General features: G+C 53.6%; 4 long non-coding RNA genes across 4 annotated transcripts; 2 read left to right on the top strand and 2 right to left on the bottom strand.

Annotated features, from left to right (window-relative positions):
* Window positions 1–28,560: 28,560 nt before the first annotated feature.
* On the top strand, window positions 28,561–29,572 carry LOC131516330 (uncharacterized). The gene is made up of 2 exons (XR_009263990.1): window positions 28,561–28,941; window positions 29,241–29,572. It is a non-coding gene; the product is annotated as an uncharacterized LOC131516330 (long non-coding RNA).
* Window positions 29,573–41,407: 11,835 nt separating this feature from the next.
* LOC131516331 (uncharacterized) lies at window positions 41,408–44,118 on the top strand. The gene is made up of 3 exons (XR_009263991.1): window positions 41,408–42,075; window positions 42,494–42,627; window positions 43,202–44,118. It is a non-coding gene; the product is annotated as an uncharacterized LOC131516331 (long non-coding RNA).
* Window positions 44,119–48,168: 4,050 nt separating this feature from the next.
* On the bottom strand, window positions 48,169–53,111 carry LOC131516332 (uncharacterized). The gene is made up of 3 exons (XR_009263992.1): window positions 52,831–53,111; window positions 50,372–50,500; window positions 48,169–48,580 (listed from the first exon to the last, which is right to left on the bottom strand). It is a non-coding gene; the product is annotated as an uncharacterized LOC131516332 (long non-coding RNA).
* A 6,277-nt stretch (window positions 53,112–59,388) lies between these two features.
* LOC131516334 (uncharacterized) lies at window positions 59,389–66,341 on the bottom strand. Its single transcript, XR_009263993.1, has 3 exons — window positions 66,161–66,341; window positions 65,519–65,635; window positions 59,389–64,407 (listed from the first exon to the last, which is right to left on the bottom strand). It is a non-coding gene; the product is annotated as an uncharacterized LOC131516334 (long non-coding RNA).
* Window positions 66,342–70,284: the final 3,943 nt, after the last annotated feature.

The raw sequence follows: 70,284 nt of genomic DNA on the forward strand, positions 1-70,284 counted from the left end.
CCACCTGCGGCCGCGCGGGGCTCTGCCTTCGGTCCAGGGTCCCCGAGGGCACCCTGGATCACAACGCGGGGCACACGGCACACTGGAGGGTCGTGACTACAAGCCGCCACGAAGAGGCTCAGGGCACGCTGGTCAAGACAGCAGAGAAAGACGGAAATAACATTCTAAGAGTACTGTCTATTGCAAGTAGTTTATATAAAACCCCAAGAATTTGTTTCTCCAGATAATTTGGCAACCCTCTGGTATTGTGCTAGCCCGTTGGCCACTGATTACAGGGCTTTCCAAAACCCCATGCCTATTCCAAACCCACACATACCCGTGGGCACCCTGAGCCCCAAGACAGCCTGCTGCCTCATGAGCTCAAGCTAATCCCTCTTTGATATCCGTGGTACTAGAACCTTTCTGCTTTGTCCACAGGGTTCTCTTGTAGGGAAGAATTTGCCGAGGAGGAGGAGGAGGGGGAGGAGGAAGAGGAGGAGGAGGAGGAAGAGGAGGAGGAGGGCGGGGGAAAGAGCATTTGCCCCTTACTGAGTGCCTGCTCCTTGCCGGACGTTGTTCTAGACCCTCTAAAGGAACCATAGGTTATCTTTTCAATACATTTAGGAAGCACACTTTTACTACTCCCATTTTACAGAGGCGTAAACCGAGGCCCACGGAGGTAAAGTAAACTGCCCGGGGCCACAAGGAATAGCAGAATTGGGATTTGAACGCTGGGCTCTTGATTCCACGGTGCACTGTTGACCATGGCTTCATTTCTGTAGCTCTCAGAGAGCTCACGCTGTTATTCTCTCCCGACGTAAGAAGTTTTGTGGGAATGACAGGAAGCTGAGCCGGGACAGAACCTTGCCCACCACTCACGTGAGTGATGTGAACAGGGTCACAGGCCACGGGTGATCTTGCAGAGCTGGCGACCCGGCTCTCTGGCTTGTCATAGGGTGAATTCGGTTACCTCTACGGTGGTATCACCACCATTTGGAGGCAGTCCCGTGATGCCCAGGAAAAGGAAAGCCTTCTTTGCTTTTGGGAAAGCTTCGGTGAATGCACAGTCCTTAAGCAATAGGTTTCAGTGCCCTCCAGCCTTTACTACCTGTATACGCCTGGGTCAACTATTTTATTTTGCCTTGCTGGGCCACCATTTCCCCATTTGTAAATGGGGATTAGTAACAGCGTTTCTGTGAAAGGTGAGTAATTTACATAACTCCATTAGCATAGTCCAGGGACATCTTAAGCGCCTCATACGCGCTGCCTCATTTTTTGTGCCTCCATCACCATCACGACCTCCATTTCCATGAGTTGCTGGTCCCGCGTGAGGCCATCCTTGTCCCCATTGTACAGAGACTGGGAAACTGGGTGCCAGGATGGCCCGGCCAGGACGATCCGGAAGGTCCTGGCTAGGGCCAGGCCTAGAGCCCCCTGTCAGTTCAGCCTCTCCCTGTCCTCATGATGCTGCGACAGTTTTGTCTTCCCTCGGAGTCCAGATTTGCAAGAAAGAGAGCAAGCTTCTCCACCCTTACTGGGTGTCCCAGTCACCGGGGATCTTGTTAACCTGCAGGCTCTGCCTTGGGAGGAGTGGCTGTGGGCCTGAGACTCTGCATTTCTAGGGATCCTCCCTCCTTTGTATAGGAGGGGCTCTACCCTCCAGCGGATGGGAGCCCTGGAGCCCTGGAGCAGCCTCAGAGAAACCAACAGACAATCCTGGGGGGGTCCCTGGAGCAGGCTTCTCACACAGCCCCCTGTGTTTCCAAAGCGGCGCCCTGAGGGATGATGCTGGGGAGGAGGGGCCTGTGAACCGCCCAGGGCCCGGGAGGGTATCTGTGCCAGGACGGCCCTCCTGCTCCTGCTCTCCTTTTGCTTCCTTCTGGCTGCTTCTCTCAGAGCCTGACAGTTACAGCAAAAACAGTCTTGCTCTCCCACTCCAGGCCCCCGCCGCACGGCGGGGCGAGAGCACCCGCAGCCTGCGGAGAGGGAGCTGACATTTGTCTTAATTGGAGTTACCCGTGTAAATCCCGCCCGTCCCCTCCCTGCGCCCTCAGCCTTTGATGAGCCAGGGGGCTCTGAACACAGAGAGGTTCCTAATCTCCCCGGGGATACACGGTGTTATTAATGCAGGCGCTGGAAGGAGATGTTCCCTCTCGTCAGCTGCGAAAGGGAACTGGAGGTGAGTGGAAAGAAAGGAAGAAAGAAAGAAGGAAAGAAAGAAAGAAAGAAAGAAAGAAAGAAAGAAAGAAAGAAAGAAAGAAACGGAGGGAGGGAGGAGGAAAGGAAGGGAGGAAGGAAGGAAGAAAGACCAGTAAAGGAGAAGACGGGCTGCAGGGGAGAGGAGGGAGGTGACATTCCTGGGTATCTGCATCACACCTTCGAGGCCAACAGTGTCCCCCCCCCCCCAACCCCCCCCAGTCTTCCGCAACCAGCCTCTCACCCACAGGCTTTCCAACTCAGCTGCACAAGTCGCCTGGAAGCTGTAAAAATTGCTCATGTCTGGCTCCCACCCCCAGCGATCTTTATTTAATTGGCCCGGGCGTGGCTCGTGGACACTGGGTTTTCAAAGCCCCCCGGTGATTCTGGTGTGCAGTCTGCTTCCATCTCAGCTTCCCTGGGAAGCCTCCCCTGATTAGTGCAGACCCATCCACGCCCCAGTGGAAACAGCTCATCGTCTGCGTCACCCACGCTGCTTTCGATCCCACCAGCCCTGTTATTTCTGCACCGTTGGATGGGGGCAGGGTGCCAATGTCCCCCCACCCCACCCCACCCCAGGCTCATTTGGTTGCAGAATGCACAAAAGGATCTCACATGTTCTTTCTCGTCTCTTGAAGGTTATGTCACAAATGAGCGAGGGATTGCACCTGCTGCACAACCACCGACTCAATTCGGTCATTTAGCCAACATTTATGGAGCCCCTCCTAGGGCCACAGGGCTCTGGGAGATTTGAAAGCATACAGGAGGCGCTCTCTGCTCTCATGCCATGCCTAACAAGGATAGGTTAGACAAGACCACAAATAACAATGACAAAAACGAGCCCTGGGGGCTGGAGGGTAGGGAAATAAAGAGGGAATGACAACGTATCCCACACTTGGGATGTGTCAGGCAATGTCCCGGTTGACTGACTTACGCCACGTCATTGAAGTCGATGACAGCCCTAAAAAATGAGGAGGTATTATTCCCATTTTACACATGAAGAAGCTGAGACTCAGAGAAGTCAGTGGCTTGCCCATGGCCACCCAGCTAGGGCGTATTGATGCCTAACTCCGAAAAGAGAGTTTTGCTTTAAAAAAAATTTCTTTTAATGTTTATTTATTACTGAGAGACAGAGAGACACGGAGTGCGGGCAGCGAAGGGGGCAGAGAGAGAGGGGGAGACACAGAATCCAAAGCAGGCTCCAGGCTCCGAGCTGCCAGCACAGAGCCCGACGCGGGGCTCGAGCCCACGAACCGCGAGATCGTGACCCGAGCCGATGTCACACGCTCAACCGACGGAGCCACCCAGGCGCCCCGAGAGAACACGCTTCTATGAGGAGATGAGGCATGATTCTGGCTAAAGGGGAACCCGAGAGAATCTTAAGGAAGACCAAGGAGCTTACTACACAAACACATCACCACGGAGGTTCCTTGCATCAGAGCGCCACGTAAGAGGAAGTGGCCTTAGTGGACAGCCATGTCCCAGGGGGAGCTGGAGGGGAGCGCAGATTATGAAGCAGGGTATCCAGAAGACCGGGGCAAGGCTGGTGGGAAGTCGAGAAAGGAGGGCCTCTCTGGGGGATGAAGTTCAGAGCGTGGAGGGCGTGAAAGTGTGGCCAGGGACAGAGAGCAGAGTGGGAGACTTCTGTGCTCGTTACCAACTGATTAAAGCAGGTCGGGGCAGCACACACCAGTCTGGCCACTCTGAGAAGGTGGGTGCACCTTGGCCTGGTCTATGTGGCTGAGTTAATGGCAGACCGAGGTCTCTTCTGACACAAGGCCTGGATGAGGATGAAGACAGGAAGCACTCAAATGACACCCTGGGCAGGCTGGAGGAGGTGCGCAAGGAGCCAGTGACTCTGTTTTTCTGGACACTGAGGTCCACTTGTCACCAGTTGACTATGATATTCATAGTATCTGAACACCCGCCATGGGCAGGCATGGGACCCAGGTGATTGCTGTCCTGGAAGAGATGATAATTTCTGAGAAGATGGGGGGAAGGGAACTAATCTTCAAAGATCAGGATGGTGGTGGGGGTGGTGATGGTCGTGGGGGTGACAGTAATGGTGGTAGAGGGCTGGTGATGGTGACAATGATATAGCGATGATGGTGGAATTGACGGTCATGATGTGGGTGGTGGTTACGTTTGAGTGACTGATGCCCAGATGGCTAATAACTCTATAGACTTTTTCCTGACTCACATTTGTAGCTCCCTCATTGTCACCCCCTCTTGTGTTGTACAGATCTGTGACACTCCAGATGTCCGCATTAAAACCCTTTACCTTCTCTCGTTTTCCTCTGAGCAGACCGTCCTTCCTCCTTTACACCCCTGGCTTGGGGAACAGCTTTGCTCGTCCGCCAGCCATCAGAGCTGGAGGCCTGAGTCAGTCTAGACTCCTCAAATTTTCTCATCCCCTAAATTTCGCAGTCGATTACCAAGTCCTGGTGATTTGGCCTCTTAAATATCTCTTGAAGCCCATAGTCTCCTCTCCATCTCCCCTGCTCCTGACCTCCTTGAGGACACATCACCCTCCTGCATCCTGATAGACCTCTGAGCTCAACTGGCCTTTCTCTAAGCCACCCCTCATCTCACTGCCAGAAGTGACCTTCCCTCAAGCAGATTCAACCAGGCCACTCTCCAGGGTCAACCCCCTCTCTGGCTCACAGAGAAAGAGCACGGCATAGATAGCAGGCATAAGGCAGCCCCAACCCAGCCACATAGCTCCAGTCCCATGATCTTGCAGCTCTCTGCTCCTGCCTTGCAGATTCAGGCCTCTTTTCCTTTGCTCATACCAGTCTTTCTATCTTGGACACCTTCTTCTTCTCCTCCGACTGGTACAACCCTTCCTTGTGCACCTGCCTTGTTCAGTCCTTATTCATCTGCCTCCTCTGCTGTGCCATGAGCTTCTCTAGGGAAAAGGACCTGCTTTCTCATCTCTGAATCCTGAGGACCTAGCACAGGTACTTACTAGCTGCTTCCTGAATTAGAGACCAGGAATCTTAATCTCAGATATCTGTGTGGTGCCTGAAACTGTGCAGAGAGCTGTATCTCCCATAACCTCGCTTGATTCTCACTATCTTCATGCAGGGTTGCGGGTGCCATTTGCTTTGTTTTACTGACAGGAACACAGATTCAGCAAAAATGGTGAGATGGCTTGCTCCAGGTTACCCAGGAAGATAATGAGCAAGTCATTCTGCATCTCAGGTATCTTGACTCCTGTGTGGGAAATGTGTTGATTTCACACCAAGAAGCTCATTTCCTCTCTCTTGAGAAACTCTTGAGGCTGAGAAGTGACTCATGTATGCAAGACCTGCCCACTCTTGAGCATTAGATACTTGTGTATGGGGAGGGAGAAATGGCCTTGGATTCCCAGGGAAAGATAGTGAACACAAGCATCTTGAAGGCACAAACCCATAAGAATGGGGAAAACAAGAGAAGAGACAAGAGTCACAAAATTTGCAAAGCTGGACAGCAGGTAGAGAAGTGGTAACCAGTTTAGAAGGAGAACTATGAAGCACTCCTAAGCTGGTAGTAGGAAAGGCTAAGAACCAAATTGATTTACCCAGGACAACCCACAAAAGCCTCAGGAACTGGCAGCACCAGGTACTTCTGGAAGCAAGTGAGGAGAGAGGGCAGACGTAAAGATTACTGAGTGCAGGCAATTTACCCAGAGGCAATTATAACTCCAGATCTTTCCCTCTGCTCCTTATAGCTGGGTAACTATTTCTTCCCATGGCTGAAGCCTGGAGACAAGAGGGAATCTCTGCAGCAAGATGAGGCATATGAGGCCCAGCTGAAGGTGAAGGTCTGAACTGAAAATGGGGACTAAGAGAACATTTGTATGCTAAATGTTGAGGTACCAGAGCCATCTTCTCCCAGTTGATCCCAGTAACCCGCATCTAGATGTACATCCTCCAGGCAAGACACTGGAAGCCTCTTCTCTGAGGGAAAAGAGTAGCCTGAAAAGAAAATCCATGGGGTTTAAAACTTTACTCCTGCATACTTTGATCAGAAAACTGCTGAAAAGGGGCGCCTGGGTGGCGCAGTCGGTTAAGCGTCCGACTTCAGCCAGGTCACGATCTCGCGGTCCGTGAGTTCGAGCCCCGCGTCAGGCTCTGGGCTGATGGCTCGGAGCCTGGAGCCTGTTTCTGATTCTGTGTCTCCCTCTCTCTCTGCCCCTCCCCCGTTCATGCTCTGTCTCTCTCTGTCCCAAAAATAAATAAAAAACGTTGAAAAAAAAATTAAAAAAAAAAAAAAAAAAGAAAAAAGAAAACTGCTGAAAAATGGAGATATCAACCAAAATGGGGGGGGGGCACTAAGAAAGAGGAAACCATAATACAGACATAGATGAAAAGGGAATCCCCCAGTGATGATTATGATTGGCCAGGATGACAGTCATGACCCAGGCAGAGATGGTAGCCAGTCTCAACTGGAGAAGATAAGAAAACCCCATGAAACCCTTTGTTCATGGAAATTAAACAAATAGAAGAATTGATGTGCAGCAATGTGTCTACTCTCTTCCGAAAACCAAAATGACCATTTTGAATATTGAATGAATAAATTAATAGGAAACTGTGCAAGCAACAGGAAAAACAAAAGCAACTATCAACTCCAAAAAACACAAAAGGTGTCAGGAAAGAGAAAGGAATCTTACTACATAAATCCGCTCTTAAGCAGTAGTAGTTATTTCAACATAATAATGTCAGCTGTGACTACTAATGTAAGAAATTAACTCTATGACTGTATGGGGAAGATGGAGGCTAGGACCTGTGCATGTGTGTACCAGGTGTATATGTGTGTGTGAGGGGAAGAGCCAAACCTCACTGTCCCAGAATGGAAAGTCAATCAGCAATGCCTAAAACAGAAATATCAAGAAATAGTCATGCAAACATGTTATATAGAGTTATGAATCCAAGTATTAGATGATATCATCTAAACAATTCCAAGTGCTTGTCTATGAAAGAAGGATGCTGGTGAATGCTGTTTGCCTTAATAAACTTTGCAGAACGAGTTATTTTTTTTCTTAATGTTTATTTATTTTTGAGAAAGAGAGAGAGAGAGAGGGTGAGTGGGGAGGGGCAAAGAGAGAGGGAGACACAGAATCTGAAGCAGGCTCCAGGCTCTGATCTGAGAGCCCAGAGCCCGACGCAGGGTTCAAACTCACGGACCGTGAGATCATGACCTGAGCCGAAGTCAGACACGTAACCAACTGAGCCACCCAGGCACCCCTGACCTGGTCAACTTTTTAAACTGCATGATTGTACACTTTAACTCTAAAAAAGAAATAACATAAATATTTCACAAAACAACTAAAAGAGCATGGGCACCAGAATCAGACACTGTCGACACTCTGAACTGGGTGGCCACAGACAAGTTGAGTAATCTTTCTGAGTCTGTTTCCTCATCTGCAAAATGGGGATAAAAATGTAGTGCACACGACCGCAGCGAAGATAAAATGTGGTAAGTATCTGAAGTGCTGAGTACTAGTATGTTCTCAATAAATATCTGCTGAGTGTCAATTAAGACACCCAACTGCCTGCAGTTTTGTTTGTTTGCCTGACAAATGTCCCTTCTCCACTCCATACCTGCCAGAGGTTATTTTCATTTATTTGTGTTTTGTTGTTGTTGTGGATCTCGGTGTTATCACTAGTGCCCCCCCCCCTTCTTCCTGGCCCCCACCTTCTCAGATTAAGGCAGGAAGTGCAAATTCACAGATTCACGATAAGGAGTGAGGCGGAGAGTAACTCAATCTCTCCTTTTCAAACCACATAAATATGTCAAGTTCACTTCTTGTTTTGGCCTCTACTCTTGTACCTCCCCCACCCCCCCTTCCCCCGGAGCTACTTTTACTTGTAGCCTCCCAGTTCCCTCTCTTTGGCTATCCCCTTTCCCCTTGCTTAACCAAGCAGAACCCCTCCTTCCTTCCTTCTCTGCCCTTGCAGATACCCTGGACTCTCAAGCATAGAGGCGGGAGGCCTGAACCTACAAGTGAAACCAAGCTGGGGCGGGGTGGGGGGGCCTCCTGGGAAAAGGTGGAGTTTCCAGCCAGGCCTTTGGCTCTGCTCCTGGCTCAGTGGGAACATCATCGAATTGTCTCCTGCCCTGATCCCTCTCCCCGACTCCAGTCACACTGACAGCTGCTCCCTGACATCTCTGCCTCAGGGTCCCCTGGTGCATCAGTGGACACTGAACTTACCACTCACCTCTCCATCACCGTTTTCCCTGTGTTGTATCAGCCTGTTCTTGATGGCTGGAAGATCGTAGTGCTGTTCAGTGGAAGATGGAATCGGGGGAGGAGGAGTCAGTCTAAGGAAGGGTTGGGGGGACTTGACTTCACTCACGTTGAGTTTGAGGGGTAGATAGATATTCCATAGACAGTGGGACCCAGTGGTCTGGAGTTCAGGAGAGAGGTCTGAGAGTGGGAAAATAGATACCTGAGACCCCCAGACTGAAGAAGCTAACAGAAGGCATGGATGGGGATCAGGGAAGGACCAGGAAGGAGCTCAAGCATGTTGAGTGAGGACAGAGAGCTGAGGGATGAACCCAGGGGACACCTCTCTTGGTAAGAGGAGCATACCAAGGAGTTCAGGAGAGGCTCCCACAAGGACCCTGGGAAACATCCTGCATGGGCACCATCTTGAAAGCCAAGCCAGAAGAATGTCTCAAGAAGGGGGAAGTGGTCAACCTTCTCAAATGCTGCAGGGAAACTGGGGGAGAGAGAGAGAGTGAATCATGTCTGTGTCACAGAGGCCACAATGACCTTGACCAGGGAAGTCCCTGGGGTGGGGGCAGGGAGCTAGACCACACTGAGTGAAGAAGAGGTGGGGGGAGAGTGGAGATGGTGAAAATAAACAGCTCTTCCTGGAAAGGTGGCTGAGAAAGAAAGGCCAGCGATTGCCTGATAGCCTGGGGAGGTTTAAGCGCTGTTGGGAAGGAGCCAAAAGTGTGTCTAAATGGTTCCTAGTCCCAGAAAGATGCAAGGCTGTGGTCCCAGGCACGGGGAGATGGACCTGAGGTAGACAGGAGGAGGCTCGCCCCTTCCTTCAGGCAGGACCACGGTAGGGAGAGATCCTTGGGAAGGGGCAGGACCTTGGCGGGGTTCCCTCCTGCAAGCCAATCTTCAAACTTCCTTTGTTTTTCCAAAAAAAAATTTGCCAAGGCTAATGTTCATGAAACACCTAATTCTATCTCCCTGGCACTGTTCTAGATGCATTATGTATATTATTTCTAACCCTGCTGGGATCTGAGAAGTGGGCACTACTAAACTCACTTGTGCCTGTGAGAAAATTGAGCCTGAGAAGAGTTAGTATCTAGCCCACGGTCACATGAGCAGGGAGTGCCTTCCAAGATGGCTACCCAACTCTGAGGAATTCCCAAGCACTCGCCCGATAGTGCCCTCTGGCCTCCTAGCCCTGCTGTCATGAACTCTGAATGATTCAGCCACAGATGCACAAGCTCTTTTGTTTCTGCTCCGAATGCCCGTGGCCTCCTTGTCTGCCACTTAGGAGGAGACTCGTCCTTCCAACTTTCCCACCTTCCCTGGCGGATCTTCCTGGTCCCTCCTACCACGCACCACATCCATGCCTTCTTATGCCATTGACTGTGTTGTGTTGAAATGATCTGGTTTATTTTTCCCTCTGCTCCACACCCCAACACTGGCCTGTGAGCCCCTCGTGAGCAGAGAGCCCGTCTTATCTGTCTCATCTATGGCTCCCAGACAAGTGCCCGGCAGATGGTAGGGGCTAGAAAACAATTTGTCAGATGAGTACGTGAAAACTTGCTTTTACAAACCAACAAGGGCAACTTGGGCATTAAAGCAGAGAATGAGGGAGAGAGATTTGCAAACCACGTATCTGACAAAGGACTTCTATATCTAGAACGTGTAAAGAACTCTCGGAACTCGACAGCAAGAAAGAAAACGACCCGATCAGAAAATGGGCAAAAGACACAAAGAGACATTTCGCTGAAACTATACGGATGGCACAGGAGTACCTGAAGAGATGTTCAGCATCATTAGCCATTAAGGAAATGCAGATTAAAGCCACAATGAGATTGCAACGCATACTTATCAGAATGTTGAGACAAAATTTAAAAATAGTGACAATGCCAACGTTGGTGAGGAGGCAGGGAAAAGGATTCCTCACACAGTGCTGATGAAGCAGCCCCTCTGGAGAAATCTGGCCGTCTCTTAAAAGTCTAAACGTACGCTCACCATATCCACAGGGACCTGCCCTCCTGGGCGTGTAGTCCTGTGAAGTGAAAACATGTCTGCACAAAGCCTGGGCGTGACGGTTCACAGCAACTTTATGCGTAATAGCCACAAACCAGAAGCGACCCAAGTGTCTTCCACTGGCGAATGGTTAAACACACTTGCTACATCCACACCATGACTACTACTCAGCAATGAAAATGAGTAAGATGTTGGCACACCCAGCAATGTGGATGGATCTCCAGGATGATACGCAGAGCAAAGAAACCCAACCCCACAGGGTCATGTTCTGTAGGCTCCATGCATAGAACAGTCTGGAAAATGACAAAAGTACAGAGATGGAGAACAAAATAGTGGTCGCTGGGGATTAGGGATGGTGGGGAGAGGGTGAGGCGTGACTGTAAAAGAATAGCGCAGGGGAGAACTCTGCAGGAATAGAACAGGTCTGTATCTTGACTGCAGTGAGTGCATGAATTTACTATTCACATACCTTGCACCAGTGGCATTTTCCAGTTTTGATGTTGCATTGTTGCGATGTACGATACAACCATCAAGATACCGTGTGGCGGGTATACGGGGCTGTGCTATCTTTGCAACTTCCTGGGAATCTTCAAGTATTTCATAATAAAATGTTATAATTAATTAATTACACTAACAGATTTTAACTCGCAGTTAAGAAAGAATCCTTAAGTCTAAACGGATATAAATAGGGGCGCCTGGGTGGTTCAGTCCGTGGGGCGTCTGACGTCGGCTCAGGTCATGATCTCACAGTTGGAGAGTTCGAGCCTCGCGTCGGGCTCCGTGCTGACAGCTCGGAGCCTGGAGCCTGCTTCAGATTCTGTCTCTCTCTCTCTCTCTCTCTCTCTCTGCCCCTCCCCTGCTCACGCCGTCACTGTCTCTCAAAAATAAACAAGCATTAAAAAAAAATATTTAAACTGATATAAATAAATGAGAAGAAGGGAAACTCTTCTAGGATTCCAACCAGGAAATACAGAAGGAATGTTGGAATCAGAAAAATCACCTTTGGCAACCACCGTAGCAATAAGTGCTTCAGGCAAGGACGATGGCCCCGATGCTAAAATTGGTGAGCAAGCGTGTGATGAGAAACAAAATATTTACATAGTCTCAAGAAATGTTCTCACAAGATACTTAACACTTTGTGAAGGGGGAAGATAATAGCTTTTCAGCGAGAAACTTGGCCGACCCCACTTGAACCAAATGATCAAGGCCAAACTCACCAGCGAGGGGACCGGTCATCATCATGCCCCCCCACTGCCTGACACGACGCACTGAGAAGGACAGCATCATTTCTGCGGCAGCCTGCTAACCTTACGTAACCTGCATCTATCTCATCAGGAGGAAACACCACCAGACAAACTCAGAGCAAAGGACAGATGCAAAATAGCTGATTCTCTGCAAAAATGTCAAGGTCGTGAAAAACAAGGAAAGGCTAAGAAAACCGTCCCCTGTGGGAACAGGATCCTATGCTAAAGAGACACGGCAACCAAATGTAGGTGGCATCCTGGATCAGAGGAAGGATATTAGTGGGGCAACTGGAGAAATCTGAATCAGGTACATAGATTAGTTACCATTGTAGAAATGTTAATCTGCTAATGTTGACAACAGTACTGCGGTGATGAAGGAGAATTTGTTGTTAAGTAAAAACACGCTGAAGTAATTAGAGGCAAAAGTATCTAAAGTGACTCTCGGGGCGCCTGGGTGGCTCCGTCGGTTAAGCGTCCGACTTCAGCTCAGGTCACGATCTCGCGGTCTGTGAGTTCGAGCCCCGCGTCAGGCTCTGGGCTGATGGCTCGGAGCCTGGAGCCTGCTTCCGATTCTGTGTCTCCCTCTCTCTCTGACCCTCCCCCGTTCATGCTCTGTCTCTCTCTGTCCCAAAAATAAATAAACGTTAAAGTGACTCTCTAATTTTATATTACATATGCAGATATATACACCCACATATAATATATGTGATTGTACGTATATCTACATACATATGTATATAGATATACATATACACGTATACATGTACGTGTAGAGAGAGAATTACAAAACAAATTATAAAGGAAATCAGCAAATGTAACATGCTACCATTTGGCAAGTTCTTTGCATTGTTTTTGTCCCATTTTTTTCAAATCTGAAAATATTGTTATAAAGCTTAGAAAATAAAAAAAATTAACAGGAAAAGTTAGTAAGGCGTTTCACAAAGAAGAAATACTGCTGTTCAGCAGATCGGCCACTCAGAATGGCCAATGCGGATCCATTGCCTCAAGAAAATCCATTCGGGCCGCCCTCCCCCAGGATCGCCCGCGTGGCCTGCCATTACCGACTCTGGCTTCCGGGTAGAGGAGGAAGGCGCGGTGGTGTTCAGCCACCTGCCTCTGAAGTGCAGCCATGCCCTGATCCAGCAGGGATGGGCAAAGGAGATCCTTCTGTCTTTCTAGATCTTTCCAACCTCTCCTAATTGGTCCTCTCAATGCCTCTTCCTTCCTGGAGGAACTGAAGGATCCGGGCAGACAAGGCTAGTTTAGGAGGGCAGGCTTCACCCTGTCCCTGTGGTGTCAAGGGGGGGGGTGCCTTGCTCCCTACAGGGGACCAGCTGAAGCCCGACATGGCTGGGGCCCCTCCCGCCTCCCATCCTGTACCCTCTACATCTCGCACAGCTCAGAGCCAGAAGTCAAGAAGCAGGATGTGTGATTTCCATTTTGCTTTAAACCGGCTTGGCATCCGGGAACAAAACCCTTAACAGCTCCAGACCTCACTTCCTCATCCATTAAGTGGAGCCACATTCATCATCGATCCATCCATCTATCCATCCATCCTTCCTTCCACTCATCTTTCCTTCCAGCCATCATCCATCCATCCTTCCATCCACCCATCCTTCCTTCCATCTGTCCATCCTTCTTTCTTTTCTTCCTTCCAGCCTCCATCCATCCATCCATCCTTCCTTCCTTCCACTCATCGTTCCTTCCAGCCATCATCCATCCATCCTTCCATCCATCCATCCATCCTTCCTTCCATCTATCCATCCTTCTTTCTTTTCTTCCTTCCAGCCTCCATCCATCCATCCATCCTTCCTTCCTTCCACTCATCATTCCTTCCAGCCATCATCCATCCATCCTTCCATCCATCCATCCTTCCTTCCATCTGTCCATCCTTCTTTCTTTTCTTCCTTCCAGCCTCCATCCATCCATCCATCCTTCCTTCCTTCCACTCATCTTTCCTTCCAGCCATCATCCATCCATCCTTCCTTCCAGCCATCATCCATCCATCCTTCCATCCACCCATCCAGCCACCCATCCATTCATCCATCATCTTTCCGTCCACCTATCTATTCAACATGGACCCATATATCCTTCCATTCTGTCATCTTTGTATCCAACCAGCCATCCAGCCAACACTAATTCATCCATCCCTCTGTCCACCTTTTTTCTCATTGGCCAAACAGTGCCAGACACCGGGCTAGATTCTGGGGATTAAGTGATGAATGGAACCAAATCACAGTGAACAGCTCACAGCCTAGAAGAACAGGTATGCAAACTAAAACAATGCACTATGAGCTTCAATGGAGAATATACAAGGCAGTATTGGAACTTGACTGTGGGGGTTGCGATGGGGGTGAGGGGCAACGCTACAAAATGGAGTCACCTGAAAAGAAAAGCTGGAGGGACAGCAAAAGAATATGTTACAGACCAAGGGAGCAGTGGCTGCACGTTTGGAGCCACGGGGTGGCCTGGGGGATGGGATAGGTCCAGTCAGAGGGGAGACTGTGAAGGGGGCAGTGCAGCTGGCGAGGCAGCCAGGCCAGAGAGCAGGCAGATGGGCCTTGGGGGCCATCCCCAGTGATGCCATCCCTGGTCAGCCCTCTGCCGCTGGAGGACGGCCGCTTGCCTCCAAACCCTTCACCACAGGCCCGAGTAATAGTGCTCAGCCCTTGCTGTGTCTGCAGTGATTGGAAGCCCAGGCCGCTCGGCCCCACGTGGGACAGCGAGGTCAGCAGAGAAGTTGCCAAGGCCACCAGGTCAGGGCTGAGGTGGGGCCGGCCAGGGAGGGCGGCACCCAGGAATCCGGGCGGCCTGCTTGGAATTCTTGGTGGTTCCCTGAATTGGGAGAGCCGCCCCTGCTCATTTGCCGGCTGCGGCAGGGCAGGGCCCACGCCCTGGGAACTTCTGTGTCGGCTTCGGTTCTCAGCTGCTGCCTGTGTCAGGGAAAGTAAGTCATCTTGCTCCCTCAGCCGCAGTCCCCCCGCCATCCGGGAAGATCAGGCTCTTCCGGGCTCTGAAATCTCTATCGGTGGGACCGACCCTCATGTGCAAGCGTGCCCGGTGCTCCGAGTCTTTTCTTGCCCAGATGGCCCACGTGTGGGATGTCCCGCCGTGACGTGATTCGACACCTTTCTCCGGGCTGCCTTTCTTCCTGGGCCCGCAGATCTCCTTGGGAATAGTAAGCCCTTCAGCTGTGGGCCGCGACCCGCCAGTTCTGTTCTGCAGATGGCCCTTCCACAGCCACGGTTCCCCCCGCCGGCACTGTGCAGGGGGAGCGGAGCGGGCCCGAAGCCAGCATCCGGGAGCAGGATGCAGGGGGACTGAGTTTTCTGGGACAGAGTCTCCCAGGGGAGTCTAAGGGGGTGGGGGCAAAGGTCTCAGGGGCAAGAGTTCAGAGGGAGGGGAGAAAGGCACTTCAGGTAGCCCCCCCCCCCCCCCCCCCGCCCCGAGATAAATTCTGCTGATCACGCGGCTGTGCCTGGGGCCTGGGGACCTAGTTTGGAGATTTGAACTTGAGCTCCTGGAATTTATTCTAAACCTGGCTCCCAGCTAAGGCGGCAAATGAAAGTTACCCAAATCCTCAGTCAGCGGCTGATGATACATCCACCCTGGCCACCCGCCTGTCTGCCCACCTGCAGGGCCTCCCGTCGGCCACCTTATAACCACCTCGTCTTCTGGCCTCAGGCCAGACACCCCGCAAGGGGCCCCGAGAGATACCAAATCATAGCCGCCTTCCATCTGAGTGTACCCCACCGGGCTTTCCGTCGGGGCCCAGGGCTATGGGGTCCCTTCTGCCTTCTCCAGGCAAGGTCCCAGGCGCTCATCTACACAGCCAGCCAGTGTTGTCCTGGGGCTCTGACTCCATTTTCCCACGTGGGCTTCTGACCCTTCCTTGTGCGGTGGCCATCCCGTTCCTGGGAAGCCAAACTTCAGTCTCGGCAAGAACAGTGGTTTGCTGACACTTAGTGAGCACTTACTCTGGCCAGGCAGGGTCTGAGTCTTTCCCACTACTGTGCTGTTCGACCCTGTGTTCGCTATTCCTCTCGTTCCTGTTATCTGTCAGCGTGGCCAGGCTGCAGAAGCCTGCAGCATTCGTTAGGCACCGACCTAGATGTTGCCGCGAAGGCAGCGTTTTTGTAGACGTGAACAACATCTACGATCGGTGGATTTTAAGAAAAGGAGATGATCCTCCGTAATCTGGGTGGGCCAGGTTTAATCAGTTGAAAGGCATTAAGAGCAAAACAGAGGATTCCCCGAAGAAGAAGAAATTCTGGCTGTGGGCTAGAGCTTCCGCTCGTGCCTGAGCATTCCCTCCTGCCCTACAGATTTCAGACTTCCCAGCCCCCACAACCATGTAAGCTAATACCTTTATATATCATCTCCCACTGGTGCTATTTCCCTTGTAGAACCCTGACTAATACCCCACCCAACAGCGAGTGGGCCAATGTCATGTGATTAGCAAGGAGGGGGAGCCCAGATTCAAATGGAGGCAGCCCAACTTCTGAACATGGGTTCTTAACGTCTAGGCCACACTATTTCACCAATGCTAGCGCATTGCCTTTATAGTTCCATTTTATTGATGAAATGCAAAAAGGTTGAGTAACTTGCCCAAGGTCACACAGCTTATAAACGGAGGTGCTGGGATTCCAGCCCAGGTCTGTGTGATCTCAGGGCCTGAGTCCTTTCCGGCATCCTCAGTGCCGTGCTAAGAGGTGGCTGTCCAACAACAAATATGTGCACACATTTCTGCATACATAAATATATTATGAATTTTAGTGCCATTAAGGATCCTAGGGTATGACATAAATAATAAGATCTACAATACCCTTCATTATAAATTCCATCGAGTCAATTGATTCCCACAGAATGCTTCCATCGATAGTTCCTAAACCCTTGTATCCGTAGCCAGGTCATTACTATTGACAAATGAGTATCCTTTCTACGCGCAGGTTAGTTGATATTTTCATTTTCATTAATGGGTTAGATGAGAGTGAAACCAGACATTTATGCAACAATGAGACAAATGACTTTTCTGCTGAGTTGGGGCACAATTTCGGAACACTGGAAGAATATGTCTTCGATATTTTTGTGCCATTTACAATGTAATTGCCACAACACGCTGGCTAGTTTAACCTACATCATTAACATTGTCTCTCTCATTCTCCTAAGTCGAGACAAGGATCAAAACAATCGTCCAGCCCGGATGTGTAGTATTTGCCAATTTCCATGGTGTAACCATTCCCGCCAACATGAGCTGCGGAGGAGGAACCAGAGACAGACGCGCACCTGCACACCATTGCACAGCATTTCCGCACACAGACCGATATATGTGAACAACCTCAAGAGCGGAGTTCTCAACTGTTATCAAACAGACAGGAAGTGATGAGTTTTTACTATCCATTAGCGTTGGGTTTTGAAATAATCCACTTCACTGTAAATTTATCGGTTACATTTTACACGGTAACTTTGACAATCAGCTCACGAGATTTCGGAAGAACAATTCGCTCACAAACCTGTATGAGCTGTCTCCAGGACACCCACGTGTACGCTATGCTTTCACCCGCCTACCCTCAGAGCTCCCGCTAATGATTATACGTAAATAACAACGTGGCACAAATTGTGGGGCCGGGTAGTGTAAAAAGGCATTCGCGACGATTTTCACGTAGCTTTCTAAACGAGTGAGATTTGAATAGATTACAGGTAAGTACAATAAGAACTAAAGCCAGCAGTGTGACAAGCTCATTCCATACGTTGCTGCTTTACAACGCTTTACAACGATCTGGGCAAATGGGTGCTACAACTGTCCCCCGTTCACGGATGAGAAAACTAAGGCACAAAGACGTTGGTCCAAGGTCACCAAGTTCCACTGTGGTAGAGCTGGGATTTGAACTCAGGGAGTTTCAGAGCCTACGCTCCTAGAAGGGTATTAGAGGGGAAGTAAATCTTCTGAATTTTTGTTTAAAAGAAAGAACAAGAGAGAGAGCGGAAGTAACTCAGACATCAGTAAGGGACTGATGTCTGAGGCTCCCTCTGCTAGTTTCCCCATACCTATTTCTACCAAGGGCTAGGAGGGGTCCCCTCGAAAAGACAAACTCTTGGTCTAGCCCTCCTGAGCATCAGAGAGTGTCTCAGCATATGCTGACTTCTCCAAAGATATTTTGCCTTCTGTCACCAAAGGGTCCCTTAGGTCACATCGACGGCATTACACCTCACCCAGATCAAGTTTCTGCCCCCGCACTCCAGGGCTGGGGAAGCCCACCTACCCTGGCTCCATGCAGGGCCACATGGGTTTCAGGGGTCCTCCCCGGCCAGCCTTGGTCTCCATGCCATCTGCTGGGTCCTGAGTCTGCTTAGAAGCCCATCTGGTGGATTGAGAAAGAAGGTTTGGTCAGGCCAGGTCAGCAAAGTCCATCTGTGGGTTCACTGTGGACAGTCACCACTCTCTCCCTGTTTCGCGTTCATACAGAATGTTCTAGAAGGAAGGGGGAGGAAAGAAGGATCCCTGAGGAGCCTGAAGGCCAGACGGGCAGCCAAGACCAAGACAATGGAAAGAAACGGACGCCGTCAGGCCACAGGCCAGGAGCTGTGTGTCTCACATGGATGTCCACGTCCAGGGGCACTTGGAGAGATCAGACGGCCTCGTGTCCAAGTCCAGGTTCTAGCCACTTCCTTGCTATAAAACCTTCCTTATAAAATGAAGATAGAATAAGACCACCCTGACTGGCAGGGGGACTGGATGAGATAATGCCAATCGAGTGCTTAGCATGAGTTGGTGCCTGTTTAATCATAGCATACATTATTCCAAGTCTTCTTGTTTAGGTCTTCTTGTTCCCTATTCAGTGTGTTTTCCCTAAGGACCTACTATGCACGCAGATATTTTCTAGGTGTGGAGAGGAAGCAGGAGAAACATGGGAGAGGTGGTGCGTGTAGTGGATAAGCTCGCAGACTCTGGCCTGGCGTCCCGGGTTCACATCTCGGCTCTCCCGCTTATGAGTACCGTGATCTTGGGCAGGTTTCTTCATCTCTGTGCCTCCGTTTGCTCATTTGCAAAATGGGGAGAAATAGAGTACCTACCTCAGATGGTGCTGTCTCTGTAAAGTGGGAGAAGATCCTGGACATTTCTCAGGAAACCAGAATATCAACTTACAAAGAACCAGAATATCTACTTCTTTGACTGACAAAGAAGCAGGATCAGATAAATGATATCATAATTCTCATCAGCAACAACAGAGGCCAGAGGAATAATAACCAACACTTACATGATGTTTATTATGTGCAGACACTGTTGTAAGCACTTTCCATATACAGACTAATTTAATCTCCATCACAACTCCACGATTTAGATACTATTTTATTCTCTGTTTATGGATGAGAAAACTGAGATACAGACAAGTTAAGCAACTTGCTAGACCCAGTAAATGGCAAAGTTTAATATTAAAACCCTGGCAATTTCATGCCTGGCTTTTTAACTTCTTCACTGTATTTCCTCTCTAAGGGCTAAGTGAAAATGGCTTTTAACCTGGAATTCAATACCCAGCCAAACTATCAGTCATGAGTGAAGAAAAAAGAACTCCCTCATATTCAAACATGCAAGACTCAGAAATTTAATTTCCATGCCTCCTTTCTGAGAAGTTATTTAAATATGTATTCCAGTAACCTGATTTGGAAACCATGAAGGACAAGTTATGGGATCAACACTGGTGGAATTAATTCAAGGATCTAATAGAAAGGAACTCCAGGATAATTGCTGTATAGCTGACTCAGGAAACCCTCAGAAAAAATAAGAGCAGAGAATTAGGGACCATGGCAGAATGAAATCAGAAAGAAGGAACGAATAGTTTCAAGCAATATATAAAAGGAAGTTGGAAGATTTTAGGAATATGGCAAAGAGGCATGTGTTTCTTAAAAAAATAAATACATAAAAGTAAAAAAGGAAACCCCAGCAGGTAGCGGGAAGAAAAATCCCTCACCGAGAAATTAACGGCGCATATGCGAAGCAAACTAAATTTCTGACACGATTTAAAGGAATTGGTAGAGAGTAAAGAAGGAAAATTCATTTAATGCTGATGTGAGAAGCCTTTTCCCAGGAAAGGCACACGTGTTCTAACACTGTCACCCTATAGAAGGAGCAGTTATGGTTCACAGTAGGCTTCTTGGTTCACAGGGAACAAAGTTACATCATCAACATCGTGTAAACACCGAGCCTTGGGTTTCTCATAGACAAAATAGGAAAGGCTTAATAATGACTACAAAACAGGAGCAAATGCTGTCATCCTCGACGAGGTAAATGAGACGAGAAATCGGGCAGCAGAAGACAACAGAACTGGAGGGAAACACAGGGGACCCATATCCTCACCAAAAAGTCCCAGCAGGGGCGCCTGGGTGACTCAGTCAGTTAAGGGTCCGACTTCGGCTCAGGTCATGATCTCACGGTCCGTGAATTCGAGCCCCACGTCGGGCTCTGTGCTGACAGCTCAGAGCCTAGAGTCTGCTTCAGATTCTGTGTCTCCCTCTTTCTCAAAAATAAATAAAAATTTTAAAATTGAAAAAAAAAGCCCCAGCAATAGAGGGTGACAAATATTACTTGAATTTACAAAGTGTAAGCAACAGATAAACTAAAATAGGGACATTATTAACAAAACTTGGGGAGAGGAAGGGAGGTAGGGCTGGGGTATAAGGAGTTGAATCCCCACCCATCATGGTGGAGCATGCACAGAGAAGGTCAGGTTGACCAGATGCCCTGACTTGCCCTGGACGGGCCCTTCTTATGCCTGTTGTTCTGTGTAATTACTAGTCCTATCCCTTTTCACTTTCAACAGTCTCCTGGTTGGAAGAATCATAATATGACCTTATCCAAAGTTGATTCATAAATTGCATATATATATATATATATATATATATATATATATATGTATATATCTCAGTATGAGCACATGACATGGGGAAACCACCAGAGAAAGTAGAACAAAAACTGTTCAAAGTGGATGACTCATGGGAGGTGGGGGTGGGGCAAAACACGTTTGTCAGAACGCACCCAACTGCCCGGTTTAAATGTGTGCATTTACGGTATGCAGATTATACCTCAATGAAGTGGATTAAATCAAATATGGTAGTCTTGGTGGACGGCAGGGTAGATGAGAAGTCATTCTAGATTATTTGATATACTGCTTTATAAGATACCTAAAAACGTATATCAAAAATATTTTTAAAAACAGAATTTATTTGGCAAGGCAATGCTAGATGATGCCTTTGGCCCTTACTGGCTCTGGTGATCCCTGAGGTTTGAGACCAGAAAAGGAGAAGAGGGTATTTTCTCTGAGCCCTTTTTTTTTTTTAATTTTTTTTTTTTAATGTTTATTTATTTTTGAGACAGAGAGAGACAGAGCATGAGCAGGGGAGGGTCAGAGAGAGAGGGAGACACAGAATCTGAAACGGGCTCCAGGCTCTGAGCTGTCAGCACAGAGCCCGACGCGGGACTCGAACTCACGGACCGTGAGATCATGACCTGAGCCGAAGTTGGACACTTAACCGACTGAGCCACCCAGGCGCCCCATCTGAGCCCTTTTTTAAACTCTTCTGGATGAAAGGGGGATTCAAAGAATTAGATCACTAGTTCTCATTAGATTTCCCTGAGAAGCTGAAAAGTTACCAATGCCTGGGACGCACCCCCAAGAAACTCTGATTTAATTGGTGTTTGAAAAGCCTCTTTGGGCAGCCAGGCCAAGGACCCCTGAATTCGGTGAGGGAGGCCTGGGCTCCAAGATGGGAGAAATTCAAGATGGCAGATGGCAACTGAGTTGCTGATTGGGCAAGGCCTGCAACCCACGTGGTAAACTCTGAGAGCTGCTTAGAGACATTAAATGAGTCCCTGTATCTCGTCCCACTATTCATAGGCTGCAACACAACGTTTCTCAACGTGGCCCTAAGCAAGATTTCCTACATATCCTGAGATGCCTGTGCAAAACGCAGATCCCTGGGCCCCCATCCCAGACCTGGGGAATCAGAATTTCTGGAGATAGGATTCAGGAAGGAACTTAAAAACATTTTTTAATGTTTAGTTGCTATTTTTGAGAGAGAGAGAGAGAGAGAGAGAGAGAGAGAGAGAGAGCACAAGTTGGGGAGGGGCAGAGAGAGAGAGAGAGAGAGAGAGGGCAACAGAAAATCCCAAGTGGGTTCTGCACTGACAGCAGAGAGCCTGATGTGGGGCTTGAACTCACAAACTGTGAAATCATGACCTGAGCCGAAATCAAGAGTCGAATGCTCAAACGACCCCAGGAAGGTACATTTTAATTAATGTCCCAGGTAGTTCCTGAGCCCACAAATAAATGAGAGCCACAGCCCACATGGGCCTTCTTTGCATCTTTAGAGTGGGCCAAACTCCTCCCACCTCAGGGCCATTGCCCCTGCTTTTTCTTCTGCTTGACTAACGGGCCCCACCTCCAACTCACCCTTAAGTCTAAGCTTCCTCTGGGAAGTGCTTTTGATTCTTTTCTTTCTTAATTTTTTTTAACATTTATTTATTGTTGACAGAGACAGAGCAAGAGTAGGAGAGGGGCAGAGAGAGAGGGAGACACAGAATCTGAAGCAGGCTCCAGGACCTGAGCTGTCCACACAGAGCCCAACGCGGGGCTCGAACTCACCGACCTCGAGATCATGACCTGGGCCAAAATCGGACGCTTAACCGACTGAGCCACGCAGGCGCTCTGCTTGTGATTCTTCAGGCAAGGGAAGTTCTTCCCACTATCCGCCCTTGAGCGATGCAGACTTTTCCTCCACGGTGTTATCACAAAGGTAACTTATAAAACTTATATTTCGTTCGATGCCCCTTCCCCACTCTTATGAAACCCCTTCCATCGTGTCCACTGGGTTGTTCTCAACCCCTGGACCCACACCTGGCACCCAGCAGGGTGAAACGAGCCACTCCATGACAAGGCGGAGGGTGGTGGGGGGGAGAGCAGAGTCAGGATTCAACCCCAGACCTGCCTGACGCCAGCCCTGCTTACCGCCCATGCTGAACTGCCCCATTAGAGCCATGACTGGACCAGACGTGGGAATCCTAAGCGTTTGCTCCATTTGCCAGACCCCCAAACCACTCCTCTTTACACACAACCTTTTGATAACACTGAGAGGCAACAACGAAGGGGCAGGCGAGTGCTTGGATTTCTCTCCCAGCCTCAACACCAGGCACAGTGAGGGTGAGGCACAGGCAGAACTGAGTCTCGCCTCCCGGCAGTGACTTCAAGCGGATCCGACATCCAAACAACCCCCATGAGCTCCACGAAGGCCTGGCTCTCTGTCCTTTAACGTGTTCTGATAGCATCGCCAGTGATGGGTCCGCCTGCGTCACAGGCGGCATTAGTAATCGACTGCTACGCTTGCAGGCAGAGACAGACAAAGAGGAATCCGCCAGATCAGTGGCTGCCCAGGGGACCATCCAAGAACCAGGTCTGGGGAATCTTTTCCGCGCTCAGTACATTCTTATGCCTCCTTCGGGCTGGAGAGGTCTCTATTGTAGCTAACTCACCTGCTTCCGGTACCAAAGCGCCAAGGCCCGCCCCTTTTGAAGCGTCTATTCTCCTGGTTCACAAAACCTTAAAATTGACCAGAGGCGAAAGTAAGGGAAACTGTAGCGTGTAGTCCCTGCTTCTGAAGATGAATTGTCAGCTGGTGTGACTGATCGTGCCCAGGGCCTAGAGTAAAACTAACAGATGCCCACGTTAGCTTCCTGCCCCAAATGAAGTATTTTAGAAACCACAGAGTAACCCCCACCAGCAGCGGGAGCCACTCCTATCCTGCAGTTCCCTGAAATCCCTGCTCTGCCATTCAGGCCAGTGCTGCCCGGAGGCCTGGTCTGGTCAATCTGCGAATTCCCAAGCAGAGTCTGGAAGACATGGGGATTTGCTGAGACGTTTGCTCTAGTCTTGGTCTGGAGAGGCTGTGTCCAGGCATGTCAGAGGCCAGAAGTGGTCTAGGCCAGGTCTTATCAAATTCTGTCTTGTGTCCGGAAAAATTGTGAAAGATGAAAATGGAGTCGGGGAGAGAAAGAAAGAACCAAAGAGAGAGAGCGATTACCGGCTATCTTTCTGGGGTTTGTTTTTTCTCCGCCTTTCATGATCTGAGCTCTGTTATGGCTCTGGAAGTCGGAGCAAACCGATAGCAATGCAAATGATTCTTATCCACAGAAATGCAAATTATGCCCCGTGCACTGCCATTGATTATTGTCCTATGGAGTTTTGGCCAGTTTTGTATCTGTTTGTAAATTCAGTTCAGATTCCTGATGACCTATACATGGGTCTACTCTTTGAACTGTCTTTTGAGGTGATTACAACATCTTAGTGGTTTCCTCGTTCATTGACGCGTGAAATAAAATCTTTGGCCCAGATTCATTTCATATTTGTACGAGAATCATGATTAGACCTCTTTTAAAATTTTCATATGGGCATACAAATCACCTAGGGATCTTACGGAAGCACAGATTCTGATGCTTCACAGTCTGGGGAGGGGCCCGAGAATGTGCATTTCTAATGAGCTCTGGGGTGACGCTCATGTTGCTAAGATCCATGGATGCCGCTTAAATGTTACCCTGCCTCTTTAAGAAAGTGACGATTTGCCGTAAAGTATCTCGACCCAGCAATCGCACTACTAGGTATTTACCCCAAGAACACAAAAATACTAATTCAAAGGGATACAGGCACCCGGGATTTTTATAGCAGCCTTATCTACGATAGCCAGATTATTGAAAGAGCCCGAATGTCCATCGACAGGTGGATGGATAAGAAAGAAGATGCAAGACACACGCACACACACACACACACACACACACACACACATATGCACACGCTGGAATATTACTCAGCCATCAAAAATACGACATCTTGCCATTTGCAACAATGTGGATGGAGCTAGAGAGTATTCGGCTAAGGGAAAGAAGTCAGAGGGAGACAAATACCACGTGATTTCACTCACAGGTGGAATTTAAGAAACAAAACCAATGAGCAGAGGGGGAAAAAAAAGACAGAGAGACAGAGAGACAGAGAGGCAAACCAAGAAAGACTCCTCACTCCAGAGAACAGGTGTTACCAGAGGGGAGGTGTTTGGGTGACGGGTTAAATAGGCATGCACTTGTGATGAGCTCTGGGTGTTGTAGGAAAGTGTTGAATCACTATATTGCAGCTAAAACTAATATCACACTGTATGTTAACTAAGTCAACATGTTAAAGTTTTATTTAAATTTGTAAATAATTTTTTTAAATCCATTTTCGAAAACTAAAATTTTTATTTAAATAAAAACTTAAAACACAGGTCTCGATATAACGAATAGGTGAAAAAGTTAACTATTACCTCTACCTTAGGTTTGATTAATTAGCATAAGGAAAATGTTAGAGATGTTTGTGGGGGGTGGGGGGAACGGTGAAATGATAATGGGACCCACTATCCTTGCACGAATGAGGTTATGAAAAACTGGCCAACCCCTAGCCCTGGGTCCCAGGGCTTGCCCAGGATTTCAGCACTCCACCTGTAATGTGAACCCCACAAGCTTGCAGGGCCCTCCATACGTTTCCATGACCTTGCCAGCTCTGCAAAAGGGCCCAGAGGGGTTGGAGGCGGGGGAAGGCGGCTACTGGCTCCAACAGGGTTCCCATTCAGCCAGCCTGGGCTTGGTTGCGTCTAGCAACGGGGTTGGGAGCTCACTACCCCCAGGATGTTCCTGCGCCTTGCAGACCAGAGACTGAGTGCTGAAGAGTCTCTGGGGAGCCCCTCCGGAGCCGGGAGCCCTCCTATCGATGGAGCTGTGCACGCTGGGAGTTTTCCCGGGCTGCACTGCTCAGGCAGACCCTGGACTGACTAGGAAACCACACAGGCCTTTGAAGGCAACATTCTGATCTGCTGTACATCAGCTCCTGGGACAGCGACTCTGAGCACCGCCACTGAGGTGTGCCAGGCTCGGGGTCCCTGTGGGCTTATGAGCCATTCCCGTAGGGGATCTGGAGAAAGGCACGCTCACTTTTCCACCTCCCTGGGCCTGGGAAGGTGCAGCGTGTGAAGGGCTGGGCCCCTTGGCCGGCGCCCAGGACAGGAGGACCAGAGCGCATAGAGGAGCCCAGGGCCCGGCTGAAAGACTCCCACGTGCCCCGGATCTTGGGGATCTTGGACGAGGCCCGCTGCGTCGCCAAACCTCAGTTTCCTCACCTGCACTGTGCGGATGCTCTTCGGAAAGGGCGGGGGAGGGGCGGGGGGGGCGGCCGTGACCAGTGCGCATGCTGTGTCCCCCGTGTGCTTGCACACGCAAGGCTCCCCATGGAGGTATCCAGCCTGGCACTTAGTAGGTCCGCAGAAAACAAGTTCTTCCCCCGGGACACGTGGCGTACACAACACTCTTCTCTGCCTTCTCAAATCCAGCCTCGGGGTGGGTTTTCTACGCTCTGCCAAAGCAAACCGAGAAAAGCCCTTTCCTTGGCGTTCACCATTGCTTCCTATTTTTCCGACAGGCCTAAGCCCGGCCTCGAGGTTTGCAGGCGCAGGCCACTCTCTCCCTGGCTGCTCTCCCAGCCGCACACGAGGATGGCCGTGGTCGCGGAGGGGACTCCGGCCTCCGAGGGCTCCTGCCCGCGGCCGAGGGGGCCCCCTCCGGGGCCAGCCGGCGCCGCGGGGCGGGCCAACCGGGCTCCGGACCCTGCGTGCGCCCCTTGCTTTCACCCCACAACGTCGGGGCCGTTTCCCCACATTTCAGAGGAGGAGACCGGGGTCTGGGTAGCCGGATGGGTTGGCCCCGTCTCCTGGCTAGAAGCCACAGAACTGGGGTCTGAGACCGGGTCTAGTTCCCTTCAAGGTCAAGTCCTGGCACAGGATAGAAACAGAAAGCGTCTAGGGCAGAAGGGAAGAGGTCCGGATCAGCTGGAAGTTGCTGACCGAAATAAAGGAAGTGGCTCCTGCCGGGTGTGATTTGACCAGCTGAAACTTCACCACAGGCACCACCTGGGGCCTGGGAAAAACCACGTACTGTGGCATCGAAGGCCTCTGTCAAGTGCAGGACTCCCTGGGTAGCTGTCCACTGGGTCCAGGGTAAATCCCAGGGTCCTTAGCGGCACAGTGAAGGCCCTCTGGGATCAAGCCCTTGCCTGCCTTTCCAGAATCTTCTTCCGCCACCATGGCGTATGCTCCAGCTTCTTTGACGTTACCTACACATGCCCTTGTCTTCTCCACCCCCTGCCCTTTGCTCTCTGCCTGGAATTCCTGTCAAAGTCTGATCTGCCCTGTAAGGTTCGGCTCAAAACCCGACCCTAGAGTCCTTCCCTTTAATCTTCAGAGCAGATACTCTAACTGCCCCCATTTACAGATGAGGAAACTGAGGATAGAGGTTAAGGTCTTGCCTGGGGTCACGCAGTCAAGTCAAGGGATCTGGGGACATCCGAGTCTCTCTACCTCACTTTCTCCCCCGATTCCCCAGAAATGATCCTAAAGGCGGTGCTCCTTCTGGGGGTGGGGGTTGGCAAGGAGACCAGAGGTCCTAAGCCCTGGGGTAGTGCTCAGGGCCCCGTGCACCTGTCCGCTGCCTTTGAAGACACATGTCAGATTGTACTTTCCGATCTGGGGATCTGATTCGTCCTGGTTCTAGTCCCAGCCCGGGATCCTCCCAGTGGGGAGAAGTTGACATTCCTTTGTGTTTATGGGGCTGGGGGTGGGAGACAGCAGAAGGAGAAGGGGGTTGGGGGAGGTTGTTTTGAGGCTGTTTCAGTCAGCTCCGTCCCTGCAGATTTGTTCAGACCTCCCATCAGGGAGCTCTGGCCGGCCATGCCTTCTCTCCAGGGCCGCCACTGGCCTGAGTGTCCGCCCTTCTTCCTGGCTCTTCTCTCCCTCTTCGTCCCTTCCTTACTCCCTCCTGCCCTCCACAAGGTTGGGAGCTTCATCTTCAAGCACCTGTCTGCCCCTCTCTCCCTCTCCTTCCCCCCGCCCTTCAACCCTGCACCTGCCCTGTCTCCAGCTTATAGAATCTGCCTTCCCACCAAGGTTGTCCTGGCAGGTCCGATCCAGCCCGGTGTGGACTCCCTCTCCTACGTCTCCCGGGGGCGGGGGTGGGGGGGGGGTGGGGGGGACCTTTCAACTTCACAGGGCCACCCTTACCGTGGAGGAATGGGCTGATAATGGAGGAATTTCAGGCATCTGGGAGCCAAACTTATACGCGGTATCTGGCCTTCCCAGCTCCAGCAGACCAGGGATTTGACATGGCTGGGAGACTGGAGACTTATCTGTACCTAAAGGCGAAGAGAAGGCATGCCTTCCTGGCAGCCTGTAGGTCTGGTTCCTTCCTTCTCAGCTTGTGGAAAACTTGCTAGGACTGGGGTCAGCAGGGCTCTGCTCTGGCCCTCAGTGGAGTTTGATGGCTTAGGTAGAGCGGAGAGGTCCCAGGCATTCCAAGAACCACATCCTCTCCCCACCGCGGGCTGGCTCCCCGTGCTGGCAGTTGGCCAAAGAGCAGGCACCTTGGTCACTAACATCGGTTGGCAAGTGTCGCAACACAGTGCTGATCAGTAAGTCCGGAGAGCAAACCTGCTTGCACACGCTTTGCATAGAACGACTCGCGTAACCCTCACAGTGCGACCCAGGAGGGAGGAACCCTCGTTATTTCCACTCTACAGAGGAGGAAACTGAGGCGGCGGCGCCCCCGCTCAGGCAGAGCTTAGAAACGAAACAAAGGCGGTAGGAGAGACAAAGCTGTTGGTCGTTTTCCCAGCCCGGTTAAAAACCGTCCATCGGTTCATTCCGCAAATGCTGTTACCAGGCCCGGGGTGCCGACATCACAGAAGGACCCGGAGGGCTGGACACCGATTGTTGCCAACGTCACGACAAAGGACCTGTGAGAAACGGGACTGTGGGAGCCCAGAGTAATGGGGAAGTCTGAGAAGTCTTCCTGGAGGAGGCGACATCAGGCAGAGAAGAGGCATTTTCTGAAGCGAGGATTGCAGGTGCGAGGGCCCCGTGTGGGTAGGAGAGTCATGTCATTTGTGCGAGAGGCAACAAGAGGTAGAGAGTGGCAGGTGTCACAGAGAAAGGGCAAGGGGCTTAGGTTTGGGATTACAGTAAGACCAAGGGAACCTTTAAAGCCTATCTCACAGCAAGAGGCCTTGAGAAGGTGAGGGTTCTAAGTTCTTTCAGTCAAAATTCTTAAAAGGTTCAAGGCTCAAACGGCACGAAATGCATGTAGCGAAAAGATTCCTTCAACCCAGTCCAGCTACCCAGGTCCCTTCCTCCAAGTCAACCAACCTCACGAGCTTCCCAAATGCCCTTCCGGAGGTATGTTACCCTACGCTTATATAAACTGCTCTTTCTCGCTCCCTCTCTCGCTCTCTTCATCTCTCTTTACATTTTTTAGCCCCAAAGAGAGCACCCTCTTGACGCATCTCTTCACCTGCATTCTTCTCACTTTCAAAACGCGCCTCGGCAATCTCCTCTATTTTCGCAGAGCTGTGTTGGGCCGCACGGTCAGGAAGCGTTGCGTTTTATTTTACCAGCCCCTATGGATGGACATTGGGTGTTTTTTTCTGATCTTTAGCCCTTACGATAAACGTTGCAGTAAATTACCTTATACGCAGGTAATATTCTCTGCGTGCAAATACATCTACAGAAAAAGAATGGCCAGCAGTAGAATCATTGAGGCAAAGGATATATGAGCCTTCAACTAGTCCCTGGAATTCTCCGGGTTTTGCCATCAAAAAGAAATCTGGAAAATGGAGAATGCCGACTGATCTCCGAGCCATAAATAAAATCATACAACCTTGAGACGCTACACCATTAGATTGATTAACACACTTGCTTAGCTGACTTTGTGCACAGAGTCTTCAGCAATTATCCTAATAAAAAGAAGCTTCATTCTGGAGTTGGGGCCTCATTCCGACTCGAGTATGAGGACCTTCACTTAACTGCCCTTTGTTTGCCGTCTCATCTTTTGTGACTCTGGCCATACTCCCTGCAACAGATACATACGTTTTATTTGCATCGAAAGATGTTTATTAAAGTTTAAAACTTTTAACGACAAAAAGGAAAGTACACAGCTCAGTGAGTTTCGCATGTGTATACGCCCACATGAGCACCACCCAGATCAGGGTATAGGTTACTGCAGAATTTACTGCCCTGTCTTGGTCGATCTCACTCGCTAAGGCAATTTACTAACCTGACCTCTGTCACACGGATTGGCTTCATAAAGAATGCGGTCTTGTGCCATGTCCGTTGGTCGTAGGACTAAGAATGAAATCGGTGTGCACATTCTGAATGTCGGTGCATATGGCCAAGGTGCCCCACGCTGTGAGGGACTGACTTGTTATGCACGTAAATGCACCTCTTAGCACGGTGCCCGGCACACCATCAACGCTCAAAACCTCGTCAACCCAACTCCAGGAATCACAGGAAAATGCTTTGTGAGTCCGAGAGCCCCCCTCTGAGCAAGAGATTGTGATTTTGGTAATGTGCCTCCCTGGAAGGATCGGGGAAGAGCCAGGAGGGGTCAGGAAACCCGTTTCCACCCCCCTCCCCACCCCCAGGGAAACCTCCATAACTAATAGTAATAACCCTTCTGGTCCTGTAGTTCTGGCCTTTCGAAAGCACTTTGACAAGCACTAGTGGTTCGCAGCCTGGCTCACATTAGGATACTCTGGGGAACTTTCCAGAAATACCAATGCCAGGGCCCCACCCCCACAATTCTTATTTAATTCTTCTGGGGTGGAGCACAGCCATGAGTATTTTGTAAGCTCCCCAGACCATTCTAGTGTGAAGCTGGGGCCAGGGATCATCGAGGACGCTGTTTCGGGTCACGCTATGGAAGGGGAGAAATTGATGAGGCTTGGGGGCGGGGAGGGGGAGGAGTTATAAAACAGTATTAAAGTATTACAATAGTGCCTCCGGCCAGCTCAGGAACAGTGCCAGAGCTAGGGTATGGATAAGGAAATGGGCTGGGAGAGGGGAATGCCCCCATGGTCACCCAGCCACTCGGTGGCAGGTGCTAGATCCAAACTACAGGGCCTCCCACTACAGACGCAGCACGCACGCGTACGCCTGCCTCCAGCTTCTGACCCCCATGATGCCTAGACAAAAAGCCTAGAAGAAAATACACCAAGATGTTAACGGTTGGCATCTTTGGCTGATGTGATAATAGGTCACGTTTCCTTCCACATACTTTCCTGCCCTTTTTTAAGTTTTTATCAGTGAGCATGTATCATGCTTATCATCACAAACAAGTAAAAGTCCTTTCAAGTTGTGGAAGTAAAGAGCATTGCCATTTTCTGGAGGGGCAAATTGAGTCCAAAGGCGTCCAAAGGGAGCAGGTGACAGATTTGGGGCCACACCTATCCCCCGAGGCCCATGCAGGGCTTGAGACATCTCAGAGCGGGGACAAGTGTGATCTCTACCTAGAGGATGGGGCTCTGGAAAGGTGGGAGGAAATACCCCCAAATAAAAGTTGCTGCCTTTAAAAAACTCAATGTTATATGCTCCTGTAAAATAGCTAGGAAATTTTTAAAAATGAAAATAAGGCTAAGTCCCCAATCTTGCCACCCAGATTAAACAGTGGGGAAATGTGTGTGTGTGTGTGGGGGGGGTTATTCTTTTGGACAAGTCTCTCTCCATAAATACTCATATAGATCCGAATAAGCATAATTTTCCACCAATGGATCACGTCTCTTTGCAACCTTTTTTGTAAATTCAAAAACACGTCCTATATATGTCAGTGAATACGTATACACATCAACCTTGGAATGGCTGCATCGTATTACATAAAGTGCCATAAAACATTTTGCCATTCTCCTGGCGATGAACATATTTCTGCGTTCTAACCACATTTTGTTTTTGTGTTGGAAAATGAACATTCTAATATATTCTATGAAAAACTCTGGAGTAAAGTTTTTTTATTTGGTTTGTTTTGTTCTTGTAGAGGGAACAGTGGCTGCATTTGGGTTTACGGATGTATGTGTGTATACATGTGGGTCTTTATGGATTGAATTGATTTAAATAATTTCATTTATTTTTTAAAAATTTTTTAAGGCTTATTTATTTTTGAGAGGCAGAGACAGAGCGTGAGCAGGGGAGGGGCAGAGAGAGACGGAGACACGGAATCTGAAGCAGGCTCCAGGTTCTGAGCTGTCAGCACAGGGCCTGATGCAGGGATCGAACTTGTGAATGGTGAGATCGTGACCTGAGCCGAAATCGGACGCTTAACCAACTGAGCCACCCAGGCGCCCCTAAATAATGTAATTTAAAGAGTATTAACCCCATAGACATCTTATCAAACTCGCTCTCTCTCTTGCTCTCTCTCTCTCTCTCTCTCTCTCTCTCTCACATACACACACACACACACACACACACACACACACTCCGCAGCCAATCTCATTCTCCCTGCACGGAAGACGCTGGGGCGGTAATGGAATCGCATGTCCAGAGGCAAGCATAATTGAATGGCTGAGGGCATTAAGTCCTTGATTAAACTGGTTGTTCATTTGAAGGGACAATTAACCCAGCTAATATTCCAGGCCAGCCCAGTGGGTCTGCCCCCATCAAAGGACATATTGAACAGACAATAAAGTGGCTGCATCACCTTTATGGAGGAGAGTAGGGCTCTGGAGTCTTTTACCCAAAGCCTGCTGCCCAGGTCAGGCTGGGGCCATGGACACTTCAAACCAAGGAGACGCCAAGTATAGCCAGCCTGCTTGGGGTTGCACGAGCTTGAGTTAGTGAATGGAAGAAGATGTTTCTTCTAGGGAAGTTTTCTCTCCCAGAATTAATGACGTCCCGCCCTGCTTGTCTTCGTCACATTCACATGTGATGCTCGGAGCTTCAGCAGCCATCTTGTGACCATGTGGAAACCTCACTGGTCTGGCCCACCTCTGGGCCTTCTGCTGTGCCACAGCTTTCCTACTGTTTAAGTCGAGTTGGGGTGTCTTATTTTAAGCAGCAGGAAGCATCCTGACTGAGGAAGAGTAGAGGTGAAGAAAGGAGGAGAGAGGGAAGAATCTTCCTCCCCTTTCCCTTCCATTGCCCAGTGTCAATCCCAGCGTAAGGTCTCCCCCAGAGCACACATGTTCCCAGTTGCCTGGATCCTACAAGGTTGAATCCAATGGCTGTACCAGTTCTGCCCCTAGGGGTCTGGTCACAGAGGTGACTGGGTTGTAGGATGCACGGAAAGGGAGCCCAGGCCTGGCCCCAGTGAGCTTCTTAGGTCAGACAGGGCCAGAGTAATGACTGGCCGGCCACCAAGGTTGACCAGGGATCAATCCCACGGGCTGGCAGAGACCAAGAGTGGGCAGGAGTAGAAGTAGGTGGGTGGCTTGGGGGGCAATCCAAACCCCTGAAGGAGCAAGAAGAAATAACTACCATTATGGAAGCATGTCTTCAAACGAGGTGCGACGCTGTGTGTTTGCATGGATTGCCGATATCTTCATGATACCTATGACGTAGATGCCATCACCCCATTTCCAGATATGGGAACTGGGGCTCAGAGGGGGTAAGTGGCTCTTCCAAAGGCACACACCGAACAGGATGGAGGCAGATTACGATTCGAGACTGTACACCTCCAACGGCCTTAACCACCTTCCGTCAACCCATGCGTCCATACGTACAGCAGGCCATCATTCATTCTCCCACCCATTCTACAAACATGGTCCGATCCCCTGTCCTGTGCCAGGCATTATGCCAGATGCCAGGAAAAGAGCCGTGACAGTCACGGACCCTGCTTTCTCAGGGTCCTAAGAGGACAGAGGCTCCTTCGGCTGAGAGCTGAGGACCACATTCAAGCTCGAGGTTAGTAGCCTCCTCACACCATCTAGGCAGGAGTCATGAAGGCATCTCCTCAATTCCGACACCCTCGGGAGCTCTCTGAGCCTCGAAATCACAAATCTTGCATCGAGTTTGAGTCTTGGGCCTGTGTGACCTTGAGAAGGCGACCTCTCCATCTAGGCCCTCAGATTTCTCATCCACAGAGCTGGGATCCAACTGTCCTGTGTACGTTTTGGGTGTTGGGAACATAAACGGAAATTCTGATTGTAGAGGGCTTTGCAAACTCCAGTGCTGTAGGCAAATATCAAGCCGTAAATCCAGCTCTCCATGTTTTTGTTTTACTTTTTTTTAATGTTTATTTTTGAGAGAGACAAGAGAGTGAGCAGGAGAGGGACAAAGAGGGAGAGAGGGAGACACAGAATCCAAAGCAGGCTCCAGGCTCTGAGCCGTCAGCCCAGAGCCGGATGCGGGGCCCGAACTCACGAACCATGAGATCGTGACCTGAGCCGAAGTCGGACCAACTGAGCCACTCAGGCACCCCCCCGTTCTCCACGTTTTAAGGAGTGATGTGTCGTGATGTTGATGTGATCAGGTCTCAGGTAACGAGAACCTTTAAAAGCTTATTTGCCTTGTGTCGTAGACTTGTCCTGGCACACGCCATTGGAGGACTCCCCCGGAGCCTCAAGTGTGCCTATGTGATAACCCCCCCACGACAGTCATAAGGGGAGGGGGCTGAGGCCCATGTCACTAAGCGTGGGCAAGGTTACATGGAAACTCGGATGCCAGCACTCTTGTCCAGAGCCCTGCCCCAACTCTGCTGGCTACTGGCCGTGCTGGAGGGGGACTGTGTTGGGTCAGACGTTCTTTGTGGTTCTGCTCGCCAGGAGGTGGTCAGAAATGGGTACACTTTCTTCTAGGTGTAGAGGAGAGCAAGCTCTGGCGTAGAGCAGCTTGCCAAACGAGGGGCAAAGCAGAACTTTCGCCGCCTGACTCATGGCGGTGAGCCTGGGGTGGGGGTCGACGAGGAGGCGGAAGCAATGTTAGATTTCTGGAAGGGGGGTTTCCAGTTTTTAGAGAATCTATAGACTCCTAAGATGACGCACCCCATATTTAAAGGTTGCAAATACCAATTTCATAATAAGGTGGAGGCTGGCTTTCACTGATCTCTATTAAAGGCATTTACAAATGATTTATCGATTAAAAGGAATAGAAAAGAAAATCACCCACCCCCCAAAACCTCACTATGATTTATCTGATGCTAAGGTTTAGGATATCCTGAGCAAGAGCTGTGGCTTAAAAAATGCAGAAATAAATTTTGCAATACCAAGGAATCAATACACTACACTCAGACGGAGGCACAAGGTAATGTGTAGAAAGAGCTCTGGAGGTCATAGATGTCTAAGAAGCTGTGTATCTGTGTGTATATGTGTGGATGGGTACATATATGCATGCGTTGTACGTGTATCTGTGTATATGAGCGTGTAGGTATGTGCGTGTGTTGTATATGTGTGTGTCTGTGAGTATGTACACGTATGTGTGTTTTATGTAAGTGAACGTGTCCGTGTATGTATAGCCGAGTGTGTGTGTGTGTGTGTGTGTGCGTGCGTGCGTGTGACCTTGGACATGTCCCCTCTGTGTCTAGCCTGCAGTCCCCCCAATGAGAAAACGAGAAGTACAGCGGCACCTGGGTGGCTCAGTCGGTTCAGCGTCCGACTTGACTTCCGCTCAGGTCATGATCTCACAGTTCATGAGTTCGAGCCCCATGATGGGCTCTGGGCTGACAGCGTGGAGCCTGCTTGGGAGTCTCTGTCTCCTACTCTCTCTGCCCCTCCCCATTCGCATTCTCCCTCTCTCTCTCTCTCGCTCTGTCTCTCACCTTGGGTGCATCACAGAATCACCAGGGATGGGGGGGTGCATTTAGCAGTAATGGTGGCCAGCCCTTCAGCAAGTGAATCAGAATCTCTGAGCACAAGGACAGCCCCCAGCACTGCCCATGTCCCCCGATGATTCGAATGTCAACAATCCCAGTTGAGCACGCCTCCCTGGTGGCCGGAGAACATCCAGGCACTCTGGACAGTCTGCTGGTCTCACAGAGACCCAGTTAGGTTTTCAGCCATCACTCTGCTCCCGAGCTTTCTGTCGACCTTGGAAACTACAGATTTCAGGACCACCCTGGAGTTTCTGATTCCAGAGGTCTGGCTTGGACCCGGAAATCTTCACTTAAACTAGCTCGTAGGCCCCTGATGGTGACGCAGGGGGTCCTTGGTCGTTCTCCAGCCCAGCAGCGGGAGGCTTCAGGGGCAGGGCTGCGTAGCAATGGTGGGGTGCCCCAGGGCCTGTGAACAGGATGCTTTAGAATAAAACGCTGTTGAGGGGCGCCTGGGTGGCTCTGTCCATTAAGCGTCTGACTCGAACTCAGGTCATGATCTCCCAGTTTGTGAGTTCGAGCCCCGCGTCAGGCTCTGTGCTGACAGCTCAGAGCCTGGAGCCTGCTTTGTAGCCTGTGCCTCCTCCTCTCTCTGCCCCTCCCCTGCTCATGCTCTGTCTCTGTCTCTCCATAAGAAATAAACGTTACAAAAATGTAATAAAAAGAATAAAACGTCGTCGATGGCAGGAAACCCTAACTCCCACTGCTCTCGCCTCCTCAACTCTCAGACGTCCTTAAAAAAAACCAGTCTGACTTGCTCCTTCCTTCCTTCAGTGGCTCTGATGATGAGACGCTGACCCCTAAATCCCTGGCCCTGCCCAGGGCCTCTCCTCGAGCCCGCTTGGGTGGCTGTGGGGCCCGTTGTCCCCGAGGCTCACTGTTAACGGCCCCCCGACCTGGCTGAGCTAAACCTCCCGCCCGCCTCTCCGAGCCCTCCTGACCCCAGATGGGTCCGGGTCCCCAATTTCTCCCGCCCACAAGTCCCCAAGCCCCAGGATGAAGCCCAGATCCCCCCCAGACCACGTCCCTCGGGAGGGCAGGCCCGTGTTGCTGGCACTCGCCACTCTTACCTGGCATCCTCTTGTCTACCCCGGGCCAGCCATGTAATAAGGGCTCAATAAATATTTACAGAATGAATAAATGACACAGCGCAAACACACACTTCCTCGGTCTCGATGATTCTCACCCCCAATAGGTTTTCCAGCCGCGCTGAGTGAGCGGGCGGGGGAATGCATAACTGAGGATGAAAAGAACGCCAGCCACCCCCGGCACGTGTGTACGCGTATGTGCACCTGCATGTGTGCGTGCGCGTGTGTGTACGCATATGCGCGTGTGCGTGTGCGTGCGCGTGCGCGAGCGCGTATGGTAGCCAGAGGCTGCATTTGGGTCGCGCTCGGAGGCAGCTTGACGCGCGGCCTTTTTCCAGCGATCACGCGGCGGCTCCTGGAGTCTGGTTTTTTCCTCCGTGGAACAGGGCCCTCCCCCAGGGGCCTGCGGGGCGTGGCAGCGCTCAGGGCCAGACTGCCCGTGGGAAAGGGGACAGGGGACGTCTCGGTTTCGGTTTGACCACTGTAGCTTGGGGGTAGTAGAAAGAGCAGAGCTCTGAGTCTGCTCCGGGTTCAAGTCCAGGCTCTGCCTTTTCCTCGCCAACGTCGTGACCTTGGACCAGTCCCTCCTTGTCCTCTTTGGCCCGGTGGGAATAACACCGATGACCCAGCCAGCTGGGGAGGGGCGGGGGCGGGGACTGGCAGGACCAGCTGCTGAGGCCATGGGGTTTGGCTCTCACCTTTTTAAAGGGAATCTTTCTTCAGGGGCGCCTGGGTGGCTCAGTCGGTTGAGCGACCGACTTTGGCTCCCGTCATGATCTCACGGTTTGTGAGTTCGAGCCCCGCCTTGGGCTCTGTGCTGACAGCTCGGAGCCTGGAGCCTGTTTCCGAATCTGTGTCTCCCTCTCTCTCTGCCCCTCCCCCGCTCATGCTGTGTCTCTCTCTGTCTCAGAAATAAATAAACATTAATTTTTTTTTTTTTTTAAAGGGAATCTTTCTTCAAACATCTGTCTCCTCCTCCTGATCTTCCAGCAATGCCCGGCACAGGGCAAGGCATACAGCTAGCGCTTAATAAAATCTCGTCGGCTTGATTTAGCCCCTAGCCCAGAGGCTGGCACAGAGTAGGCACTCAGTAGCTCCCTTTCCCTCCTTGTGGCAGCGCTGGCCCGGGACTCAGAGGCCCGGCATCACAGCCCGGCTGTGCGTGTGCACGCGTGTGCCTGCGTCCCGTCCCCCTGACCTTGAGCAAGCACATACCCTTTTTCCGGGCCTCGGCCTCTTCTCAGGTCAAAGGAGGGGGCCGAGCCCATGCTGCTCCCGTGTTAAGTTCTGCCTTGGTTGAAACCAACCTGCCCAGGAATGGTGTGGGCCCGGCTGGGGTGCCCCGGGGAGGCTGGTGCGGACTGAGGGCTGGCTATCAGCCCCAAGCTGGGCGTGTTCCTGTAGGAAGGGGAGCCGTGTGCCTTTCTTACCAGCTGATAATAGAAAGCTGCTCCTTCAGTTGACTCGTTCCCTTCTTTCGCCCTAAGCTATGAGGAGTAGATTGGATGAAAATTATCAAGCCTCCTCATCTAGAATAAATATTCTTGAAATGGAGCAAGTTATAAATAAGCAAGCAGCAATATCGTGTGTTATGAATATATAATTTCCATCTTTAATAGCTGACTAGGCCCCAGGGACTGTCTGAAAATGGCCTGTCTGGTCCTGATATTTGATGTGTGTGTGTGTGTGTGTGTGTTTTTAAAGGCCCCCAAACTTTTGTTTCTTAACCCTTGGAGAGTTAAGTCTCAGAGAAATAATGAGAGTTGAAAGTCACGGCGAGCCCAGGTACCAAGGGCAGGTAGTTTCTTTTCGAGAAATTCTAGAGCATGCAAAGGCTCTCACAGCATCAGAGTGAAGGCTGGGAGGGGCGGCTGAGTTTGACTTCTCCTAAGCCCTCATTTTACAGAATTAGAGTGGAGGCCCAGAGAGGCAAAGAGACTGGCCCGAGGTCACACAGCGATGAGCCATATCCCAGAAGCCCTAGAATGCAGGCCTGTCCATTTCCCCAGGCTACTGGGTGGCTCTCTCTCCTAAGAGGCTGCCTTCACAGGTGAAGGGAGAGCCTCGGGACCCCCCCCCAGTTCTGCAGTCAGGGCTCTCCCCACACTAGGGCTGTGGGGTCTCACCGATTGGCCCCTCCACCTCCTGGCTCTGCTCAACAAGCTGGTTGGATTCTCTCAGCCTATCGATGTCCTCATCTGTCGAATGGGTATGGAGACGGTTGCCAAGGACTAAATGGGATCATGGGTGGAAAGTGACCATCTCACTTTCCAAGGAGAATGAGTCTTCTCCAGAGCCCCACATCCGCCCCTCTGGCCCCCAACAGCGCTCAGCAGAGGGCTGAGTGCCAGACAGCAGATATCAGGCGTCGACTGACTATGTGTTACATTCAGAAATGCATTGACTCATTTAATCCTTAGCATAACACTGTAAGGTGGGCATTGTTAGCCCCATTTTAAAGATGAGCAGGGGCACCCGGGTGGCTCAATCGGTTAAGCGTCTGACTCGAACCTAGGTCATGATCTCGCCATTCCCGAGTTCGAGCCCCGCGTCGGGCTCCGTCCTGCCAGCCCAGAGCCTGGAGTCTGTTTCCGATTCTTTGTCTCCCTCTCTCTCTCATTCTCTCTCTCTCTCTCTCTCTCTCTCTCTCTGCCCCCGCCCCCCCCGCTCACGCTCCGTCTCTCTCAAAAGTAAATACATATTTAAAAAAAAATTAAAGATGAGCAAAAGAAGGTTTGCTGAGACGATTAGGAAACTTGCCCAAAGTAATGCGGCCAGGCGCCGTGGGGCTACAGCCTGATGCAAAACCCCTTGTCACTTCTCTCTTCTTCCTTCCTGCAAGATGGCCCGCTTTTCCCAGGATCAGGGTAAAACTGGAAAGCCAATGAATTCAGCAGCAAGTTCCCCGATGGTGGGAACAGGGGCGGCGAGGGGGGAGATATTAATGCTTGTGCAGCGTGTGTGTTAAAATGTAAATGTCCTCTCCTGTGGGTCTCGAGGTACGCTCCTAATTACGAGCCAGCGTCTGAAGTTCTGATCTTGATGGCATTCGCTTTAATGGCTTTATTTTTTTTTTAAGCTGTTTAATTACTAATCAGTGCTGCCTTGCAAGCTAATGTGAGATGCACGCTTTGCATATGAGGACAAGGGCCTTCCTCGGGGTTGGGGGGAGGCGAACAGCTGAGAAGCCTGCCAGGGGCCATTCGCTAGGCCAGCTGGCCTCTTTCCCCTTTGAGGGGTCCCCCATCCCCGGTCCCCAGACTTCTCTGCTCTTTGACCCTTAGCTCTGAAATCACAGAATCTCATCCCCTCTGGGAGGAACCTCAGCAGTATGCTAGCCTGGTCCCACCCCACCTCCCCCGTCACCAAAGGGGAAACTGAGGCCCCAAGTGGGTTGCGATGACCAGACTTGGTAGGGCTCCTTTCTCACTTGCTAATTGATTTCTAGCACATATACTCATTTGCATTCCCAATTTCAACAGTCAAAAACTTTCCAATGCTAAAACCTCATTTTCTGAAGCTAATTTAGGTGTCATTTTCATTAATAGCTTGGCAACAATCACGCAGCAGAAATTTCTTCCAGGTCAGAGTGAGAGCCTGGGCCAGGGACTCAGGGTATCTGATAAAGCCTGCTGTGTGTCTGGACAAGCTGAGTCACCTCTGGTCTGCAGTGTCCCTCCACGATCCGACGGGGGGGGGGGGGATTGAGTTATCTCAGTGTTTTTCCAAACACTAGTCTAGAAACCGCTCTGTAAAACAGAACATGCCACAAGACATAAATATTTGTCATTCAGAGCCGACAAAGTTTTTTTTTTTGAAAGGTTACAGTGTCTACTGAGCTTGGGCCATGCCTAATGCAAGTTAATCAAATTGTTGCTTTTGTTTCCTTCTGTGTTTGTCAACGTGTATATGCTATGTGCGTTTCCTATTCTAACCCAGCGCCTGGTGGCTTTCTAAGGGATTATCTTTTCAGGGCATATATGTTAGTCCCTTTGGAGCACACAGGTTCCCGGGAGCATGATATGGGAAACCCTGGTGGGGACAGGTCCCAGGTCTCTTCTGCCCTCACTCTACGGGTCTCCTGGGACCCCAGGAGACAAGGAATAAAGGAGACAGCTCTCGAGACATCCCCTTCGCCGTCAGACTCGGACCAGTCGCTTCCCCCCAAACATCACCAGGCTCTGATTCAGGGACACCCTCAGGCTTTGCACCCAGGGTCCGTCTCCAGGCCTTGATTTTGCCGCTCTTGGCCAGGAGACGTGGGTTGGCCGTACCAAAGCTCTCCTTGCCCTGCCTCGCGGCCCTGGACAACTTTGGGTCCCCCTCGGCCCATCCTTCTCTTCACATGCTTTTCCCCAGTCCTGCCCGTCACGGGAGCCTCGTTGAGAGGTACAGCCTCAGTGCCCTGGCATGAGCCGAGGCTTGAAGTCAGAGTCAGATTCGGGTCCTGTGTCTGCAGTTTCCTCGTTATATGGCGCTGGTCCAATGGCTGAACTTTTCTAACCGGGAAACGAGAAGCGATCGTGGTCCCGACCACTCGGTTTGGGGGCGCGGAATAAAAGGGCCCGACCTCTTGCCTTAGCCTGAGCTTCCTAGAAAGCAAAGCCTGGGGCAAAGGCTTGCGTGCTACCGCTGTTTTAAGGAGTACAGCTCCAGAGACGCCATGTGAGGGAAATGATAAGCAAAGCTGGAGAGAGAGAGAACGAGAGAGAGAATGTTGGTCGCCCATGCTGTCAAACGTGGCTGATGCGTCGATCTCACGAACATGGCTCTCAGAAGGCCGGATGGTGGCCGCGCCATAGGATTGCCCAGGAAGAGGAAGGACGAAGAATGCACCGGAGGCTCCCGCAGCCATGGCTCAAAGGGGTCCCCGTGGTCTGTTTGTTCCTCCCGCTTCCTCAAGCACGGGTATGGGTGCCGCATGGGTCTTCTATTTCAGGCCTCGACAGAAGAGCCCCCGCAGCAAGAATGGGGCTTGCGTGCCTGGGCCCGAGACATGACTGACAGTGCTTCGGGCTCGTGCCCGCCTTCGCTTATCAGAGTCACACAGCGTGGGCCACTGCGGCGGAATGAGGCAGGAGCAAGTGTCCCAAACCCCAGAGACCGGCGAGGTCAGGTGGATCCCAAGTGGCATGTGAGAAAAGCGTCCGCCTGTGCGTCTACCCCCTGTACCGCAGATCTGCTCTGCCCCGCCCCTCGGTCCTGCCCCCCTAGCAACATCTGGGGCCCCAGCTTCTTCTGAAAACAGAAGGTTCTCAGCTGTGCTCCGGCGGGAGGCCGCGATGGGTCACAGAGTCTCCTTCCGACCTCTGGGGAAACTGAAGGCAAAAAGGTTGGTGAAAAAAGGCTTAAGGAAAGCAGTGATGGCTGGTCCCGAGGCCCCAGTGGGGTGACCCAACGCTTCGAAGCCCCACGACTCTGCCTCCGCGTCCCCTCGTCCTCAAGCAGCAGCTTGGCTGATCTGAGTTCCTTACCGGGTGGGGCGATCCGGACCACCATGCCCTAAGGGATCGGCGCCCTTAGTTTGCCATGTCTTTATTGAGTTGCTTTGTGGCTGCCACTGCTCATTCACAGATCCTTTTCATCAGGCCAAGGGCCACCAAGATCCCCCCAGAGGGGTCCTGCCTTCAATGGCGGCAGCACCTAATCCGGGTGAGTTGCCCCCCGCCGGGACGGTGATTGCTGTCCTTGCTTGCTAGTCTACTGATATGATCAACCTAAAGAGATGGGGGTGGGGCTGGGGGTGCCACAGCTTTAAGTCCACCGGGATCACGGTGCCACCTGCAAGGAGTGTGAGCCCCACGATGGAGGTGTCAGCTGCCTGGGGACCACGGCCCCTCACCTCACAGATCCTAAGTTTTGTGGGGACAGGGGGGCGTAAATTCTGCCTGAGGACCCCCGGGGGTGACGGTGATGGCAGACGAGCCCTTGTCGCCAAGGGCCATTTATTGCTTTTGGGGCTAGGCCCTTAGACCACATTCTAAAGGACAATAGTCCAACCCCACAGGGGATTGTCCGCAAGCTGGCACTTCAGTGCCACCTTTAACAGGCCCTTTCACCCTTGTAACAGGTCCTGCTTCTGGGCGATGGGGACGCAATAAACCGGGGGATCCCATGGCCCTGCGCTCACTGTCATACCTCTTTTACCCCAGCCATATGATGGGCCACTTGATGGGAGCCACTGGCATGTGGGAAACTGTGTAGGTAGGTAAGGTGTTCTATCCAGTGATGCCTTCGTATTGAGCGTAGGAAGGAAAACCCCACATGCGGTAAGAGCAGATCGCTTTTCTCTCAGGGATAGGAGGAAGGCTCTACTGCGATCCCTAGATCCCTCTAGTGCGACCCCCAGAAGTGGTGGGGTCGTCTTCTGCAGGGAGGGTTGTACGTTGGGGGTTCAGAGACGACAGTTGCTTTTGGCAGACCGGGCACTTTATAGCAGCAGTAATGAGATGAGCCTTGGTGAGAGGGGTTCCTTGCTGCTGGGGCGATCCATGGCTCCCTTCCTGGCCACCATGGCTGATGAGGTGGGGACAGAAGCTAATGGACACCCGCAGGATGAGTTGTCCTGCCCTCCTGATTGGTAAATGCCTCCCCAGCAGTGGGCGTTGACGTGAGCCCCCAAGACCTGCCCGCTGCGTGCCTGTTCTTAAGTCCATGCGTGTACTGTGCCTTTCCTTTAGTCTCTTATTCCTTCCAGATCTTCCCATTTTCTTCCTTCCAAGCCCTTGACCACCCAACAAGCCGTTTCCCACTGCCTCTGTGTACATGCTTTCTCCAGGTCACCTTTCCTCGCGGCTCTGTCCACCGGGAGAATGTCCTTCCACCGCTGTCCCCTCAAGCCACGTGGATTGGGACCGTCGCCCAGCACAGTCTGTTTTCGACAGACGACGAGGCTTCATGTTGACCGATCTATGAACCAGGCCTGAGTTGGCTCCTGAGTGATCACGGAGGATCCCTGCCCCGTGAAGTGCGTCGAGAGGAATCAGTGCAACAGTCTGGACCACCCGTTTGTGTAATTTACTCGTCCTCCTGGACGTGATTGGCCTCGATCCTGAACGTTCTATCTTCCTCATCAGTAAACTACCCAACCTGAGGACTTGGCGCATGTGATAACTCGCGGCTCGTGATGGGCGGGTCTGGTCCCCCAGTGACTCAGTGTCCCATGCCAATTCCGGGTGGTGTCCAGAGCAAGAGTTCCCCGCCATGAGATTGATGGCCTTTCCCTGGAACCTTGAGGGTACATCCTGCAACTTTTCAGTGAGTGCTTGCCACGCACTTCCGCAGCCTTGTCTGCTGTGGAGACGTCTAGCAGAGGTCCTTCTGGGTCAGATGGGTCCAGCGGTGGGCGGTTCCAACCACAGCCTGGACGTGCTCCGGAGCCCTGTCTCGATCTCAGAAAGCCAGCTTGCTTTAGTCATGTGCAACTTACGAGATCTAAGAGGGTAGTAGCTTTGATTTTTATTAATGTTTTAATTAATTGTTTGAATAAACAAGGCATTCAAATAATTCCAAAATTAAAATGTAAAAAAGGCATATAGTCAACAACCTCTCCCCTCCCCCTGATTTTCTTTCTAGCGGAGACCAACTGTGTTTACTTGCTTGTGAATTACTCTAGAGATAAATACATGTGTGTGTGCGTGCGTGTGTGTGTGTGTGTGTGTGTGTGTATCTTCCAACCTCCCACCATTATCTAAAACGATTGGTAGTTTATAGCTCTGTCCCTTACTGTAACTCAACAGTGTAATCCCAGGGGCACCCGGGTGGCTCAGTCAGGTAAGCATCCGCCTCTTGGTTTCGGCTCAGATCATGAGCTCACGGTTTGTGGGTTCGAGCCCCGCATCGGGCTCTGCGCTGCTGGTGCGGAGCCTGCTTGGGATTCTCTCTCTCTCCCTCTCTCCCTTCCCCACCTTCGCAAAATGAATAAATAAAAATTAAAAAAAAAACAACAGCATAATCCAGCCATTTCAGACAGCAACACACAAAGAGCTTCCTTGTCATAGTTCACAACTTCCTGGGAGGTCATTTCATGGATGTGCCAAACCATGTAAGCATCGTCCTAGGGGTGGACGTTTCGTTGTTTCCAATACTTTGTAATCACAGAGAGGATCGCAATGAATAACCCACTACACATGGAAGTACAGCTTCCCGGGAGGCGTGCCCTTGTCATTTTTAAGGATACTTTCAGATGGCTCCACTTGAAGTCTGTACTGATTCACATCCCCACGGATGATATAGAAGGGTGCCCATCTTTCCATACCACCTCTCTGAGTGCGTTTTAATTTTTGCCAATCCGATCAGCAGAAAGTGTCATTTTCGTGCACTTTCATTTGCTTGTAGGTTATTTTACGAAACTTTGGTGGGTTTATGCCTCGTGTCACCGGCCAGTTTTGAAGGGACTTGGGCTCTCGTAGACTCCGTGTCGTAAGCCTTGATACCTAATCACAGAAATGAAGGAAGGGAGCAAGCACCAGGCCTAGCCTGTTTCTGGCCCTCTCGCTAGTTCCAAGCACTGTGTCTGGCGCCTAGTAAATGCTCAATAAACACTTCTTAAAGATGGGCTGGATCAAGCAGGCCTGGGGCCTGGGACTCTGAATGCAGTAAACTTACTGCTGAAAGGTCAAGAGGCAGAATTTGAGTCATGGTGGCCTTTATGGGTCATGAAGAAGCCACAAGCTGTGAGGAAGGACTGAGGAAGCTCTGAACGAGCAGAGGAAGCCGGACAGCAGAGAGGGAAGCCAGAAGTGCCCAGAAGTGAATTTCTTCATGTGGTCCCAGGAAACAAAAAGTGAGAGTAGTTTCTGTTACCAACGGCTTCCCAGTTGGGTCTCGTGATTCCTGGAAATGAATTCAGATTTCGGTCCTTAGATTTCCACCTGACCCTTGCGTGACCTGACAACAAGCGTTTCTCTGCTGGAGACTTCCTGGATTGAGGGTCTGCTTCTTGCCCATCAAAACATGGATCCCATGTTACAAATGTGGAATCTGAGACTCTGAGGGGTGGAGTCCAAGTTCTCTGCCTGCCACGTCAGCTGGCTCCGTGAAGTTGGAAGCTTGGACCAATCCATGTGGGAAGTAGTCAGTACGTATTTGGCCATCGCTTGATTGGTTGATTGGTTTCTCAGTGGCTTGATTTGAAGGAACAATAGATTTTGTAGCAGAATGTATTTTTCAAAATGGCAGCAATAGTAACTCCTGTCCCCCGTGCTCTTTGGCAATGCAACTTTGACCTTGCCACTTTCCACTTCCTTATCAAGAAATGGACTCGAATTCATGTTTCTGGAAAGAACTGGGCTCTGATTCATGTTTCTGGAGTCTGGGCTGGGCTTCATAACTCCCTTAGAACCAACACAATGCTTGAAGCTTTTGCTTTGTCTCTTGGAACACTTGACCTTAAGATGCTCTCCCTCTCAGAACCCAGCATCCATGCTTCGAGAAGCCCTATCCACCTGGAGGGCCCACATGGGGGTGCTCTGCTGATCAGCCGGGCTGAGCCCAGACTTTGAGATATCCGGCCCAGGTACCAGACAGGTGAGTGAAGAATCCTCCGGAAGATTCCATCCCCCAGCAGTTCAGGCTACCCCCAGTGCATTCAGACCTTCCCTGCTGAGGCCCCTGACATGTCAGAACAGACACAAGCCATCCCCACTGTGTCCTTTCCAAACTCCTGACTTCCAGAAGCTATGAGCTTAATAAATCAGGCTTTATTTTACCCCACTAAGTTTTGGGGTGATTTGTTACTCGATAGGTAACTGAAATTGCTCACTGGAACAGATTTTCTTTCCCCTAAAATTGTGACTTCACTTCTTATTCACGTCCGGCTGAGGGGTAACAGATAAGTTCTAAATCCAGTGAATATTTCCCTGACTTGAGTCCATACACAAAGGCAGAGTTTTCCAAGACTGGGACTGGCTATAAAAAGAAGTTTCCTTGACTTTAAGCCCGAGAGAGCTTTGTCCTTCAAAGTTGGTGAAAAGAGGTCTTCCTGATACATGAAGGAATGACATCTGTTTCTTGGGTTAAACGCACACACACACACACACACACACACTCTAGCCTGGCTTCCTGTGCAGACAATGTAGGCTCAGTTTCTCAGTTTTCCGGGAAATAGTTATCCGGTTAGGAAATTCTCCAGTCAAGAAAGCCCAATCTGGCCATTTTGCTCCGGGGAGGGAGCTCTGGCGCAGGAGTGGGCCAAAGAGTCATCTTTTCCGGCAAGCGTCCTCGGGAAAAGCTGGCACCCCCAAGGAGCCCCCCAGTATGCACACTGCCGTCCCGCATATACCGCAAGCTCCCGCCCGGCGTGCTGCTTTTGCAAACTGTGAAGAGCTCTCCAAATGCACAGCTGTTAGCCTGGACGCTGGCCCTCGAGTGAGCAGGCTTGGGAAGGGAGGCGACTGCGACATCCCAGGGAACGTGGATTTCCCCGGCGTCTTGGCGTGGCTGAGGGGAGCGTCCCACATGGGGCTCCCTAGCTGTGCTCGGGACCGTGCGGTTGGCACAGAGGTCTGTCTTACTGCCTTCGCTGGCGCCTTCATCGACCAACAAAGTCCTATTTCCATCTCACTAGCGCCAACCTGAAGCTCAGAGGGGCTGAAGACTGTACGAAAGGACACACAGCTGTTGGGGGAGGGGGGTGGTAGGAGCAGGGGCTGAGACCCGGGTCCCTCTACGCCTCGTCCTCGGGTGGCCCTTGCACGGCGCCTGGGGTCACTGCTCCTTCCGTCTGCGGAGCACTTGACTGCCGGCAGGTGCTTTCATAGGCAACATGTCAGCGGAGCGGCAGGACCCGTTCCCTATCTGCACGTTATAGACCAAGAATCTGCGGTTCAAGTGAATTGCCCTCGGTCCTGTGATGGAACAAGTGGCAAAGCCAGGCTCTGAGCAGGGTCTCGCCCTCAACACAGGGCAGCATCACTAAAACGCGTTCATGTGCCTCTCTTCTTTCTCGGCCTGCCTCCTGGAACACTCAGGAGGCCGGGCGGGGAGGCCAGCGGCCTTTGAGCAGCGACGTCCCTGCAGTTATTCAACCTTTATTAAGTAGCCACAGCATGTAAGACACTGTCTAGCCCGTCGTGACGGCGACTGACGTGATATTAAAGGGCAGCCGTGACCTGGGCACCGAAGGGCTTGGCACGCTGACGTCAGGTCTCCTGCTGGGCCCCTCTGGCTCTTCCCAGGCCCCGGGACACCCCACCTGCACCCCCACATTGGAGGGCTGATGTCCCAGGTGCAGCCACAGGAGAGCAGGAACCCTGGAGGCTGCTGTGTGATTAAACTCTCTGTTGTGAGAAAGTGACACTGTGGTCTGATTCATACCAGTAAATATGTGATTTACATTTAATTCTGAGTAACCTTTCTGGGCTCGGCGAGGTGTGAAGGAATCTGATGGCTCCGTGGAAGAGGAGACGATTCATATTCATTAAGACCTCTGCATCAGCCAGCTGAAGGGTGACAGGCCCCAGCCCGCCCTCCTCCCTCTCGCCCTGCAGGGTCAGAGCTCCCGGGAGGCCAACAGCCGGACAGGCTGCCACTTGGGGTGGGGAGGTGGGGGGGTAGGGGGGAGTAGTGGAGAGGGCCAGAGGCGCCGAGGGAAATCGGGAGGAAAATACACAGCAGGTCCACAAGTGATTCTGCACAGGCCGACATTGCTGCATTAGCTGTATTGATCTCTCGAGGGCAGGGGAGGGGTATCGATTGAGGAGGGTGGCGGGTCTCCGAGCCCCCCCCCGGCCCCGCACCCCCCGCCCCGGCCCATCTCCTTTGTACATATTTGCAGGGGACTGTTCAGTCATCTCTGGTTCATACAGGCCTGGGGCGGAGAGGGAGAAATGCCAAAGAAAGAAGGTCCCCTGGCCCCTCGGGGCGTTTGTTTGGGTCTCGACTACCTGAGTTGGGATCACGGCGGGTGCCTGTGGTCTGCTACGCTTGAGATGGCCCAAGGAGTGCTCTGAGGGGAAGAACTATACCTTCTCCCATGGACAGGCTGTCCGGACGCTCTCAGACCCTCAGTTTGTCTGTCCTCTTAGTGGGAATATCTGCCATGACGAACAGCAATTCTGATGTCTGCTGACGGGGCAGGAGGTGGGGCGGGCGGCGAGGAGCTCTCACTGAATCCTTCTGACAGCTTTCTGAAGAAGCCTTCGCGTCCGCGACCAGTCTGTAGATGAGAACACCCATCATGATTATGATTCCAGACGACGGGCCCCACTGGATAACACGCAGACAGGAGTGAGGTGACTGGGGGCCGCGGCCTGTTCAAGAGGGGATGCTTACTCCCCGAGGGACAGAGTGAGGCAGGGAGGGTGCTCCGGGAGGACTCCCCGGGGCAATGGCCACTGAGCTGGGAGCTGAAGGTGGATGGAGCACCCAGCAGCTGAGAGACGGGGAGAGTGTCCCGGCTGCCCCGGGAGAAAGGATAGGTGGGATGTCATGGGGAGCGAGTGGCCCCCAAGGGCGGGCAGTGTCTCTGTGCTTCAGGACGGCGGACAGGCACGCCTGTTAGTGACTCTGAACTTACTCCTGAGGAGGACAGGGACCTATTGAAAGCTGTCGAGCAGGAGAGTGTTAGAATCAAGTAGGCTTTTTAAAAGCTGGCTCCAGCTATGGGGAGCGAACGTGGAGGGCGAGAGACCCCCGTGAGGCGGCCGGGCCATCACCAAAGGAGGGCAGGGGTGGGAGAGCCGACTGGGCAAGGAAAGGGTCCGAGGTGACTGGCTGCTCTGGGCGTAAAGTTGGGGGGTGGGGGCAGCCTCCAGGCTGATTTCTGGTGTTTGTGACTGGCCCAGCCTGGTTTGGACAGAAGGATGACGGGCTCCACTTTGGACCCTTCCGAGGTGCCTGCTGACTGCTGCGGGGTGGGGGGCAGTGCAATGCCGACCTGAGGGGCAGGAGGGAAGTCGGGGCTGGCGATCATGACGTGGGGAAGCCGTCAGCTCAGGGAAGGCACGGGAAGACGCCGGTGTAGGCGAGGGGGGCCGCCAGGGAGAGTGGACGTCTGAGCAACACAGGGGGCTGCCAGTGGCCGGGGGAGGCCGGGAGACTGCGTTGTCTAGCAGCCAAGGCCAGAAAGTGTGTCAGGAAGAGGAAGTGGTCAGCGATGCCGGGCCCCCTCCACAGACCACGTGGGATATGAAGTTAAAAGTGTCCATTAGATTTAGCAACCAGGAGGTCAGAGGTGGCCGAGCGGGGCCAGCCTCGGGGGCCTGGGGGCCCAGAGCCAGACTGAGGGAGGTGGGTGGGGAGGAAGTGGGAAGTACTTAAGACAGACACCCCAGTTAAGAGGCTTGGCTGCGGAGAGGCCAGCGATGGGGCAATAGCTGGACGGGGCCAGCAGGTCAAGAAAGGGATGTTTTCAAGGCAGAAAAGGCATAGCTCATTGAAATGCTGGTGGCCAGGAGCCAGGAGGGAGGGAGAGAGGTGGGGAGCACAGCAGATAAGGGGCTCGGGGGTTGAGCAGGTGTCTGAGGGGGTGGAGGTCTGGAAGGGGCAGGGGAACCAAGGTGGTGAGAACAGGGAGGAGGCAGGGAGGGCAGAAGGGAAGGAGGAAGGGGTGTGGACGCCAGCCGTCTGCAGGGTGGTGCACATGCTGTGGTGCAGGGGGAGGAGGAACGGGGTGGGGGGCTGGGGGGGGAGGGGTGGAGCCGTTGTGCTCCCAGGGAGACAAACTGGGTTTTAATCTGTGCTTGGCATCCGCCACGCAAAGTGTCACGAGGTGACGGTGTAGGGGACCGGGCTCCCACACGAGTGTCGTCCCCGGGTGGCTGTCATCACCCCGGCAGGCAGGCAGGCAGGCAGGCAGGCAGAGCACTCCTCCTGCAGCCTCCCTGCCTCTCCTGTGGTCCAGACCCAGGCCCCTCTCCTCCCACAGAAGAGACGAGACGCCGGCCCGGTGGGACCAAGCCCACTGCTGTGCGCTGTGCCTTCTGGCTGTAGCCACTTCTGTTCTTACCTCCAGAGCCAGTTTCTCCGTCACGCAGGCCCCAGGTCCCCACGTCCCACTGCTCCCTCAGGAAAGAGTTGCCACGATCCACAGAGAGCACTCCAGTTAATTTTGGTCTGTTTCCTTCCACAACATATGCTGGCGAGAAGGAGGAGAGGGGGAAACTCACGCAGTTCTCATGAAAATTCTACCCTCTTGGAAAGCTTTTGGGGGGCCGGTTGGCCTCCAGAAAGACGAAAGGCAGGCAGGGCCATCGGAGAAGGTTGTGCAGGGCGTGCCCTGCTCAGAGACACCCTGACAAGTGGAACCTGAAACCAGCCCTGGGTCCGCGGGCCAAGCCCAATGCCCTGTGTGTACAGAGGCACCTCTCTCCAGTTCCCACAAAGGCATCGTAGAGGCTAGCCGAGTTCCCTAGAGAAGCTTCCTGCACCTGTCTCCAGCGAAGTGACTCCCTCGCTGGGCCACGATGACTCCCACAGACAAATGATTGTGACGAGAAGCTTCTGGCAACCTGGATATGCTGCTCTGGTGGCCAGGAAGAGAGCTGGGAATCAGGGGATTTTCATTTCACCGGTCCCATGGAAGGGCAGGGGCGGACTCCGGGTGAGGCAGGAATGGGTGCACGGAGGGTCCAGGAGGGCAGGTTCATGGCCAGGAAGGGGAAAGGTGAGCAGAAGATGGCACTGGCCAAGGGCATCCCGGGACCGGCCACCGCTCGCCTGGAAGGCTCTTGGCACATCACGTTCCCTCCCTATGCCTCAGTTTCCTCGTCTGACATCCAGAGAAAGGGAGGGCGGTGGGGGTGGGGGGGAGGAGACCAGAGCAACGACTTGAAGCTGAAGTCTCAAGAGACACAGTCAAAGCGACTGTGGCCGGGTCATTTGACACCTCAGAACTCCACGCCTTCCTCTGGTCCCCAGACGGTCATTTTTGCCTCCTCTTTTTAGCTGGCCACCCGGGTGCCCTCCCGCTCCCCGCCCGCCCGCCTCTCCTTCCTGAAGGGAACAAACCAGAATAGGACTTGTCTCTCCTTTGGGGGGGAGGGGGTTCCGTAGCAAGAGGAACAAGAAAATTATAGTATCAGCATGGAAATTACAATTGGAGGCGTCTGATTCACCAGGGAGAATGACTCCTTCCTCTTTTTTTATTTTTAGTCGCTATTATGTTGGTAAGGAGGCCTGTGCTCATTAACCTGTATGGCCAGAGCAGAGACTCTGTGAAACTGGCGGGTGAATAAACCTGTCCCCACCTGCCCCCTCCCCTCTCATCAGTTATTTATAGCCTTCCTTCCCTCTGGTGAATTAATTAACTTGTACTAATGGCCTCAGACACTGGCTCTTGTGTTTACTTGGGTGTCCCTTTGAGGCCAGGAAGAGAAGCATGCGGAGGGCCCGGGGCCGGGGAGGTCCAACCTCCCCCACGCCAGCCCTAAGCCCTCCCCCGGACCCTCCCTATCCCCCCACAGAGTAGGATCGAGGGGTCCTTGTGGACCCCCAGCTTCCCTCCCTAGAGGCTTCAGAGGTTTGGGACTGTAAAAGCCGGCCAATCTGTCCCCATTTGCAGAGTTTCACAGCGTACCAGGAAAACGAAGTCCAAAATACATCCCTTTCCTTCAGCAGGGGAGCAAGGCACCAAAACATAAGGGCTTCAGAATTCTCTGGGCCCGGAGCGGTAGGCCACTGAGTGCCGAAGTGCAAGGGACAGGGGGTGCCCTGGAGGTCTGGGGGATTCTGGGGCACGATGCGGAGCGGGGAGGGCGTCCCCATAGGGACCCGGTGAGCAAGGATGGGGAGAAGGGCTGGGACACAGCAAGGATGGGGAGAAGGGCCCAGGCTTCTACTTCACAGTTGGAGAGACTGAGGCCCAGAGAGGCAGTATCCTGTCCATTCATTCAGCCACCCCTTCCTTCATTCGACACACATTTTTCAACTTCCCGGGCGGTGGGTGAACTAGGAACCTGTTCTAGGGGAACTGGTCTGTCCCCGCGGGGGTCCTGTCCAACAGGGAGCCAGTGTGCCGCAGGGAGGACGTGTCAGCCAGGTGACATCTGGCCCGTTCCTGACAGGTTGCAGGGCTCCGGTATCACTCAGGGACTTCTTCCACCAAAGTTACTCCCGGAGGCGAGCCCACAGCCAGCACTTCAACCGTCTCCCCCATCCCCCCACTGGCACTCCCAGGGCCCCCAGACTCACACGAATCGGGTCTAAAGAGCACCTTGGCCTTGCCAACGCAACCTCCAGGCCCATTCCCCAGGTGCTCCCACCCCTGGTCCCCCGGAAGGATGCTCCCGCATCCTGTATCCCAGAGCCCCTCCCCCATCCCAGCCACACCCAAGGTTCGGACCCCAGTGCGGGCTTCTGGACAAGGACACACGCAAGGACGAGCCCTTGTCACCTCCCGCAAGCCCAAGGTCCCAGACACCCGCCATCCAGATTTACTACCCCCTGACCCCAAAGCGTGTGGCTGACCTGGCTTTTGGTCACACGGGAGGCGCACGTCTCCCGCGGGAAATGGATTTCTTGCTTCTTTTTCCGCCCTCGCCACGCTGACTCCTGGAGGAAGGGGGTGGGACTGGGACTGGGACTGGGCTGGGGCCCCACCCATGACATTGAGGAGCACTTATTCCTCGGGCCACACTGCATCGCTGCTCAGAAAGCGCTTCTGGCCAGTGAGTGCCAGGGTCCCCTGCTCCAGCGCCGGGTCCTGTGCCCCAGAAGTGGCCTCCCAGCGTGGGTTCCTGGTCCAGCCCCCTGCGCCGGCCTATAAAGGGTGTCAGGCGACTGCCCTCTCCCGACACCTTGAACAACCTTGCTGAGTATTATGATTAATCCTCATCAGCACTAGTGATAATATGAAAATTATTACAGTGAAAGCTGCCAGGCTGGCCTTGCTCTGTGCTGCCGGTTACGTGAATTGCTTAGAGGGATGTTTCCCACCTCCTGGCCCCACGCCCACCCCCCAGTCCACCGCCTTGGGACCTTCCCAAGGTCTACACTGCAGACCTTGCTTCCTCCAGCAGTCCTGTCTCCCCTCGGCCCCCAGTGGCTCAGGCCAAGTCCTCTGGGCAGTTTTGTGCCTAAAATTGCCTCCTTACGCCTGCAGTTTGCCATTTGCACCTTCAAAAGCCCCGGCAACTGGCTAATTGCCATGGCAATTAGGTAATCGCAGGTGCAATTAGCAACTCTAGGAAAGCAGAGGGAGAGGGAGAGGAGACAGAGGGGAAGAGGGAAATCAGAGAGAGGAAATGCAAGCTGACAGAGGTTGTGAGAGAGAAACCGATGGGTGGAGCAGAGGGAGAACAGGGATGGGTGGACCCGGAGGGAGACTGGGGTGGCTAGAAAGAAGAAAGAGGTGTGCACCATGCAAAATAAGTCCATAAGACAAGCCCCTTAAGCCGAAGGCCTACAGTGAGCCCAGCAGGGCAGAAAGCTGGATGCAGGAGCAGGGTAGGCTGGGGGCTGGGCTTCGTGGGGAAGCTGAGCTTGGACCACAGAGTGGGCTTTCCGCGAGCAGACAAAGGGAGACGGGCACCCTGTTAGCCATCAGCACAAGCAAAGGTCCTGAGGTGCAAGAGCCCAATCTGGGGGCTGAGAGAGGCTACATCCAGCACTGTCCAATAGAACCTTCTGCCACGATGGAAACGCTTTACATCTGCACCATCCAATGCGATAGCTACCAGCCACCTGTGACTACTGAGGAATTGAAATGTGGCCGGTGCAACTGAGGAACCGGGTTTTTTATTTAATTTAACTTTAAGTTAAAATACAAATAGCCACATGGTTGGCACAGATGGCTGGAGGAGGGGCAGTGAGGTCTGAGTGTCAGCGCGAGGCCTTCCAGAAGACACCCATAGAAGGAGGGAAGGTGGGTCTGGGATGGGGAGGACAGGGGAGGAATTGAAAAGAATGGGCGGGTCCCCATGTGCGCATGCGGACTCTTTCGGTTTGGGCACAGGCAGATCACCAGGAAGAGGTACATCTCACAGGTGTCTCGGCCCCTCACTGGTGTCTCCTGGTGTCCCATTTCATGAACGGTCCAAGGTCCGGGAGGAAGAGGGGGCCCCGCATCTCCCCGGACCTCCAGCCCCACGTCCCCAGGCCCTCCCCCAACCCAGGCCCCGCCACTCACTTTGACAGTGAAACAAGAAGTAACGTGGGCTAACAGGACTGCCGCCCCCACACTCACGTGCACACACACCCAAACACACACGTACACCCATGGCCACACAAGCACACTTGGACCTGCTCACGTGTGCACCCCCCCTCCCCCCGGAGTGCTTTGGATGGCTGTTCCTGCTGGTGGAAAGCCACAGAAGGGCTTGGCGGGGGGGGCGGGAGGGGTCTGCCCTGTGCAGGTTGTCGGGGTGAGGATCGCTGTCAGCACCAGTGCGAGCAAGATGCAGGGCCCCAAGACTCACCACAGGGGTGCATTCTGCGCCCCACGATCTCTGGGTCCCCTTCCCTTTGGTACCTCAGGGTGGGCAGGGTGGTGGCCCGGCTGGGGCCAGGAATGCCAGGCTGCATGTGGGGAGGGGTGGGATCCCTGCCCTGCTCCGTGGGGTGTCCTGCCTTGCCCCAGCCACCTCCTCACTCCCTCCCCTGCCTTCCCCCCCGCCCCAACCTCCCACAACCCCACTCTGCCCGCCTGCTCTCCTCCCCATCTCCTCTCTGTCCCCTTGTTCCACCTCTCCGCCCCCTCCCTTGGGTCCTTCCCAGTTTCCTTCCCTCACCATCTCTGGCCCCCTCTCCTCTTGCGCTACACCCCGACGTGCTAACCAACGTGAAACTCCCATCCAGAGACTGCCATTTGAGACTTCCAGAACATTCTTTCTTTTGCCCATACCACAGGGTCTGCCTGTGAAAGTTCTCGAGACCCAGGACTGGAGGTCCTCAGACTGCAGCAGCAGGATGAGTAGGAAGGGCCCCCCAGGCTGGCAGAGGCGATGGTGGGCTTTGTAGGTGGCCAGGGGGCTGGCCCTTTCACATACACGTCCGTGTGTGTGTGCATGCGCACACGCGTGAGGGCTGCAGTTTCCTGTCGCGTGTCTGTCCCCAATGTGTGGCGCCCTGGAGAGGACCGAGGAGGCAGCCCAGAGCAGCCCGGCCTTGGCTGGGCCTGTATTAGATTTTACTAGAAAGCAGAGCACTGTGGCCAAGATAGTATGTGACGACAGAGGTGCCCTCCAGCCCCGGGACCTTGCAGTAGGAGGAGGGCTGGTGGCCTCTATCCTTGTTCCCCCTGCAGGGCTCGATACAGGCCTGGGAACAAAGCGGTAGGTCAGCCAGAGGAGGCCTGGAGGAGATGGCCAGAAGCCTGAGCCTCTGAGCTCCAGCTCTGTCTGTCTGTCTGTCCCCTCGTGGTTGGTGCTACTCAAGTCCAGATGGACAGCGAGGAGGTACAAGACAGGCGGTGGGGAGACCCCACCCCGGGACTCAGTGCAGTGCAGGTGGAGGCCAGGCCGTGGGACGGCCCCCACCTCCTCCATGCCCCTGTATGCACCCCTGTACATCCTCATTTTGAGGCCCCATACACACAGATGAGAGCAAGGCAGCGCTGTGCGTGGAGTTCCCCTGCATAACGTTCCAGCACAGCCTCGACCTGTCCTTCAGAGCCCTGTTGGGATTCCCCTAGGCGGGGGTGGGGGGCACAGAGGGCCGAGGAAGCAAAGGAAATCCAGTGTGTTTAAGGAGAAAAAGAATTTATTGAAGGATTCCAGGCGGATGCCAAAGTCAGTCTCTGGGGGAACCAGAGGCACAAATACCCTGCCCGCAGCCGCATCCCTGCCAGACGGGGCCTCCCCACACCTGCATCTACACACGCCTTACTTGGGATTCACGTCCCTGTCAGGCTGAGCCAGGTCCGTGGCCGCACCCAGGCTGCAGAGGTGTGGAAGCTAGTGCGTTGCCCCCAAGAGGGCCGGGGCTCCCAGGCGGAGGGAAAGTGCCAGTAACCAGAAGGCCTGATGAGTGGCCCTGATCCCCCAGCAACTACCAACAACCTGCTCCACCGGTCCGCCTCCCCAGCCCCTCCCTGAAGACCCGGTCCTGTTGCTGTCCTCACCCCTTCCCCCTGGTTTTCAGAGGCCCTGGTCCCACGCAATCTGCCCCAGGAGGCCCTCCGCCTTGGGGGCCCTGTGTGCACAGCAGGTTTCTAGGGCTCAAGGGGAGGGGGGAGTGTCAACACAACCACAGTCTGTGCCTTTCCGGTGACATTTGGCTCAGGCTGAGGCTGAGGTTGGTCCCCCCTGACACCTCCGGCTTCAACAGAGAAACCCACCCCCTCGAGCGAGCTGCTGTAAGAAGGGCTCTGCACGGAGGCGCCCAGAGCAAGGGGACCCCTGGTGTCCGCGGGGCACGGCCATGGCTTCAGCCACCACTCAGCGGGCGCTGGCTACATGCCAGGGGCCATGCCAAGCTCTCGGCTCTTAGAGTCCCTGTGGCAACTTCGTGAATGGGGAGCTGTTCCCACCCCCGACAGGTGAGGCCACCAGGACGGGGCAAAGAGAGGTTAAAGAACGCACCCGGGCCACCCAGCTGCTACGTGGCAGCAGCAGGATTTGAACCCAGCCTGGCTCCAGAGCCCTCGGCCGCTTGGCTGTGTGGCCCCTTACACTGCGTATCTCCCCTGAGCCTCTACTCTCCCTCTGCAAGACAGGGCCCCAGGAGGTCAAGGGACAGCTCGCGTTGGTGACGTTAGGGCTCTGCCTGCTGCTGGTTGTGTGATTTGGGGGAGTTTTTTAACAGCTGTGGGACTTAGTTTCCTCCCTGGCAGCCCAGGGCAACGGGGTCCCCCGACGGGGAGTCTGTGGGAGTAGTGAGGGGTGGGTGCTTGGTACCCGGTGCATGGCAGAGGTCCAGGAAATGTGCGACCAAGGGCACGGGAGCCTGAGCCCCTCAGATGGCCCCCTAGGATAAGCAGGCTCTGCGGCCCCCTCTCCCACCAATATGTCAGAGCATCTTAGATGCCCAGAGCGAGTGGGATCATGCCCCCCTCCCCTCCCTAGGCCCCTCTGAAAAGCCTTATGCCTCTGTCTCCACGTGTCCTGTGTCCCCTCACCACGCGGGTCCCTCCTGTCCTGAGGAAGCAGCCACATGCCCTCCCCACTGTGGGCCCTGTGGTCCTCGGGACCCACGCTTCCTTTGACCAGAGGAATGCGGAAGAAGGCAGCGCTCAGCCCCATCAGGAAAATGCCTCTTCTCCATCGAAGGGGAGGGAGCATCTTGAATAGGGAAGTCCCTCCAAGTCAGAGAAGAGAATCTTCTCAGAGAAGAATCTTCCCCTGGGAGGGCAACAGATTCTGTGTTGGGTTACCGTCTCACAAAACAGTACGTGGTAGCTGCCTGGAACCCTGTTTTCCAGGTTCCATTCTGGAAGCGTAGCCTGACTTAGTGGGAAAGAACACTGTGACTGATTACTGATGTCTGCCTTGGGCATGGTATCTACTTGCCATTCTGGATCTGAATGTCTGCCCACGAGGCCCCGAACCTGTTCTCTCAGCCCCAAACCTGTTCCCTCTCCCCACCGCCCCTGTCCCTTCTCCCCACAGGTGCCCTAGAGCAAGGGATCTGTCATCCAAGTCACTTTCCAACAAAACTCTCCCATAGACTTCAACCATGGCATGGTTGTTTCATTTCTCACGCATTCCTCCTTTTCTTCTAAATAAGGAGGGTCCAGAGCAGTGTTTTCAGCTGGGGGCAATTTTACCACGTGGGGGAAACATTTGTCAATGTCAGGGGACATTTTGGGGAGCCAAAATGCAAGAAGTGGGGAGCGGGCAGAGGGTGGTGTTACTGGCATTGGTGGGTGGAGGCCGGGAATGCTGGTAAGCGTCTACAATGCACAGGACAGCCGCCACATCAAAGAGTTACCTGGGGGCGCCTGGGTGGCTCGGTCGGTTGAGCGTCCGACTTCGGCTCGGGTCATGATCTCACAGTCCGTGGGTTCGAGCCCCGCGTCGGGCTCTGTGCTGACTGCTCAGAGCCTGGAGCCTGTTTCGGATTCTGTGTCTCCCTCTCTCTCTGCCCCTCCCCTGTTCATGCTCTGTCTCTCTCTGTCTCAAAACTAAAAAAATGTTAAAAAAAAAATTAAAAAAAAAAAAAAAAAAGAGTTATCTGGTCCAAACCAATAATGCCGAGGGTGAGAAATCCAGACCTAGAGAATAGACAGCTGACCCTTGAAGAGTGCCGAGGTAGGGGCACCGCCCCCCCCCCACAGCCAAAAATCTGCCTATAACTTTCAACTCCCCAAACTTAACTACTAAGAGCCCACCATGGACCAGAAGCCTTACTGATCACATAGTCGGTTAACACAAATGCCGTATGTTTTCTGAATCACATAGTATATTCTTACCATAAAGTAAGCTAGAGGAAAGATGATGTTATTAAGAAAATCATTTACAGGGGTGTCTGAGTGGCTCAGTCAGTTGAGCGTCCAAGCTCAGGTCATGATCTCACAGCTCGGGGGTTCGAGCCCCACGTTGGGCTCTGTGCTGACAGCTCAGAGCCTGGAGCCTGCTTCGGATTCTGTGTCTCCTCTCTCTCAAAAATAAATAAACATTAAAAAAAAATTAAAAAAAAAAAAGAAAATCATTTACAGTACGGTACTGTATTTATCCAAAAAAAAAAAAATTGGGGTGTAAGTGGTCCAGCCTTGCCTGGGCCTGAGCCAAGGGGCCAGCCCCTGTTGGAGTCCCCACGGAAGAGTGGCCCTGGGGCAAGACGCTTCACCTCCTTGTGTCCCCACCCTTCTGTAAAATCGGGATAACAATCAGACCTACCGATGGTTGTCATGACTCAATGAGTTGATGTAGGGACAACGCTTAGGGCCATGCCTGATACGTATCAGGGGCTAAACGCTGATCATCAGGTGATTGCCCTGCTCACGTCATAACCCCGGCTTGAATGCTCTCTGAGTGTCCCATTTCATCACGGCTGTTCCCATCTGGGAACCATGACTGCCTTGCACTATGGCTGCCTCCTCGTTCCTGTCCGATGTCCTCCCGAACGTTCAGATGCCCCAACCGCCCTTCCAGATTGGGCCCTCCCCCTTTCCTCCCCTGGGCTCCTGCAGGCCCAGACTCCCTCGTCTTCCTTCTGCGCCAAGCCCCCTTAGAAGCCCTACAGCGCCCAGCACCGGGCCAGGCCTCTTATATTTCCTGGGGAAGTCCTTGCTGGGTGAGGGAATGACTAATGGCACTTGTCAGTGGGAGCCAGGGGCTGCGGGGAGGGGGAGTGGAGGCCGGGTAGGGGGGAGGCGGGGAGGTGGGCCTCTACAGAAAGCTCGGGGGCTGTTTCCAGGCTGGCTGATTGGTCTTGACAAGCAGGATGGAGGCTAAGCAGCCCCGTGTCCTCTGCACTTTAAAAGGCCAGCGCCCCTCCCGGAATCTTTCCTTGGAGACCTACTAAAATAATACATTTAGACCTGCCAAACCCAATCGCTTCCGTCTGTCAGGCTCCCTGCAAATAGCACTTCTTAGCAGAGCTCAGCGAAAATACGATTCCAAACAGCATGGGGGCAATCATACATCAATCGAAGAAAAACATTTTTCCCCTTCCCTTCCACCAGCCCCCATAATTGCATTTTAAAGCCGTTCCTGCGTTTCTGGGAGAGACACCACGGTACCTGTTGCTGCGGCAGAACGAAGCTAAACACAGCAAAGTTGTTTTGATTTCTCTCCTAACGTTCGGAATGTGGAACTTGCTGCGGGGACTCAGCCGCGAGAAGACGAGCTGATGAAAATGTATTTTTCCCTGTCGTGACTCTTAAATAGACGGGTGTTTTATTCTTCCTTTTTGCCACTTTGCTGTGCTAGACTGAGCTTTATGGCATCCTGGCATGCCTGCGTCTTGCTTCTCAGTGTCAGAACGGCTGCCCCTCTTCCCCCGCGGCAGAGAGCCGCAGTACCCCAGGACAGATGTCACCTTGGGGTTTCTGCCGTGCCCTCTCCAGGAGCCCCTTTTAAAGCGGAGCCCCTCCCGAAGGGGCGGGGGGGGGGGGATTGTGCCACCGAGGCCTTGCCGGGGATGAGTCTGTAGCAATCCTCTCCTCTCTGCCTGGGAGTCAGGGAGAATGGGGGAGGGAGTTTGAAGGAGCCGGAAGGAAGGGAGGGAGGGAGAGGTGGGTTTGAAGACCAACGTGGACAGAGCCACCACCTGCCATTGGCCAAAGCACACCTGCCAATGAGTTTAGAACGCGGAGCCCTGGATCTGACTCCTGGTTCCACCATCTGCCACCTGGGAGGTGGCCTCGGGTGAGTCCCTTATGCAGAGTGGTGTTACGTGTAACTTGACTCCCTGCCCTGCGAGGTCCAGGCCTTAGTCCCCATCACCTCCACCGGAGGGGCTCAGAACCCTCTTCCTCCTCCTCCTCCTAATACCTGCTAAGTCTGGGGTGCTCTCCGGGGGGCTCAGTGGCCCAGGCCCTCTGCCTCTGGCCTCCTACGGCCAAGGGGATCTCCCGTGGGCTGCAGACCATGGGGCCTCCGGGAGTCGTCTCAGCGCATCCTGCCTCTCTCCCCTCCCTGGCGGCTTGCGGGTCAGCTCCAAACCTCCTCCCTCCTCTAGACAAAGTGGCTTCCTCTCCTCCCGAGGGGTTCCCTCCCACCCCACGGCCTCATGCGCTGAGTTTTCTCTTACGGAGACTTTTCTCTCCCTTAGAGAAATTCCATGACTGCTCCTAAGGCTGTTTCCACTTTGCAAGAGAGTGAAATGGATTAACGAGGGGCTAGAGAGCTCACCCCAGGACCCTGCCTCAGGCGCTCTGTTCTAGGGGAGGCCCCTTGGGGGCTGAAGAACCACTCCCCACCCCCACCCCCGCTCTGTCCCCACAGGCTCTAAGGGGTAGGTGGAGACACTCTGATCCCCAGCATGTCTCCCATTCCTCTTTGCTGTTCCAGCTGGTGCCAAGGCCAGCGTGGGGCACCTCGGGCCCCACCCAGGTGGGTAAGCAGGCTCCACGCTTGAAGTCCACGTGGCTTTTTGAAGGCTAAACATGAGGACAATTCTTCCTCCTGGAGAGCACTGCTCTGGGGAGTCAGCCCACCTATGGCGTTTCGTACATGGCCTTGGGGGCCAATGCATCCCCCCGAGCTTCAGTTTCCTCGGGTCAGCATCTATGCGGACTGTGATCCCGGTGCCTGCCCAATGCGGATGTTCCCCACAGTCTCTTCACACAAGATAATGCGAGCCCTTGTGCCAACCCCAACATTTCCCAGCCCGTGTCCCTGGTAAAGAGGACATGTGATGTCCCTCTGTAGATGGGGGCAATGGAAGCCCGAGAAGCTTCCCTCAGATGCTGGCTGGAAGACCCCGGTGTTTCCAAATCCCCGGGCTGTGTCCCGAACACCTGCGTGGAGAACAAGGCCTCTGTGCAGCCTGAAGGGAGCTGCTTGCCAAGCCAGGTTCAAGGGCGGGCCCAGCGGGTTGCCACGGAGACACCAGTATTGACTGACTTGATGGCGGGTGCGCACAGGCTCGTGGCACGGGTTACAGGGCCTGGAGCTCCCGGCACAAGTGACCTCCTGCTGTAAGGCAGGTCACAGACCCTTGCCTCCCACGCGCCATGGCCCTGGAGGGCCCTGGGCAGCAGGACAGCGCGTTGGGCTTCCCTGGCCGCCGACTTCCATGATTGTCCCTTTGCCCCTTGAAATCTGTGAGCTCGGGCAAGCTGCCAGCCTCTCCCGTGCCTTATGTGGGTCCCTCCCGGGGTGTGGTGAGGGTAAGTAAGGTGATGAGCACTTCAAACTGTGCCCGCATGTAAGAAGAACTCCGCAAACGTAAGCTGTGGCTTTTTAAGCCTTGTTCTCTGAGGCCCAGGAAAGGCGAGCATCCAGGGCAAGAACCACAGGGTCCTGGCTGCCACCGAGGTCCCCTTTCCTCTGTACCAGACAAATTTTTGCCCATACTCTTCGCAACCCCCTGAAATTGTGCTTCCACCCAGTCCCCAAATGAAATCCTGACCCCAAAGTCAGGCTCGCGGGCATCCAAGAAGGACCCCCAAGCCCTCAGGGGGCACTGAAACAGGGCCCGCTCTCCCTGCCAGCTTCCTGGCCACACCGCTGGCCCCACCCTCCTCCTGGGGACCACGGGCTCCACCGACACAGAGTTACAGAAGCCTCTGGAAGTAAGCCAGGGGGCTGAAGCACAGACCCCGGCCCTGAGCGACATGGGAAGTGACACGGTGGCTGCTGGTCCTGGGGGCTCCCCCCAGGCCAAAGCCCAGGCTTTCTTGTCTCATTCGGGCTGCACAGCCTTACCCTTCAGGTGAGAAAACACAGGCTTCGGGCAGCTGAATAACTTATCCAAGGTCACACAGCAAATTGCAGAGCAGGGGCTTCTAGAACTTTCTAGAACTCAGGCCTGCATGACCCACAGTCAAGGATGTGAGGTGCCTTGGATGCACTGAGAACGAGGCCAAGAGGGTCAAAGGCCAGGTGTCAGGATACAGCTTGCCGCTATCACGGGAAGAAGGCCCAGAAGCCTCCACCCCGGCTCCCCAGCCCTGCCTGAGGCTCCCGGGAGTGAATTAGGGTGATTTCTTTTCCTAGCGGAACAGGAAGCTGTGGGAGTCTCTCCCACTGAGGAAGGTGTGGGCGAGGAGGGGTCTGTGGCCCCCACTTCTAAGGGCTTCCAAAACACAAGGTGAGGGGCTGGGCTTCAGCTGGGCCTGGTTCTCTTACCTCTGTAGAAACTGTTCTGGCAAAGAGGTCAGCCCTGGAACTCGGAGGGTCATTTCTCGGCCTGTTCCCCCTGCCCAGCTTCCCACCCCTCTCCCCTTCCCTGCTCCTTGAGGAGGGGCAGGGGGAGCGGGCAGAAGGTCTCAGGGGTATTCTCTAATTTGAGGCTCGTGACAGCCAACTGGGCCGGACCGAGAGCAAAGAGCCTTCTCCAGGGACTCCGAGCAAGTCGGTTTCAGTTCAGTCCCCCCTCGGGGAAGCCCCCGCAGGCTGTGGAAATCATGAAGCTGTCCCCTTGTGACACCATGGCCACCTTCCACACTGCGTACCGCGGAGGAGCAAAGCCAGCTGAGCCTTGGGAGACCTTCTAGAACAGGGGGACGGGAGGCCCGGAGAGAGGGACAGCGGTGGGTTAGACCGCGGAGACGGAGGGAGAAGGGAACACACCACAAATGAGGAGGGAAAGACGGCCGGCCCTGGAGGCACATGTGCCTGAAATGCACATATGCAGCACGGGCACCTCGGGGACCGTCAGCCCAGCCCCAGGCAGGTGGGTGACGGTCCCCTCGGTGTGGTTTTGGTGAGGTGGTAGGAACTTGGTTTCAGGTTGTCGGAAACAAATCAAGAGCGTCAACAGGGACCCCGGGGCGCGTGGCAGGAAAATACCCCTCTCACTGGGGCTCCAAGCTCTGGTTCCGATCCCGGCCCTCTCTTGCCCGGTGACTCGATGCCGTTGCCAAGCCTATCCGTCTCCTTTCTCCGTCAAGTGTGGAAAATAATCCCACTGCGTCACCTTCCCCAGGGGAGGACGGAGGATCCAGTACATGAAAACAACCAGACAATTATAGGCCCACAAACAGAAGGGGCTGTTTTTGCTCAAGTACACAGAGGGCGGATGAGGTTGGCCTCGGAGGAGGGACCAGGATTTAACCCTGCGAGAAAGCGTGCGTCAACAGACAGTCCGGGCTAAGAGCTAGCATTGACAGAGCCCTGCTGGATGCCAGAGGAGCCCCCCCCGGGGAGCCGCCCCATTCTGGACACTCTGTGATTCTTCGAGATGGCCTTCCCTTTGCCGATGAATCATCGGAGGCCCGGGGCGGTTAAAGAACCTGCTGCCGGTCACCCAGCCGGTACAGGTGCAAGAGTGGGAACATCTGTTGGTGGCCAGGAAGAACGTATACCCCAAAACTGCATCTCAATTGCGTCTAAAACTGAACATGGTGGGGGCGCCCGGGTGGTTCGGTCGGTTGGGCGTCTGACTTCGCCTCGGGTCATGATCTCACCATTCGTGGGTTCGAGCCCCGTGTCGGGCTCTGTGCTGACCGCTCAGAGCCTGGAGCCTGCTTCGGATTCTGTGTGTGTCTCTCTCTCTCTTAAAAAGAAATAAAACATTAAAAAAAAAAAAAATAGCTGACCATGGTGATCACAATGATTAAAATAGTAAATGGGTCCCTGAGGTAGTTTAAAGGTCATCGAATGACTCCCTGGTCCCAGGCAGGGCTGCCTCTTGGAGGCCAGGGTGCTGGGACCACTGGAGGCCACGGTAAGACTCAGGGAGGCACCTGCCGTGGACAGGCCACACAGCCTTCCTGGTGAGGAGCCTGCCCCGCTCCCTCCCACTGGCTTGGTCCCTGCTCTACTCTCTCTGGGGGTTGGTGGGCATCCGCAGGGCAGACCTGCTCGTCCCAGGGGGCCTCACACTCGGACCTTTCCCGAAGCCTTCGCCAAGCCCGCTTCCAGCCGCCGTCACCCAGGCTGGGGAGTATGGCACGGGCAGAGGCCCGGGCCGTGGGAGGGGACTGGAGAAAGTGTGCTTGATGGCCGCAGAAGGGGGCGCTTCTGCTCAGTTGGAAGGAATCCTGGGAGCACGGGAGTGGGGGGAGGTAGCAACAGGAATTGCGGGCAGGAGGAGCGGCCGGAGCAAAGGGGACACGCGGGGATGGAGGCAGGTTTGGCCTGAAGGGTCCAAGGGTGAGAGCAGGTCACAGGGATCTAGAAATCAAGGCTGATCTTGGCGGGGGGGGGGGGGGGGGGTGTGCCAGGAAGTGGGGAGCCACGTGCAGGCTCTGGGGCAGGTGAGGGAAGGACAAAGGGGGTTCTTCCTGCCTCTGTGAGCGCTCTGTTACTCTGCAGTCAGGGGGTGCTCAAGGGGAGACAGAGGTTCCTCGGAGCAATGCCATCTGTCCCCACCACCACAGAGGCGGTCGTGTGACCCTGTGCTTGCACAGGTGTGGCTTTCGTGGTCTGCCTTTCAGCAGGAGGCAGAGACAGATGCATGCTGCCCCACCGGGAGTCACCCCCACGGTGACCCCGAGCGAAGGCGACCTCAGCACCAAGACAGGCTCATGCAAATGAGCACGGAAAAAGTGACAAGGGCCCCTGAATGGAAAGGTTTCCTTTCCCACTCACCCTGTCGGGAGGTGGGGGGGAGGCAAGCAGAGGCCGGTGGCTATTTTGAGTGTGGTTGGGTTCAGCGCCCTCACCTCATGCATCAAGAGAAGCACAGGTTCTGTCCTCAGGGCCGGATCCCAGTTCTGGGTCTTTCTCCCACGCACCAGGTGACCTGGGCAAGCCACTTCTCTCTGAACCCGGTTTCAGATCTGTTGAGAGAGTGAAAAGCCCGGTCTCATCTGCATTTTCACTGGCTTTCTCCCCTGTGACCCAGGTGCCCTGCATGCACACAGAGGGGCCCTGAACTTGAATGCCTGCGGGCTGGGGGGCAGGTGATAGATTGCGCACAGGACAGGGGGCACGAGGCCTCCCAATACGGGGACCAAGCATGACTGAGTCCGGGTCCTCTGGCTTCTAAAACCTCACGCAGGCCGACACACAGAGTGTGGGTGTGCACCGGCCCGAGGCCACTGGCAGAAACCCTTGCTCCCCTCCTTGTGAGGGTCAGAGGAAAAGCTGGCAGGCTCTGAGCAGACAGGACATCTCCCCCTCTGCTTGCTTCCTGGATCCGGCCAGAGCAGGGGGTGAGGGAAGGACCCCGCAGCCCCGGGCTGGTCCCAGCCGCTCACCCTGGGCTGGGCCAGGCTGCCTGCTTGCAAATGCGAGCTCCTTCTCCTCTAGCTGGGTGACCTTGAGCTCTGATTGAACTGGGGCTGACGAATGCGTCTCCCTACCAGGCGGCTCGAGGAGAAAATCAGTTAGGCCGCGTACAGCATCCGTAAGGTGCCCAGCGGGACCCAAGTTGGTGACTTTTATTCCGACGGGCCCCAAGGGAAAGCTCAGCCCCCCGCACCCTTCCTTCCCCTCAGAGATCTCTGCAGATCGCGTCTGGTCTTGGCCGGTGGCAGGCAAGGGCTGAGTCTGAATCGAAATGATTGGAAGGGGAAGGAGTGGGCGAGGAAGTGGTTCTCGTGCTCCCCTGGGGGTGCGGCCCCGGGTGCCTGCGGAGGAACCAGCTCACGTGTTTCTCCAGCAGCTCTGACTGGCCCACGCCCACGCTGGCGCCTCCTTGGTGAGGAGCACGACCTTCTGGAAGCTCACACTCCCTCGGAAGCAGGCACAGGGAAGGGACAGCATGGGGCAAGAGTCCACCGAGAGCTGCCTTGGCGGCCCAGCGATGTCGGGACAAGATGTTATTGTTCCCACTCGGCGGATGAGAAAACTGAGGCTCAGAGTAGTGCTGGAACTTGCCCCATGTCACCCAGCCAAGGAGCTGGCTTAGGACAGAAGGTCTTGCCGGGCACCTTCTACCGCACCGAGCAGGCTAAACACGTCCGGGCTCTGTTGCTTTATCTGTAGAAAGGGCCCCGAGCATCCGTCCCATGTGTGGCAAAGGAGGCAGGGGAGGGCAGGGATCTGAGCCCAGAGCCAGGCCACACAGCTTCGCGGGCCCGACAGGAAGGCAGGCGATGGCTGGCCCGGCCCTCAGCTTCTGCCACAGCTCCAGGCCTGACAGCTGTGACTCCTCGAGGGCCGTGTCCGTGGCAAGGGCTGCCCGGCCGCGGTGGGTCAGACGCTGAGGACAAATATAGCTGCACAGAAACTTCACCTTGTGGGGGCAGGGCCCGGGGGGGGCGGGCGGAAACCTCCCCGGGCCAGGCTGCGCAGACTTTGGGGCATGCCCCTCCCCCCGGCCCCCCTGCAGCCTGGACGCCCATCCTGGCACGTCTCTGCCTCGCCCTGCGGTGTGCCCGGAGGCTGTTTGATCCATTAACGGGTGCAAGCTTGTGTGTCAAAGCTCCTGCAAGGGTCAGAAGAGGCAAAAAGGTGTGCCTCGAAAACCAAGTCCCCTGCCTTCCCCCGCTTTCAACCCGGCTCCCCTCCTGGGAGCCTCCACTTTCACTGGTTCCTTTAAAGCCTTCCAGCAACTACATGCATTTGCCCACACTGTGCGTGTGCATGTGTGTGTGCCTGTGTGTGTGTCTTTTCCTCTCTTTTCTTTTTTAAAAAAAATTTTTTTAACGTTTATTTATTTTTGAGACAGAGACAGAGCATGAACGGGGGAGGGGCAGAGAGAGAGGGAGACACAGAATCGGAAGCAGGCTCCAGGCTCTGAGCCATCAGCCCAGAGCCCGACGCAGGGCTCGAACTCACGGACCGTGAGATCGTGACCTGAGCTGAAGTCGGACGCTTAACCGACTGAGCCACCCAGGCGCCCCTCTTTTCCTCTCTTTTCGCACAATGACAGATCGGTATGTCCTCGGTCCTCTATCCTTATAGGAATATATAGATCCTACTCTCTTTTTCAGCGGGTTGGAAACACTAGTTCATTACTTTTATGTGGTTCTGCGGGGCTGGCAGGTTCGTCTTGGGTCCCATGCGGTGTGGCTGCTTCCGTTTAACAGCTCTGGGGATTCCCGCTGCGTGGACACCACTACTTAATTAATCAGCCCCCCAGAGGGTTAACATTGAACTGATCTTCAACCCTTGCCTTTTAGAAGTCACATCGCCATGAACGGCCGAGCACACACTTCACACGCTTATCTGCATGATGCGGTCGGCTGGGTCTGAGGGCAGAGCACGTGTGGCTGGGACGGGGCTGCCCCTTTGCTCTGCCCGGAGGTGGCCGAGAGCGACAGGCCAGCCAGTCCCCTCTGCCGGCGCCTGTCCCCCACGCCCTTACAGCAGACAGCGTCTGCTCTTTTCCAATCTGACAGTTCAAAGGGGATCTCTTCTGGAAGTTTCGATGTGTCTTTATCTTACGAGGAAGACGAGCTTTTCATATGTTTAAGAGCCATTTATATATTCTTTCGAAACCTGTCTTCCTAGACTTGGCCCATTTTCGAAACTGGACTATTGGCATTACGAGCTGCAGTTTTCTTTCCTAGGTGGCCATCTGTCATTGTGAGTGGGGTCCGTTCTTCGTGTCCCCGAAGTTCAAAGGCCTTTGGCAGGAGAAACAAGTTTAGCTGCCAGCCCCCAATGTGACTCTGGCATGGGGCCAGGGGCCTCCCCAGGCTTGGGTTCCATCTGTAAAATGGGAGGATCCGTGACGCTCTGAAATCCCTCAGGGTCCCCTGCCCCGAGACGGGGGCCTAAAGCCCTGAGTCGTTGAACACGGGATCGAGAGGCTATGCACGCTGGGAGAGGGAGGGAAGGGGCTAGAACGCTGACAGGGGCCAGAAAGAGGAAGTGGGAGAACTGGAGATGGGCATCTGGCTTCGGTGCTGCTGGGGGGCTGGGTTGCAGCCACCGCCCCTTCCCAGTGCACAGGGGCGGCCCGGCGCACTTGGCCAAGGTCCCTGGGGGGCTGACTCTCTCTGCCATGAAGTCTCCCACTGACTCTGAGCTTGAGACCCGGCTGGGATGGCAGAGGCGAGCCCCTGCTCATGGCAGGTGGCTTGGGAGAGCCCATGGACCCTGCAGGGCCATGGACCCAGGCCCAGGGAGGTTGAAGCCAAGACCCAAGGGCCCAAGGGCTCACCTGAGGTCACCAACAAGAGAGGGGCTGTGGAGCACGTGAACCTAGAAGTCCCAGGTCTCAGCACACTGTTCTGTCCCTGGACCAGTCCCTGGAAGGCTCTAGAAGAAGGGTCGCATGCCTGTCACCCTTGCCCATCACCCCCCACACACCCATTTCATTCTCGCCAGCAACTTCCTAGGGGAGGTTCTGTTGTATTGCTTTCTGACAGATGAGGAAACTGAGGCAGGTCTACACACACACCCAGGAGAAGCAGAGCGGACACAGGAGAGAACACAGCAGCTGTTGGTCGGCAGAGAAGTCCGGTCTGAGCCCTGGGGGCCCACACCAGGACACTGCTTGGGCAGCAGGTCCCTCGTAGGCTAAGCAGAGGATTTCTGCCTCCCGGGCCCGCCCGGGCCTGAGGGACCTGAGACTTCCAGGCTGGTCCTGAATGGACTCCCAAGTGCAGCTCTGTCTCTCTCCTCTTCCCAGAACCCAGCCTGGGGCCTGACCAGAGCTGGTACCTTTGTTGCGTGAATCAGAGAAAAGTTTCAGGCCCAGAAATCAGGGAGCGGAGAACACAGCACAGCAGAAAGGAGGAGAGCTCTGGCTCAGGACTCCCAGAGGGCCCTTCGGTTGTCTCCTCGACTGGCCTTGGCCGCCCAAGGAGGGAATTGGGCCAGATCATGAGGGTGGCCTTCCATCACTGAAAGCAACGCCACATTCTAGAAGCGATGCCCCTTCCCAGAGCGCCCGACGCCCCTTCATCACAGCCTTGTCCACGGGCCCTCCACCAGTGGACACCCTGTGAGGTCCAGGAGGGCGACGGCCAGCTGGGTCCTGTGTGGCGCTGGCTCCCGGCGCCCAGCACATATTCACAGAAGTTTGCTGAATGAATGAACGAGCGTAAGTAACGCTGCTGAGCCTTGTCACCACCACCAGTGCCTCCTTGGTAGCAGAAGACAGGGGCTATGCAGGTTAGCTCTCCGTGAGGGGGTCAGACCATCTAGCGGGGAGGGCAGCTCAGCAAGGGAGATGAACTTCTCTGTCTTGCCGCGGGGCACATCCGGAGGACCAATGCGGATTGTGGCCAGGTTTATCAGCGCCCCTCCCTGGAGCACAGTCCTGCTGCAGGCCCACCCCCAGCTACCTCCCAGAGCAGGAGTGTCCACACTTCATGCCCCAGAGGGGAGGCCAGGCCTGGGTGGGGGAGGGGAGGTACAAGGCGGGAGTGGGGGAGGCATAGACTTATAAGCTGAATAGGCCACTCCCCCTGCCCCTCCCCCCCGCCAAGCTTCCTGGCCTCTGTGTCCTGTGCGTTTCTCACCCGCTTTTCAACCACCAGAGAGAGCAGATGCCTTGCATCCGGCAAAGCCAGGCGCTCCCTGCTTGTGC

Source organism: Neofelis nebulosa, chromosome 7 (assembly GCF_028018385.1).
Source record: "Neofelis nebulosa isolate mNeoNeb1 chromosome 7, mNeoNeb1.pri, whole genome shotgun sequence".
Classification (NCBI taxonomy): Eukaryota; Metazoa; Chordata; class Mammalia; order Carnivora; family Felidae; genus Neofelis; species Neofelis nebulosa.